At 42.6% G+C, this 60,948-nt stretch overlaps 1 protein-coding gene across 1 annotated transcript; it reads right to left on the bottom strand.

Moving 5' to 3' along the window:
- Nucleotides 1-5,444: 5,444 nt before the first annotated feature.
- On the bottom strand, nucleotides 5,445-32,412 carry igsf10 (immunoglobulin superfamily, member 10; the record flags this gene model as incomplete). The annotated part of the gene is made up of 6 exons (XM_079823239.1): nucleotides 5,445-7,359; nucleotides 8,395-9,295; nucleotides 9,446-13,129; nucleotides 13,229-13,619; nucleotides 31,975-32,104; nucleotides 32,213-32,412. 6 exons carry the CDS (start codon nucleotides 32,410-32,412, stop codon nucleotides 5,445-5,447), a joined length of 7,221 nt encoding a protein of 2,406 aa, XP_079679365.1.
- Nucleotides 32,413-60,948: the final 28,536 nt, after the last annotated feature.

Genomic DNA, 60,948 nt, shown 5'->3' with positions numbered 1-60,948 from the left:
CACTTCTTGGCAGAACAAAATAATCTACAGGAATGAAGAAATAAATATATAGTCATAAGGAAAGCAGTTCAAGCTAACCCAAGAGGACCATCAAACACATTTTTCTGCGACAAGCTTGGCTGTTTGACCCCAGGACTCTTCTCAAAAGGGTAATTGGATCGTTGCATGTTGAGGTCCAATTTTAAATAAACCTCAAAGCGGTGAACAGAAGCTTGCAATGGTCCACAACAGTAAGGCATGCTCAATAATCTTGTCAACAATAACACTAAAACTACATTAAAAACACAACAACTAGTAACTAAAGTGTTCATTAAAGGATTAGTTAACTTCAAAATGAAGATTTCCTTATATTTTACTCACCCTCATCTCATCCAAGATGTTCATGTCTTTCTTTCTTCAGTCGAATAGAAACTACGTTTTTTTTTGTTGATGAAAACATTCCAGGATTTTTCTTCACAGAATGGTTTTCAATTGCAACCAAAATGTTCAAGGTCCAAATCAATGCAGTTTCAAATGGCTTCAGATGCTCTGCGCGATCCCAGACGAGGAATAGGGTCTTATCTAGCCAAACAATCGGTCATTTAAAAAATAATAATTAATATACTTTGTAACCTATATTGCTCATCTTGCGCTGCTCTGCGACGTGCTAGTGATTGCGCAATTACGGTATCACACTAGACGTAGGCAGAAGTACTGCCCCGGTGTTTACAAAGCGCTCGTGTGAAGACTAATACAAACGTCCTTCAGCAAAAAAAAAAGGTAAAACAACGATACTGGGCGATTTCGAAGTTGAAGAGTTTTTTGGTAAAGGGAGTTTGTATTAGTCCTCGCATGGCCACTTGGGCGGTACTTCTGTCTACGTCTAGTGTGATCCTGTCCTGCATCCTATTCTTCCATTATCCAGAATGGCAGCACAGCACGGCAGTATGGTTCATGCGTAAATTAGCATTTTTATCTCAGCCTGAGGCTTATTATTTCAATTTTGGTATGAAGAGGTCTTTACATTTGCACAAAAAAGGATTTTTTTTGCTATTAAAAAACTAAACAAAAAAGCAAGCCCAGCCCAGGTGAGAAAAAGTAACGCAAAAGTAACGCAGAAGTAACGTAACGCATTACTTTTCTTAAAAAGTAACTAAGTAACTCAATTAGTTACTTTTTAAGGGAGTAACGCAATATTGTAATGCATTACTTTTCAAAGTAACTTTCCCCAACACTGGTTATTTTAAAATGTATTTGCCGAAATTAGTAATGATATTTATATACAGGTTTATTTAAAATAAATTTCACATGAAATATCTAAATTTCTCAGTTGAATTCATGGTGAAAACATGAATGTGCATAGTTTAGTGGAAGATTGCTGCCCTCTACTGGAAAACAAACACTTTTGCTAGTTCTCAATGAATAGTTTGTGCATGAATGTTAGATGCGCTCTTGCTATTTGTGTTTAGGCTGCAATGTGGCGAAGGTGCTATTTTTGTAATAAAAATAAAATAATAATAATATCATGAACATAATATTCAGGCTCCTCCATGGACTGCCACCTTAACGTGGTGGAGGGGTTTGAGTACCCGAATGACCCTAGGAGCTATGTTGTCCGGGGCTATATGCCCCTGGTAGGGTCTCCCAAGGCAAACAGGTCCTAGGTGACGGGTCAGACTAAGAGCAGTTCACAAACCCCTTATGATGACAAAAAGAAGGAGGACCGTGACGTCGCCCGGTATGGCGCAGCCGGGGCCCCACCCTGGAGCCAGGCCTGGGGTTGGGGCTCGTATGCGAGCGCCTGGTGGCCGGGCCTTCCCCCACGGGGTCCGGCCGGGCTCAGCCCGAAGGAGCGACGTGGGGACACCTTCCCGTGGGCCCACCACTCACGGGAGGGACCGTAAGGGGCCGGTGCAAAGCGAATCGGGCAGCAGTCGAGGGCGGGGGCCAAGACGACCCGATCCCTGGACACGGAAACTGGCTCTTGGGACATGGAATGTCACCTCGCTGGCGGGGAAAGAGCCTGAGCTTGTGCGTGAGATTGAGAGTTTCCGACTAGAGATAGTCGGAATCACCTCCACGCATGGCTTGGGCTCTGGAACCACACTCCTCGAGAGGGGATGGACTCTTTACCACTCTGGAGTTGCCCATGGTGAGAGGCGGCGGGCTGGTGTGGGTTTGCTTATAGCCCCCCAGCTCTGCCGCCATGTGTTGGAGTTTACCCCGGTGAACGAGAGGGTCGTTTCCCTGCGGCTTCGGCTTGGGGATAGGTCTCTCACTGTCGTTTGTGCCTATGGGCCGAACGGCAGTGCGGAGTACCCGGCCTTCTTGGTGTCCCTGGGAGGGGTGCTGGAAAGTGCTCCGACTGGGGACTCCGTCGTTCTACTGGGGGACTTCAACGCCCACGTGGGCAATGACAGTGAAACCTGGAGGGGCGTGATTGGGAGGAACGGCCCCCCTGATCTGAACCCGAGTGGTGTTCAGTTATTGGACTTCTGTGCTAGTTACAGTTTGTCCATAACGAACACCATGTTCAAGCATAAGGGTGTCCATCAGTGCACATGGCACCAGGACACCCTAGGTCGTAGGTCAATGATCGACTTTGTGGTCGTTTCATCTGATCTGCGGCCGTATGTCTTGGACACTCGGGTGAAGAGAGGGGCGGAGCTGTCAACTGATCACCACCTGGTGGTGAGTTGGATCCGATGGCGGGGGAGGAAGCTGGATAGACTCGGTAGACCCAAACGTACTGTGAGGGTCTGCTGGGAACGTTTGGCCGAGTCTCCTGTCAGAGAGATCTTCAACTCCTGCCTCCGGCAGAGCTTCGACCGGATCCCGAGGGAGGCTGGAGATATTGAGTCCGAGTGGACCATGTTCTCCACCTCCATTGTCAAAGCGGCTGCTCGGAGCTGTGGACGCAAGGTCTCCGGTGCCTGTCGAGGCGGCAATCCCCGAACCCGGTGGTGGACACCGGAAGTAAGGGATGCCGTCAAGCTGAAGAAGGAGTCCTATCGGGCCTGGCTGGCTTGTGGGACTCCTGAGGCAGCTGACAGGTACCGACAGGCTAAACGGACTGCAGCCCGGGTGGTCGTGGAGGCAAAAACTCGGGCCTGGGAGGAGTTCGGTGAGGCCATGGAAAAAGACTATCGGCTGGCCTCGAAGAGATTCTGGCAAACCGTCCGGCGCCTCAGGAGGGGGAAGCAGTGCCCTACCAACGCTGTTTACAGTGGCGATGGGCGGCTGTTGACCTCGACTGGGGATGTTGTCGGACGGTGGAAGGAATACTTCGAGGATCTCCTCAATCCCGCCGTCACGTCTTCCATTGAGGAAGCAGAGGCTGGGGGCTCAGAGGAGGACTCGTCCATCACCCGGGCTGAAGTCACCGAGGTGGTCAAGAAACTCCTCGGTGGCAAGGCACCGGGGGTGGATGAGATCCGCCCTGAGTACCTCAAGTCTCTGGATGTTGTGGGGCTGTCTTGGCTGACACGCCTTTGCAGCATCGCGTGGCGGTCGGGGACAGTGCCTCTGGGATGGCAGACCGGGGTGGTGGTCCCTCTTTTTAAGAAGGGGGACCGGAGGGTGTGTTCCAACTATAGGGGGATCACACTTCTCAGCCTCCCCGGGAAAGTCTATGCCAGGGTACTGGAGAGGAGAATCCGGCCGATAGTGGAACCTCGGATTCAGGAGGAACAGTGTGGTTTTCGTCCTGGTCGCGGAACACTGGACCAGCTCTATACCCTCTACAGGGTGCTGGAGGGTTCATGGGAGTTTGCCCAACCAGTCCACATTTGTTTTGGGATGGGGATCAGCACCTCCAAATCCGAGGCCATGGTCCTCAGTCGGAAAAGGGTGGCTTGCCCACTCCAGGTTGGTGGAGAGTTCCTGCCCCAAGTGGAGGAGTTTAAGTATCTAGGGGTCTTGTTCACGAGTGAGGGGAGGATGGAACGGGAGATTGACAGACGGATCGGTGCAGCTTCTGCAGTAATGCGGTCGATGTACCGGTCTGTCGTGGTGAAGAAAGAGCTAAGCCGTAAGGCGAAGCTCTCGATTTACCGGTCAATCTACGTTCCTACTCTCACCTATGGTCATGAGCTTTGGGTCATGACCAAAAGGACAAGATCCCGAATACAGGCGGCCGAAATGAGCTTTCTCCGCAGGGTGGCTGGGCGCTCCCTTAGAGATAGGGTGAGGAGCTCAGTCACTCGGGAGGAACTCGGAGTAGAGCCGCTGCTCCTCCACATCGAGAGGGGACAGCTGAGGTGGCTCGGGCATCTGTTCCGGATGCCTCCTGAACGCCTTCCCGGGAAGGTGTTTCGGGCATGTCCAACCGGGAGGAGGCCCCGGGGAAGACCGAGGACACGCTGGAGGGACTATGTCTCCCGGCTGGCCTTGGAACGCCTCGGTGTCCCCCCGGAAGAGCTAGAGGAAGTGTCTAGGGAGAGGGAAGTCTGGGCATCTCGGCTTAGACTGCTGCCCCCGCGACCCGGCCCCGGATAAGCGGAAGAAGATGGATGGATGGATGAACATAATGACGGGGTAGAATGGATTAGACATCATATAAAACAACAACACTAAAAATAAAAACATCAATGCATTACAAAAATAAAACAGTAGTAATTCCACAACTTAGACTGATAACATGTAGTGTTAAACCTTGATACACGGGGCACCAAGTAAAATATTGCCTAGGGCAGCAAATTGGTCAGGGCCGGCCCTGTCCTCGTCAGAGATCGTGCAGAGCATCTGAAGCCCTTTGAAACTGCATTGATTTGGACCTTGAACATTTTGGTTGCAATTGAAAACCATTGTGCGAAGAAAAATCCTGGAACGTTATTTCTTTTCGACTGAAGAAAGAAAGAAGTGAACTTCTTGGATGAGATGAGGGTGTGTAGAATATCAGGAAATGTTAATTTTGAAATGAACTAATCCTTTAACACACATCATATTGAGTGATAAGGAGTAATAGCCTGTCCCTGTAACTTTTATTGGATAATAAATTGGATCATAATCATTTATGAATAAACATACCCCAAAAAAATCCTAAATAATACAGCAATCTTGCTATAAATACATATTATTCTAATTTGAACCATTTCAAATAATTTAGAAATAAACATGTTAATTAGGCAAATCATAATAATTTGATAACATTCACTCTGATTCACACTTCTAACCACATCTAAAACTCTTTTTGACTGAAAACTGATTTTGTGCATTATTTGTACATTTTGGCAATAACATAACATATAAAATATATATATTTCTTTATAATTTATAATTCATAATATATATATATATATATATATATATATATATATATATATATATATATATATATATATATATATATATATTGGGAGAATGGAATCCACACAGTTCTTTGTTTTCCTCCGATACAGCATAACTATTACCCATGTTTTATCTATTAAGGTCTTTGGTAGATCTTCATACTTCCTCTTGAATACTTATATTATTGTTATGTATGTTGTTCTAGTATGTCTGCCTAGGTAATTAAAGGCTATGCACTTGTAATTACCAGAATGCGCTCTAGTGGGATTTCGAATTATAAGTGTCCCTTGTGCATGGAGAAGCTCACTGCCTACCGGTCGTTCCTTTCCAGTCGTAGAAAGAACAGACCGATCTGGCAGCTCCCAGGTTATCTCTGGTATAGGTATTCCATTAGCAATGCATTTAAGATGAACGGGAACGCCAGCCACTCCTTTCATAGTTGGCGGTGGCCCATTAGTGATCCGAGGTGGGTATGCAATAATTACGACAGGCACAGCAAGAAGTGCCTCACCAGCATCATTCTTTGCTCGGCACACGTAGTTTCCGCGATCATTTGTGGTCGTCTCGTGTACAACAAGTGTCCCATTGTCCATTAGATGGTAGCGTCCACTCACTTGTGGACGTGCAAGAACAAAACCTCCTGGTGTGGTCCAAGAAACACTGGGCTGGATTTCATCTGTCAGGCAATGTAGGAAGAGGGTCTCTCCAGAAATTCCTTGAATAACCCCCTTTGGCCGTGTTAGAATATAAGGCTGTTGAATCACCTCAAAAACAACCAGCTTCTCAATATAGCCCATGTTGTTTTTTGCAGCACAACGGTATTTACCAGTGTCCTCTATGCTGGAGTTATAAATAACAAATGTGCCCTCCTTGCCCAGATGATATCTTGAGCCCTCAAACCCAGGTCCTCCACTGAGCCGAGTTCTATTGGGTAGTGTCCATATGATCTCGGGTGTGGGTTGCCCATCAGCAGAACAGTTCAGCACTGCAGTTCTCCCAACCCGAGTCACCACTCTCTCATTAAAAGGGTTCTTAAAAATGGGCCTCCTGAGCTTGTCTGTCACTTCCAGTTGAACCAACATGACTGCTTCACCTCCATTATTCTGAGCCATACAAATAAATTCTGCTGTGTCCGACGGCCGAACATTACGGATCTCTAGCGTACCATTGTTATGGACATTAATCCTGCTCCCATAATATGGAGCAGTGAGAAATATATTGTCAGGCATGATCCATGTGATCCTTGGGGCTGGATGCCCTTCAGCCTTGCAGTCTATTAGCTTTCTAGTATATTTGATTGCTGTCTCTTTCATCACAGTTCTATTTTGGTTGAAGCCATTGATGATGGGTGGGGTACCATCAATGTCCAGCTTATATACTTTATTCTCCTCGCCTGCAGAATTCCGAGCCATGCAGACATACTCGCCAGAATCAGCTAATTTAACATTTCGTATATCAAGGGAGCCATTCGCATGCACTAAGTAACGCTCATTAGATGCAGCAATCATGTCTTTGGAAGGCAGCATCCAAAGGACCTTTGGCTTGGGCTCCCCTATAGCCTTACAGTCAAATAGAACATTTCCACCTGGCTTCACTTTGGCATGGGACAGCTTAGGGTGTTGAATGTGAGGCACTGCAGTCACCACACTTATGTGAACATGCATCTCGTCCTTACCCAGTTTGTTTTCAGCATAACAGGTATAGTCACCTTCCTCATCAGTACCCACTTGATTCAGGTACAGTGTTCCATTATTAAACATGATGTAACGTTTGAACTGATCCCCTTCAGTTCCATCTGCTTGCAGGGCACTATTCACCAAGGTACCATCAGGAAGTCCCCAAGATATCTCTGGCATGGGGACACCAGCAGCCATACAATCCACTTTTAAGTCATTGCCATAAGGCACTTGCTTTCTACTAAAGACTTTTGGTTCAATCCGAGCTGGCTTCATAGAAACTGACACCCTCATTAGCTGTACATCTTCCCCAACGTTGTTGCGCGCAACACAAAGGAAGTCCCCAGCATCTTTCTCATTGACTGATTCAATGACGAGGGTACCATTTTCCAGGACTTTGATACGGCTGCCCATTCTGAAATGAAAATGTGATATTTTTAAATACATGTTTACATAGTGAATTATAACTGTTCACTGTTGGTTTGAGAACATTTGTAGAACAGATTTTGATATAGAATATGCATTCACATGCTCATGTTTCATTCATTTACCCTAATTCACCCTTTGCTGCAAGTTTGATTGACAGGCGATCTGACCAATCACATCGCCGAATCTGCCGCTTTGTCCGACAAAGCAGTCAGGAGTTAGTAGATTAACGTCGGTGGACTTGAACTTGGAAAAACGGTGTGTAGGCCCACTGACGTCTTTCCGCGGTTGAAACGACATTTCTTTTAGTGTTCATTCATGTTTATTTCATGCTTATCAATGAACTAGAAGGAAGAGATGATCAGTTCACGAGCAGCTTTAACTGAGGCGCTACAGCGATCACGACACATTAAAGAGACACAAAACGCTATTTATTGTTTAACTTTCTTAAAAAAAATTACAATTTCAAAGTTGAGACTTTGTTTAATATCAAAAGTAACTTGCTCTGTCCTGTCTGTCGGCATGTTGTCAGTGTCCTCTTTGCTCTGCGATGTATTTTCTCTACGTGAAAATGTGTGTGGTGTGAGAGCGCCATGGCTTGTCGGACATAGCAACAGTAACTAAAGGGGGCAGGTCTTTGCGAACGGTCATTTGAGATTTACTCTAGTTCATTCAAGGGATACATTAGCTAAATAAAAAAATAAATGTATTTTTCAAAACTTTAATTCTTTAAAGTTCTATAGGTTATTTTTTTACACACTATGCTCAGTTCTAAAACATTTAATCAACATTTTTGTATTTATTTTGACTGCAGTCTCTATAAAATATTTTAAAAAGAAAAAAATTATAATTGTTCAGTACTCGCAAATAACAAGACAACTCAAAAGTTGTGGGAAATCTCTTCTCATTCAGAGATAGGGAAGAGTACTTCGCAATTAAAACATTACAAACTTCAGCTTTATGTTTTTGCAATTAAACAACAATAACAACAAAAACTATTTAAATGATAATTGTTATAGTCTACCTGTGCGACTGATCCACCAGAGCCTTGGAGGGAAGCCTCCAAATAATTTGAGGTTTTGGGTTCCCAACTGCAGAGCAGTGCAGATGAAGAAGATCACCATATATCACATCATTTCTTCTTTGTGATGTCTCAGTGATCTGAGGGGCAGTTTCTGTCCTCTTCACAGAAAGTGTGACAACACGACGTTCTGACCCTGTAGAGCTTGTTGCAATACACTCATATTTTCCACTTTCAGTTATTTCTACGTTCCTCAGGTAAAGTGTACCATTAACAAAAACGGAAACTTTGCCGTGTGAGGAAGTTAGAGGCTGTATTATCCGGCCATCATATAAGACCCAGTGCGTTGTGGGTTGCGGGTCACCATAAGTGGTACATGGAAAAAAGAGATTCTGCCCAGTATCAGCTTTCACCAGCTGTCGCTTTTCTTCCAGTATTACAGGCGGTGCTGCTACCACCTGTAGATGGACAGTGGCGGTGTCAGTACCAGCTGGATTACTTGCAATACACTTATAATGTCCACGATCTAAAACGGACACCTCTTGAATGGTTAGAGTCCCCATTGTGGTTACTGTTATTCTGTCATGCTCAGGGTTCAGACCCTTGACTTCAGTATGGTTAGGTAGAATCCATGACACAGTGGGCACTGGTCTGCCCTCTGTCCTGCATTCCATGTGTACAGTTTTCCGAGCAAGAATCTTGATTTCTCTCATCTTTTTCTCCAATATCCGGGTGGGATAGGCCACAACTGACAATGTAACCACAAGCTTGTCAGAACCATACTCGTTCTGGGCAAAACATATGTACTGTCCATGGTCTTTAATGTTTGTTTTTTGGATGAGCAATGTTCCATTCTTCAAAACTTCAAATTTACCCATTTTCCCTTTGATGGTTAACATATTACCTGATGATATAAAGGAGACAAAAATGATCAGCAGACATAAAAAGTTTAAGTTGTGACTTCAGACATACCAAAATGTAAAATAAAATAAAAAAAGAGCATGATATAGCAATAGAAAAATCCAGGTTAGGCTTTGTGGTTTCAGTTTTGTACCTGTGGTAGACAAGAATCGGTTCCAGCTGATAGTAGGCTCAGGGTTGCCAGTGGCCATGCAGGGGAGGAAAGCATCAGAGTTTGACAGAACAGTAAAACTGGCAGCTTTTCCACCATTAATCCTTGGCTTGGAGGTAATATCCCTATTAGATGAGGCGTCATACCTTGTTTTATCATGTGCATCGTCAGTACTACTGCTGTATGGAAATGGAGTGAACATGTTGGCTGTTGAATCAGTCATTGTGCCTGAAGTAACGGTTCTGCTCTGAGGAATACCAGAGGCATTTGGCTGAGGACATTCTAAACAATCCTTGTATTTCTGTTCATGTATGGTTGGCTGTACTCTGATCATGGGGCTCTGCGTTGTATGTCTCCAACCTCGTTCTGGGGAATTCCTCATATTTGTGTTCACTCTGGTTGTGGCCAATTTGTCAGCGTTATTAGTCACTGTGATAATTGGGGGTTTTGTGGTTGCTTTTTTTATGGGCTTTCTCCCTCTGGAGCCTCGTCTGTGATAACCAGGCTTTTGGTTTCCCCACGATACAGTTTGAGAATCTGAGAAGTTATTCTGACCAGTGTCTTGCTTTACTGCAGTCCTCATTGTTGGTGGGGCTGCTAGAGTGTGAGAAACCCGTATTGACTCTGTGGTTGTGAACAGCTCATGGAAGGCTGGAAAACTGAAAAACCTGGGTGTTGTAGATGGGGTTATGATATTGTCAGAGAAATGTGTTTCTATAAAAGCGGAAGAACCTGACGAGTCATCGAATGATGTCTCTGGAGTATTGATATTGTGTCTTGTTGCTGGAGGAGAGGCTATAATATGTGTAGGCTGCAGATCTGTAGTAGGTACTTCCGTTCTTGCCTTGTAAGATTCTGCTGTGGATGCGGAGGTCATCTGCTCCTCATTAGTGGACAACGTAAATGGGTTTTGATGCTTGCTGAGGGTTTCTGTCGGTTCCCCCTTGTGTCCAAATGGTCCATGCCATGGAATCTTCCCATGTGCATTTTTAGAAGACATCGTGGGTGTGGTTGTAGTTGTGAAAGTTAATTCTTTCGACTCTTCAGACATGGAGTGCATTTGTGAATCAGTGACAGTGTAAGTCTTTCCAGAGACTGACAAATCCGTTGCAATGGCAGGTTTTTCTGTCCCTCTCAAAGAGGAAGTTGGCATGTAATACCTAGCTGTAGGGTTGACCAGGCTTTGATCCACTGATGTTTTGCATTTATCTGTAGACACTCCAGATGTAACTCTTTTCCCATTGCCACAATCAGTGATTTTGTCCATATTGTGTGAAAATGTGAGATTGTATTCCTTGTTTATAGAAAGATGTTTAAATTTATCAAGTAAAGATTGTATGTCTGTAATTTTGCTGGGCCGAATGATCCTACGCCTGCCCTGAATTTTACGCCTCTTTCCAGATTGCATCTTTTTGGATGGAACAATTTGGATCTGGTGTTTGGAAATGATGGTGGACCCAGGAAGGAGCTCTGACTTGATTCTTTGAGTGGTCTGAAATGTAATCTTTTCTCTGTCTTCCTCGGTTGTGGTGACCGCTGTTATAATGGTCTGACTCTTAGGATCCAAATAGGTGACATTTGGGCCCTGGAAATTGTAAAGTGGTGTAGCTCCAGTGGTAATGTCTTCTGAGTCCCCAGAGAACAGAAGCTCTGCAACTTCTGCCAGAGAAGGTTTGAGAGTAATGAGTTTCCCTAAGGGTCTATTTGTTGCTCTCTCATATATGAAGGTTTTACTATCGCCATGACTTAACATATAATCTGACTTGGTTGTAGTAAGGGTTGTCTCATCTTTTTGAGTCCCATAATTACTCGATGTGTAACTGGCCATAATAGGGGTGGCAAGTGTTTGAATATGAGAGTGTGATGTTGCTGCAACCAAATTTGTTTTCTCTTTTGCTCTTAAGATGTTACTAGTGTTATCAGATATCACTTCAATGAAAGTCTCTGGGATTTTGATACCTGTGGTTTTAATGGTGCTAACTGGTTTATGCTCAAGTGTTTGAGTAGTTGTCATTACAATAAATTCATCTTCAGATATACCATCCCCTGAGATTGCGTCTTTGTCGTCAAAAGATTCTTTAAGTGTTTTAGACACCTCTAAACTGACTGTCTTTTGAGACTTATCAATGAAAGTGGTACCTTCTTTCTTGTACTTTTTATTAAAGACTCTTCTAGAGTTCCCTCTATTCCCTATTCTACGAATGGGAACCTTATTAAATTTGGACTGTAGCCAAGTGTATGGTCTCCCTGAGGTAATGCTCCTTGACTCCTCACTAACCCTTTGTGAGAGATACCTACTTCCAAGTGTCTGTCTATCATCAATAATTTGTACAACATGATCACCAGGTTCCTTTACATAAGTTGGCCTTGTGCTATTTGACAAATCACCATGAATAGTTACTTGATAAACTATCATATCTGCTCCTAGAAAGTTTCCAGCTAAACATCTGTAAAATCCTGTGTCTCTGGATGTCAGTCCATGTATTGCCAAAGTGCCATTTTTGTGGAGCTCTCTGTGTCCATAGGATTTGTCTAAAACTGTGTGGTCAGGAAGTATCCACTGAATGGAAGCCTGTGGACTACTGGCTGATGTGCAATCAAGAAGTAGGTTCTGACCAAGGGTATGTGAGACTCTGATCCCATTCATCTTTTCTTCTTCAGTATCCAGGGGCAGCACAGTTACCCTGAAGGCAAGAACATCTGCGTCTAGGTAGTTAGTTGTAACACAATGATAGACCCCTGTATCTGAGATTTCAACCGATTTTAAAGTAAGCTTTCCTTCAGAAGTTACTACGATCCTTTGATCCTCACTGTTGTATGGTGCATGCAATTTACTTCCATCTGGTAGAATCCATTCTACAATGGGTTTAGGATCCCCAACGGTCTGGCAATTCAATTCAGTAACTCCACCAGCAAGGACTGAGAGTTCAGTCCTGGTCTGGTTGTCCCTTCTTATCATTGCCCAGCTATACTGGTCTCTACTATCCTTGCTGCTATCAACATCTATTTGAACATTGGATAAATACTTGATAGTAAGGGTCGGGAATGTTGTTGTAACACGGTCCAGCTGTAGCAGGACTATACCTTGCATTAACCATTCAGGATTTGCTTTGATTTTTGCTTCAATTTCTGTAAAAATATAATCTGCAGTGTCATCTACTTGTTTGTATGTGTAAACTGTATCTGGTGTAAGAGAAAGTAATAATCCTCGCTCAAGTCTCATCGGGGAATCGCTATAGGTAGCCAAAATGTTCCAAATCTGGCGTATATCGTCATAATCAATGTTGCAGGTCAGCAATGTAGAAACAATTGCACTCAGGGCAGTTAAATCTTTGCCATTCTGTTGAAAGGTTGCAGTTAAGTTTTCCATTCCTGTAGGCCTCTGCACAATACATGCTATCTTAGCATCATTGTGGAATTGATCTGTGATGTTCATTTCCAACATGCCAATGGGTGCAAAAAAATCTTTAGGAGAGACTGAGGTATAGTCACCATCACCCAAGGTAAAATTCCTCTGTTTTAAGTGAGGATGAATCCGTGGTCTGGTGCATGTGTAGCTGTCACTTTGCAAATGCACAATGCTGCTGCCTCTGGAGGAAATTGGGAATTTACAGACGGGACACTGTTCTTTCAGAAACTTCCTGTCTCTTTTGCATTTTAGAACACCTGCAAAAGCAGAATTAGTTCTCATTAAATGTATATGTATATATATATATATAGTCCATTATTATTTACACTCTTGTGTTCAATATAGACCAATCTCACCAGGGTGTTTCTCTATCCACTGGACAAGCCAACCCATCCGACAATCACATGACCAGGGGTTTCCACTAAGGAAGAGACTCTCAATCTTGTAGCATCCAGCGAATATAGTAGCAGGCAATGTGGTTAAAGCATTGTCTGACAAGTAAATGGTCTTGAGAGATGACCATTTCAAAATCTGGCTGAACCGCAGTGATATAAATGTATCTGGATGAAGCTGTTGGAGTAGGTTTCCCTCGAGGTTGATCAACTGCAGCATTTTTAATCCATAAAAACTTTCTGGGTGGATGAAGGTTATGTGATTATGGTCCATATGAAGACGTACAAGATTGTCCAGGCCTCTAAATGTGTTCTTGTCAAGCTTCTCAACTCTGTTATAACTCATTTTCAGAACCTAGACATGCAACAACAACAAAAAAAGAATCATTAAGACGTGACACTAAAATGACTATATTATACTCCATTTCAGAAAAGCTTCAGACCTTTTCAATGGCCACAGTTAAGAGCACAAATTATAGAAACAAAAGGACTTCAGTTATGTCACAATTCCTATAAAATGCATGTTTTCTAATTAGTATCCAGGGCCATATTTACTAAACAGGGCAAATTAGAGTGAGAGCGCAATTCCACAAAAGCGCAGATGGGAGTGGAAAGTTCTGCGCGTGATCTACTGACGACACGCACATTAATGAACACAGACGCAGCTGGATCATTTCCATAATGACCAACGCAATCTACCAGTTAGCATCTGGTTTAAGACATGCTTTTTTGGGGGCGGCTGGAGCATAAGGATTTGATTGAGTTTGACAAGGGCCAAATTGTGATGGCTAGACGACTGGGTCAGAGCATCTCCAAAACTGCAGCTCTTGTGAGGTGGAACAGTGGTGAACCGGCAACAGGGTCATAGTATGACAGTATGACAGGCTAGCCTTGTTTATACTCCACACATCCGCGCGAGCGCAAGGGTGCGTGCGGCAAAAATGAAAACATAAACGTGGAGTGGGCGGTCGTGCACGTTGAGCGCATTCATCGGAGACACGTGCAGTCAGCGCCAGCAGAGGCTCGCGGAAAGTATAAACAAGGCTGAAGCACCCTCAGTTGATACTGTAATAATATACTGGCGAAACAGATTGGGACTGATTTGCACATTTGTGTTCGCACTCTGGAGAGCGCCATCTATTTACAATGTGTTTTTGCAGCGGTGAGTAATGTAGCCAGATCTCTTGAATGTGATCCGAGTTTTTATTCAGTGCTGAGTTAATGCAGGCTCACGAAACTCGAGGCTATACAGTCTATAATATCTAATGAATAAAACTATTGATTTTCATGCTGCTAAGAGGACTGATGGCCAATTGCATGCTGCAAAGTTTGGGAAGTGACATCTAAATATAAATGCTGGATTCACTCTGCATGAGACAGAAATATCCTCCTGAGACCCAGAATACAGGTTTTGCCTCTTTAGAGGAGTAAGAGGACATTATATTTTAGTGAATTTCTCTGACAACATACACAGTTTTGTCTGGATATTTATATGAAACATTATATTCTTATGAAAATATTCCTTTTTATTACTCCCATTATTACACGTCTTTTTACGTTACATATTGTCCTAAAAACACATTACTATGCAAATTAGATATAGTGTATAGATGCATTGCATAGAATGGGAATGGCATGTATGGCCTTGTTTATCATTAGGGGTGTAACGGATCGCAGTTGATCCGTGACCCGCGGATTTATTGAGCATTTTTTTTAAACTTGTGGATCCGATATTGCTTTTTAAGTGATCTCGTTCCTTTAAACTCAATGCAGAGTTTCAGAGAAACACATGTGTTCACGTGAACAGGGCGTGTGTTAATCAGTCAGCAGTGGCTAGCGGAGGAGCAGAAGAACTTGAAAAGCCTCCCGCATCATTCAAATCGCATATATGGGAGCATTTTGGCTTCCCCGTAAAATATAATGATGACGGAAGAAGGGTGGTGGAAAAAACTCGAACAGTATGTAGGCACTGTGGCACGAGAAAGCCGTATAAGTGGCGCATACATAGAGCATGGCACCTGCTGACGCCCGTTTCACACATACTCCGTTTGCAGTGCGTATGCGGTGCGTATTTTTTCCGTACCCTTGTTAACGGATACAGTTTTCACTGCACGCGGCGGCTTCGGTCCGTCAGTGCATTCCAGGAGCGCGTAGCCATACAGCTGTGCTGCGATCGTTTCCGCACAGAGTCTATTTTTTGATGTGCTGGCGCTGAATCAAAGTAACAGCGCATCCGCAGTAAACATATCGATGCGAAATAATTCCACCACAGATGCATATAATGTAAAGTCTACTCTGTTTCAAACTCAACACATGGCTTTTTGCCTCGAGTAAAGCAAGGAAAACGGCCTTTAAGTAAACAAGGAGAAATAATGGAGAGCACCTGTCCTTTCTTGGAGGTGGAAAAACAAATTTCTTTATGACCTGCAGGATTTCTTGTAAAAAGATTTAAAAAGAAAAGAAAAGACGACAGTCGGTTTTTGTCTATCGTAAGTTTTAATTTAAAATGTTTGTTATTTTAACATAGTCTATTGTCTGTTTTGCAACTTACATGAGCAACGTAATATATACATCTAAAGTAGGTACTGGGCCATATAAATAAAAAGTAATGCATTCAATAAAACGTTGTTTAAGTGTAGTGCGTTTAAACATGATATCTATAAAATAGTGTATAGGCCTACAAAGAGAATTGCAATGTTGACATCCTAATCTTAAAAAAAAAAAAAAAAAAAAGCTCAGGCCCATTTTCACGTCTCAGGTTGTTTTTAGTCAAATTTGATTTATTCAGATGGTTATTTATTTATTTTATTTTTGTTAACACCAAAAGTTCCTTGTTAACCTATAAACCATATAGGTTATGTTAACACCAAAAGTTTTCATGTAATAAATGGAAAGCAAATAAAAATAGTCTCCTCCCCCTTTTATTCTGATCCGATCCGTGACTCATGATCCGTAGTCGATCCGAACCGTGAGTTTTGTGATCCGTTGCACCCCTATTTATCATTAATACTTGGTCAGTTTATTGTTTGGTTAACTTTGGATAAATATTTTAAGACCGTGCAGTGCACAAAATTAAGATTCGAGAGATGGTTCAAGTCAGTGTTCAATAAATAAAGTTAAGTTTAGAAATGTTGTGCATCCACTTATTATTAGTGTGACATTTTAGCATGCAAATGAAGGTGAAAACTTCAAGATCTCAGCCCTAAAAATCGGCATCGGCTATAGAAAAACCCATATCGGTCGATCTCTACTTGGTGCCAGACACCACAGCACACCTTCAGGGGTCTAGTGGAGTCCATGTCTCGACAGGGTCAGATGAGCTCAAGAACAGTGTGTAGAGCTTCATGGAATGGGTTTCCATGGCCGAGCAGCTCATCCAAGCCTTACATCACCAAGTGCAGTGCAAAGCGTGGGATGCAGTGGGATAAAGCGCGCCGCCACTGGAATCTAGAGCAGTGGAGACGTGTTCTCTGGAGTGACCAATCATGCTTCTCTGTCTGGCAATCTGATGTACGAGTCTGGGTTAGAGTTTAGATTCTCTGCCCAAGCGGACCGGGTCAGGCCGATATTTCCCGCCACTATCCTCGGGCCAGACTCTTGATCAAGCATTTGTGTTTTTTTTCAGCATTACTTTATTAGCCTAATTGGGTGGGCCGAAAGCTATGCCATGATCAGAAATAATATATATTTTTAGCAAAGTAAGAACTAATACTACAACTAAGAAACAAATGTGTACAAAGTTGCACAAGTCAGGATTAGTCTAAAGATCTGTGTTAAACTCACAGCAAATGCAGTGATGAAGGAGAACCACTCTGAGACACCGGTCATGAGCTACTCACCGGTCATGAGCTACTCGCGTTAACACTGCGCATTGCTTAACTAGCCTATTTCTTTTAGTTTCGAATTGTTTAGATTAAAAGTGGACATTTCAAGCTTTCTATACACATATCTCTCATGTCTCGCAAGTAGCTGCTGAGTTTCGGTTTATTTATGAGACGCTCTCCAGTTCATGTGCAATGCATGTGATCGCTCCCGCGCCTCCATGTCACGATTATAGTCTGCTATAGTCTATTTGCTTCTTATTTATTAAATCCAGGCAATTGGCTGACAAAACCTTGATTCAAATAAAATATATACAAAAACGAAACGAAAGGCACTTTTTATAAAACAAAACTTAATATTAAACAAAATATAATAGCCACCAAAATAATTTCTGACCCACTCGCATCTTTGCACTTTTCATAATCAGATGAAATTGAAAAATAACATAATATTTAAACATAAATATGACACAAAATACATTGTTTAATGGCAACAACAAGTATAGTAGGCTACAGTACAGATAAATGTTATGTCTGAGCGGATTTTAGCACTTTACCGGTGAGCCGTTCATGAGTGAAGCGCTGGCATAGAGCGTATTATTGAGCGTCACACCGCTCTGCTTCGCTCATTAGAGGCTTGTTCTCATCAGAATGCCCACGTATTCAAAAATGGTCGGGTTTAAATCAGGCTCGAGCTCATAATTACAGTTAATGTGTTGGGCCAGACCACACACATTTTTTGAGCCCGATCTAAGCTCTAGTCTGGGTTTGGTTGCCAGGAAAATGGTACATGCCTGACTGCATTGTGCCAAGTATAAAGCTTTCACCAAGACACTTTGGACAATTTCATGCTCCCAACTTTATGGGAACAGTTTTGGGATGGCCTCTTCCTGTACCAGCATGACTGCGTTCCAGTGCACAAAGCGTCCCTCCATAAAGACATGGATGAGCAAGTTTGGTGTGGAGGAACTTGACTGGCCTGCACAGAGTCCTGTCATCAACCAGATAGAACACCTTTGGGATGAATTAGAGCGGAGTCTGGACACAGTCATGGACACACTCCTAAACCTTGTGGAAAGCCTTCCCAGAAGAGTTGAAGCTGTTACAGCTGCAAAGGGTGGGCCAACTCCATATTAAACCCTACGGATTAAGAATGGGATGTGCATGTAAAGGCAGACGTCCCAATACTTTTGGCAATATAGTGTATATGTATATTACTGTTTGTGCACACAGCTTCCCTGTCAAACAATTATATTTATTGAATAAAAAAATCTAAATATCAGGTTGGGACATTGTCGAGTTCTGATGCCCTCAGTACCGCTGCTTCCAAAATGCAGAGTTCGCAGTTTGTGTAGGGTACCATTTCCGTTGCTCAAAAAATACCCTTTCATTCTATATTATTTATAAACATAAATATAAAGAAATAATTGCATTTTACAGTGAACGCAGTAAGCACACGTGAAACCGCCATTAATTCCCTAATGCGCCCCGTCCCCACCGTATGTTCACGGCTGGCTGACAATTTGTGAGAACTACGCTGAGAAAAAAAAACCCAAGATGAATCCCGTGCATCAGTTGCCTATGCATGTTCACAAACATGTGAAAGTTTTGGCTATTAAAGTTAATGGGTGAGATTAATTATGTGTTAATCTAGTGCTGGGCGGTATACCGGTTCATACCGAATACCGGTATTTATTTTTGTTATGATATGAATTTTGATGATACCGCAATACCGGTATGTCGCTTAAACAACGTTCGAAACGCAGCGCAGCACGTCATTGTTTGAGAGGGGACGCATTTCACTGTTGCACTGTACTAGTGAGAGCAGTCAGAGCACAGCTGAGATCGCCTCCTATACCCCCATTCACTATTCCCTACGTTATCACTTTATTTGAAGGAGTGAATGAAAACGAGTGCGTGAAGTCGGACAACCATTGTGTGTACAGCGGCTGTACACTCGTTATTGCGGTGCGATGTGGGATAGAATGAGTGCACTCAATAACGTCCACTATAGAGCACTGTCCCCTCCAAATAATGCCCTATTTGAGGTTATAAGGGGCGATTTCGGATTCAGCGCTTGATTACAGTGGAGAATTCGAACTACACGCGGCGCGCGCGAGAGAGCCGCGATGAGTTTAACAACGCTCACCACATGGGTCATATATCAGATATAGACCGGAGCGAGCGCGTCTTAAGTTTTTTTGGACATTTTTCATATACTATAGTGCTCTAAACGTGAACCCGAAGCGTGTATGCGCACATATTTCATCACGTCTTTTTCAAATGAAATGGGCACTGATTAGGCTACACTAAACCATAAGTCTGATCACGACCGCGATGACACGATGGATTATTCTGCTATACAAAAGACAATGAATGATGTAAGTTAATAAATAAACTGACAAATCAAAGAAGAATGGGCAAAAAAGTAACTGCTAATTCTTTCTGTGTTAAACTGATGTGTGTCATTTGTTTAGAGAGTGCTCTTAAATGTATTGCAAAAATCCGCGTTTCTCCCTCGTTTTGGCAGTTGTTATATAGGATTTTTATAACAACAAGACAAGATTTTTTAAATGCTTACGATGCCCTCAACTCAGTTTTTTTCTCTCTCTCTCTGTGGTCATATTTTAATATCCATGTGTAATGAGTGTGTTACAGGTCTGTGTTTTATTGGTGGTCTCTCCATAGCATCATTTTGAGGGGCTTTGCAAACCTGTATTAACTCTAGTGTGGAATTTTTCTACAATATTCACTCATCATGACAGTAAAATATGGCATTCTAGTCAATCTACTGCAGTATTTCCTCTCTCAATCAGTAGAAAATGTGGTTAACACCCGGTCATGCATAGGGGGAAAAAATACCGTCATATACCGTGAAACCGATATAATTTAGAAAAATACCGTGATATATATTTTTGGTCATACCGCCCAGCACTATGTTAATCTCATACCACGTTAATAATTTAACCACATGCAATGCATCTGCATTTGATACTAATGCAATTTATACATATAATTTCAATTATTTAAATTTTTGCTATACATGGCGTTTTGAACCATGGTAAAGATATCTGTAGGGCTGTCAGAAGGGGCAAATTCCACAGACGAATATCCATAAACCACATTATTAGACGTTCTCTAAGGCTGCACAATTTATTAAAACTATTTAAAAATCATAATACATCATTTCATAATTGTATCATTAATAAACCTAAATCAGTATGCTTTTAAATATGCATATGCATTTAGTCAACCGATTCATACAGACGCTGAATCATTCAGTAACACTGAGTGTTGCTGTGAGACGCGTTATGGTTCTGCTGTGATCTTTGTCTGGAACTATTTTTGCTGCTGAAATAGAATAAAAACAGTCAATATTGCATGTAAAATGTAAGTGACAATGTTAATTAATTGTTTATGGAACTGTCATATGAAATCAGTGTCATTTTCAGTCGTGATGGTATTCAGGAAAACAACACTCTTGGTTCTGTGATGGTGCTTAACTGTAGGCTATCATATGTTATAAATATTAAAAACTCCACAATTTTTCATTTTAAACCATGTACGTTAACTGAGTTTATTTGTGTGAGAGGCGCTCATTTGTTGTGATTTCTCCTCGAGAGTGTCAACAGCACAACCCTGTTACTGTCAGTTCATTATACATTATATTATTATCAACTAACGATCGCTACTTACACTAAATTAATGCAGAATCATTCTTGCATTTTGGTGATTCCCTAGTTTTTTTTTGTTATTGACATTTTAATCAGGATACTTGTCCCGGACAAGTGTTAATGTTGAGCACTGATTTAAGTATTGTGTTATATTGTATGCTGTTTAATGGAAATAAAAAATATAAATTATAAAATTATAAAAGTATTCTTTCTATCACTGCCAGGTTAGTCTTGTGTTGTAATGATTTATGACTCTGCTGTATGCCTAATGATGAGGATATAATGCTTTTTAATGAATGAAGGTAAAATAATACATATAATTAATTAATTAAATTAGTATTAAATTATAATGAAGTTTCTAGTGACCTCTTAAATGTGTGGAGTGTGGAGCATCAATGGGAAATGAAAAAAAAAAACAATCAATCAATAAATAAATACATTATAATAATAATAAACAAATTTTAATAAAAAACTATTCTTTCCTGTATTTTGTATTCCTGTAATATTGCATACGAATTCTTCCACTTTTTATAGCCAGAAGATTTTCTAATGACAGTGTATTATGTTCCATTTCCTTCATCTTATCCTTTAAATCATGTTTTTTATTTTTATATTCTTTGCAGTTTATGAGAACATGTTCAACTGATTCTGGTTTATTGCACTTATTGCACTTCCCTGTAGGATGTTTATCTGTGATTCCCTTGTGAATGTCATGTCATCATTATTTTATTTAGTCATGTGGTTTCTCCGTTCTGTTTGTGATTGGGTCATTGTCTTGATTGTTCACAGGTGTTCCTTGTTTGTCATTAGTCTCTCTGTATAAATAGCCCTCATGTTTCATTGTTCTCTTGTCTTGCTTTGTCTGTGTAACCCCTGCTTTTCATGCCATGTTTACCACACCAAGCCAAGTCAAGTCTCTGTTTTGGATGAATAAAGCTGCTCTTGAGTTCTTCAAACTTGCCATCAGTGGACTTCATTACAACTAGGGATGGGCAAATGAAGCCTCATGAAGCACAGAGGTTTTCCCCTGATTGTTCTGGGAAAAAATTAAAAGCTTTCGAGAGTGTCGAAAACAGCGCTATCTAGTGTTTAGTAAAAAATAAAGCCACCAAAACCATGTGAAAGAAGCTTCGTCTGACGAAGCAGCAACCACACATTCCATAGATAGTTTCATGTTATGTGCAAAAATAAAAGCCTAACAGTGTCCTTGTGTGTGTATGTTGAATTTCTCATCTTTTAGTTTGAATATCAATATGATAATGTGAATAATGTAAACATATATGAATTGCATATGGCAAATATAAAATTTTCCTGAAATAATTTGGATTCTTTATATTCATTGACTGACTGGGTATTTAAAAATGTAATTGAATAAGTCTGAATGAAACATACTCGTAATGTAAGATCTGGGGGTTCGAACATTCCAACATGCAAAATGAATCGCGCACGTGATTGGACAGAAAGTGAGGCTTTGTTTGCCATTGGTCACGTGATTTCTACGTTAACAACACAAGCCTCGAATCAAGGCTTCATTTGGCACGGCCATTTATGCTTTGTACAAGCCCCGACGCCTCGGTTCAAATGTCACATCACTAAGTACAACTTTAGATATAATCGATTGTGTTTATGTATTGTGTGTATTTGACAGTATTAGCACAATAAGACTTGAAAGATAACTTAGTCCAGTGATCCGGCGCTGTTTGACAGGCTTTAGTGTGAGTGCGCTTCGGGTGTGAGTGCTTAAGCATTTCAGAACAGAATGCGAATGAATAATAGTTTTACCTGGAAGGTAAAATATAACTTTTGTGAATGCGAATAATTGCAGAGTGAATGTATGTCAAGTTGTACAGTATTGGGACAAAGGCGCCAGAACTGCAACTGATAGAATGTGCACTTAAGCACAATACTATGATAATTCTTCAAAAGCAGATCGTGGAGACATTTTAATCGTCCATGAGCAAAAATCGTGATATAACACACATTCCTACATGAACTTTCCTTAAAGGTCCCATGGCATGGCATTTTTCTATTATTTTATAATGTTTCCTGAGGTGTACTTATATTGTTAGTATGATTTTTACATCATAAAATGTCAATTTATAAATAAAAGGCATTTTTTTCAATACTGCTGTTTGCCTTGTGGCTGAATGCCCTGTTTCAAGAGGCGTGTCTGCTGTGAGACTTCAGTAAAAACGCCCACTGTTGTGATTGGCTGACATCTTTGCATTTGAAATGAGCAGAGGGGGCGTGGTTTAACGAGGTCAACGATGCACGAGCTGCTGCCAGAGAGACGGATGGACCGGAGTTCACTTCACATCAGTTCTCAGCATGTCTCAGTTCAGTGAGCTGTTGTAGTTACAGCATATACTTCAGGTTATTAGTCTATTTCTAGTCGGAGGGACTTTCACTCATGTCAGAAAGTTAGTAACTTTAGTAAATGATGGATCAGCGCTGACTGGAGACGCGAACCGTTTAGAATGATTCAATCCGATTTGGTGAACTGATTCGGTTCACTAAAAAGAACCGGTTCAAAAGAATGATTCGTTCGCGAACCGGACATCACGGAGACGGAGCGATTGCTAACAAAGTTATTTATAGTAACTACTGAGTTGTGAGAGCGCTGTCTGTCAGCGCGAGTTTATTGTGTTTGTATCTGAGAGTTCTGAATAAACACGAGTCCCAGTCATGCAGAGTCCGTCTTCATCATTATTACCAACTTTGTAACACATGCAAAGTACCATTACAGCTGTCCAGATGAACAAGTTACAAGTAAGTGTTGATAATAGCATTATTTTTTAGATATGTTCCTATCATATGAAACGCGTCAGTGGCGTCACTGACGCTTTTCATATGATAGGAACATATCTAAAAAATAATGAATAAACACGAATAAACACGCATTGAGTACACAGCGCAAACAAAGACACAACAGCAGTAATCGAATGTAATCCAGTTTATTGTGGGGATAGCTGGCTAGCCTAGCCTGATACGCTCACGCTTACCCCCCGTCTGCTTAATCTCGCGCCGCGTTTGGTGCCTCCGCTGTGGGCCAGATGCATTACTGGGGGTCGGGGATGTTGAAGGCCGACCGGCCAGTGCAGCCCGAGCCTCGGCGTGTGTGAGGTTTATCTCTTAAGATGTGGCTCTGCTGATGTTGAGCAGAAACGACTGTATGCACATTTTAGAACAGATAGACGCGACGAGGACGTACAAAAACACTGACTCACAAGATAGAAAACACGAAAACACCGTTCTGTCGGGAGAGAGAGAAGCCGCTGCGTGTGCACGAATAATAAATAATTAGCTACACATCAGAAATCACTGATCAGTGATCACAGATCAGAAGGAACTGAAAAAAGACTTCTGTTTTCATTTGTTCATCCAAACACTGAGAAACTGCAGCGTTCACTCGTTCACAAGCAATGATCTCTCAAGCGTTTGCATGGGCGTGCCAGATTCTCTGGGTGGAGGAAAGGGAGGTAACCGTTCCTGCTTGGACGTCAAACCAGGAGACTTCAGGATTGGCTCGTCTGGGCTGTCATTTTCTCAAAGGCAGAGAAAGACAGCCAGAACTCGGTTTCACACCGATCAACATTTCTATCCACTTGGGAACAATATTCAGGCTAGGGGAACTCATATTAATGTTGAAAAACCTTATAAGATGAAAATTTCATGCCATGGGACCTTTAAACAAGAAGATATGCTACCTAGGCTATGTTAATTAACTAGCCAGCTAATGTTAGCTCGCAACATAGCCTATTTTAGTTTATATGCATTTTCTTAACATACCTTTATCCTGATGTTTTTTATTCTCTTCCTGTTTTTTTTCCTTTCTTTTCTCTGCACCAGAGGGAAATGTCCTTTTTTGTGACATACAGTGTAGTGATGCACCGATCATGATTTTACATGGCCGATTCCGATATCGATTTCCGTTTTTTTTTTTTTTTTACACAATAAAAGAATGAAAGTATACATGAACAAGATGTTTATTTGGTATTTAACAGGCTAAATTGGCTTTTGGCTAATGAAAACAAGTCCGCAATCTGAAATTAACAGGAAATTAAATTGGAAATGAAAAGGCTGAAAGGTGAAATTAAAGGAAAGAACTGCATATTCTGCAATCCAAACAAAGATGTTACTTAAATCAGCATTTGTTTTTAAATTCAGTGTAAAGAAAAAAAGTCTTTACCAGTGAAATTAAATAAAACCAAAGTATATAATTGTTCCAAAATGTTAAATCAAATAATGTTTAGTGCAACGAAAAAAACTAAGATGCTACAGCAGGTCAAATTAAGTCAATGTAAAACTAAGATGCTACAGCAGATCAAATTAAGTCAATGTAATTTTAAGGTAAAATGATCATCCTATAGGCTACAGAACTGATAGTATTTCATTTCAAAATTGCATGCATGGTCTTCTTTAGGGTACAAAAAGAAGTATTTCGGCTTTGTCACAAGTTAGTCTGTTTCGTTCTCATCCGATCCAACACGTGAGAAGCTGAGCTGAACAAACGCTCACTATCTACACTTGTGCAGGGCGCGGAGAGGTAAGCTTGCGCAACTTCAGCTCGCGCAGGAAAGCGGCTCTTCATTCCCTTCAGCGTATCTCCTTCCCTCAGTTCTCCAGTTTCTGTTTGTAACACACAAGTGACATGTTCGCGAATGATTGCAAATGATAGGCGTATGTGCACGCGGCCACACTTCCGGAAAAATCGGCAGAAAAATACAAAGAAAACGGTTCCGGTTTTTGGCCGGTCAACCGGTGCATCCCTAATACAGTGCATCCGGAAAATACTCACAGCGCTTCACTTTTTCTAAATGTTATGTGACAGCCTTATTCCAAAATGGATTCAATTCATTATTTTCCTCAAAATTCTACAAACAATATCACATAATGACAACATGAAAGAAGTTTGTTTGAAATCTTTTCACATTTATTACAAATAAAAAAAAAAACGAGAAAAAAAAAACACATGACCATAAGTATTCACAGCCTTTGCCATGACACTCCAAATTGAGCTCAGGTGCTCCTGTTTCCACTGGTCATCCTTGAGATGTTTCTACAACTTGATTGTACTTGGTAAATTCAGTTGATTGGACATGATTTGAAAAGGCACACACTTGTCTAAATAAGGTCCCACAGTTAATAGTGCATGTCAGAGCACAAACCAAGCACTGAAGTCCAAAGCTGCGTCCCAATTCGCATACTATCCGTACTAAATAGTATTTGAAAAAATATTTAGTATGTCCCAAATCTTAATATGTTGAAAAGAGTATTCCAAAGATTCCCGGATGGTCTACTATTTCCGGTCAGAATTCGAAGTGCAGATCGATGTGCACTCTAACGACTGATATTGCCCACAACCCATTGCGAGATGGACAAGGATTCGATTAGAACTACAAATGCGGATAAAAAGTGTTAAAAAACTACAAACATGACGGTTATGCGAGTCCGACATTTAACCTGACGGAAAGATATTTATTCAATATTATCCTCATTATATTTCACCTGCAGCAGCATTGAAAACTTTTGTAATGATACATTTGGCCATTAACTTTGCAAACACACGTGAGGAGTCTCTGCATTAAGGACCCACAAATGGCAGATCAACTTGTGACTACATTTCTCTCCGATACGGTAGGAAATTAAATTGAATGTGGAGGATTTGAACTGTGACGATTGACAGGGCAGATTAAACGGTGACGGGATGTACGTAACTAAGAAACAGAGTCCGTTATAGATTACAAAGTAGTATGTCCCAAAGCTTGCATACTCTTCTGCTACACACTCAAAAGTAAGTACTTTTTCTTCACAAAAAGAGTACATACTTTTAGGTCGTAGTATAAGTAGGCGAATTGGGACGCAGCACAAGGAATTGTCTGTAGACCTCCGAGACAGGATTGTGTCGAGGCACAGATCTGGGGAAGGGTACAGAAACATTTCTGCAGCATTGAAGGTCCCAATGAGCACAGTGGCCTCCATCAGCCGTAAATTTGGAAGTTTGGAACCACCAGGACTCTTACTAGAGCTGGCTGCTCGGCCAAACTGAGCGATCGGGGGAGAAGGGCCTTAGTCAGGCGACCAATAATCCGATGGTCACTCTGACAGAGGTCCAGCGTTTCTCTGTGGAGAGAGGAGAACCTTCAAGAAGAATAACCATTTCTGCAGCTCTCCACCAATCAGGCCTGTGTGAGGGAGTGGCCAGACAGAAGCCACCCCTCAGTAAAAGGCTGCCTGGAGTTTGTCAAAAGGCACCTGAAGGACTCTCAGACTATGAGAAACAAAATTCTCTGGTCTGATGAAACAAAGATTGAACTCTTTGGCCTGAATGGCAAACGTCATGTCTGGAGGAAACCAGGCCCCGCTTATCACCTGGCCAATCCCATCACTACAGTGAAGCGCAGGTGGCAGCATCATGATGTGGGGTTGTTTTTCAGCGGCAGGAACTGCGAGACTAGTCAGGATCGAGGGAAAGATGAATGCAGCAATGTACAGAGACATTCTTAATGAAAACCTGCTCCAGAGCGCTCTGGACCTCAGACTGGGGCGAAGGTTCATCTTCCAACAGGACAACGACCCTAAGCACACAGCCAAAATAACAAAGGAGTGGCCAGGGACAACTCTCCAAAGTCCTTGAGTGGCCCAGCCAGAGCCCAGACTTGAACCCAATTGAACATCTCTGGAGATCTGAAAGTGGTGGTGAACCGACACTCCCCATCCAACCTGATAGAGCTTGAGAGGTCCTGCAAAGAAGAATGGGAAAAACTGCCCAAAAATAGGTGGGCCAAGCTTGTAGCATCAACTCAAAAAGACTTGAGGCTGCTATTTGTGCCAAAGTGCTTCAACAAAGTATTGAGTAAAGGCTGTGAATACTTGCTTTTTTTATACATTTGCAAAGATTTCAAACAAACTTCTCCCACGTTATCATTATGGGGTGTTGTTTAGAATTTGAGGAAAATAGTGAATTTAATCTATCCAAGGCTGTAACATAAAATGTGAAAAAAGTGAAGCGCTGTGAATACTTTCCAGATACACTGTATATGACAGTTTGGCTGCAATGGCCCTGTCTCTTCAATCACCTTCAATAATCAATCACAGTCTGAATCTGCTTGCATTCTGTTAAAGGATTAGTTCACCTCAAAATGAACATTTCCATTTCCATTAAGTTTTTTAAGGAAAACGTTTCAAAGGATTTTTCTCCACACAATGGACTTCAATGGCAACCAAAACGTCCACATCAATGCAGTCTCAAAGGGCTTTGAAGTGCTTCAAATGGTGCTGCACGATCCCAGCTGAGGAATAGGGTCTTATCTAGCGAAACCATCGGCCATTTTCTTAAACAAATTTAAATGTATATACTTTTTAACCACAATTGATCGTCTTGAGCTGGTCTGCAACGAGCCAGACATTACGTAACGTACGTTGAAAAGGTCACGCCGAACGTGGGCTGAAGTATCGCCCCATTGTTTACAAAGCGAACGTTTGAAGACTAATACAAACACTTTTTTAACAAAACAGGTAAAACAATGATAAAGATGGCTTTGGGGTGAGTAAATTATCAGGACATTTTCATTTTGAGGTGAACTAATCCTTTAACATAATATTACAGTTTTGTTGTTGTTATTTTAAATTTAATATTGCGTTTTTGTATAATTACCATTGTCCATTGACACATAGCTGTCAACCCTCCCGTTTTTTCCGGGTTTCTCACGTATTTTAGCTCTTTTCCCGCTCTCTTCCCGTTTTAGTATTTTCCCGTAAAATATCCCGTATTTTTACGTTCTGATTGTGTTAACTCAGAACACGCAACTATCTGGTTTAGTGCCAGAAGACGCGAATGAGAAGTCGCGCGCACTGTGAGAAAATTTGTCTGTGCACTCATTCGAGAGCGCGCACACGTCTCTCAGCGCGCAAATATTGAGTTCTCTTTCAAGTCTTGCTCTTGAACGGACAAACTCACGCAAAAAGTATGTCAACATGTCGATATTGATGAGTATTCTAGCAGACATAGTCTGTATATGGCTTAAGTAAGCTTTATACAGTCCAGAAAAGACGACGCATATCCGAGGTCTTAAAGGGGCAGTAGCCTTTACAGCTGTCTGTTTAATGTCAAACAAAAGACAAGGGCATCACTCACTGCTCTTAATTGAATAGCTTTTGTAAGTTTAATAGGATTAATCTTTAATTTATACAGTCAAATATGCAGTGTTATTTTACATTTGATCAATTTCTGTACCTGAAAACTGATGTTAGACGTACCTGAAAAACCTGAAAAGCATAGTTTATTTTATTAGTATCTTTGCTCGATAGTATTTATTTGTGCTGCTGCTTGTATTTAAATGATTTGTTCTTATTATTTTCTTTTTTTTTATTTGACAGTAGTCATTTTTCCCTGAACATAGCAAATACTGAACCGTACCGAAACGGTGAACCTAAAACCGTGATACAAACCGAACCGTGAGCAATCTGTACTGTTATACCCCAAGCGTAACGTATGATAAAATGACTGAAAAAAGGTTGGGAAACACTGGCTTAGGCTACTATCGAAGAAGAAGAAGACAGTTGCAGCCGCGGGCGGGAGGAAGAGGGAAAAAGTAGCGGGAAGTAAACTTCAAGGAGAGTATAGTAGATGAGTGTGATGTGCAATGATGGATCAGGACGCTGACGGCCAAAATCAAAATATTTTGTGTAGTTATAAACTCTTTAGACTTTTTTTTAAGTTTGTGGGTAAGAATCGTGAAAAAAAAATCCCTTATATTGTGGATGGATTCCGGGAAATCTCCCTTATTTTCAATGTTCAATGTTGACAGCTATGCATTGACATAATATATCACAAAAAATAAAAATCAAGCTGTCATTTCATGTGCTCTTGGGCGCCACCTGGTGGCCACGGGGGCCCTAAGCAGCCGCTTAGTTCGCTTTAAAACCATTACATACTCCGCAAGAACAGAGAATCAAATGTAATTTTGTTCTCTCAGCCCTGGTTTGGGAGTTCCTGCAGCTCGTTCTCGACACATCATCTGAGCAGAACTTTTTTCTTGTGGGTGTCCAAGAACTATTGTGCGATTGGTCAGAAATGTAACTGTTCGGCACCTGCTTTTCTCATGAAGTATGGAATGTCCTGGCCAGAACAAACTTTATTCTTGTATAGCATAAAGGTCCTCATTCGAACTTATTATGGCCAAGAACGGCCAATTTAGACAGTAACAGACCATCTAAGTAACATGTAAATGTCCGTAGTTTGTTCACAGTATTTGTGCTAATTTATTCCAAAATGGAGATTTGGGGTGTTACAGAGATGAAGTGATTAGAATTTGGCTGGTCATGTGATCTCAACATGACATGCATAATATGGATGAATAGCCCTTGTGTTAAATAAAACTAGTGTTTTTTAAGACCAGTGATATGACTGAAGTCACCATCTCATATTCATTGTTTTAATTTGAAAACATTGATGGCATATTTAAAGGCGTAGTTTACCCAAAAATGAAAATGTGATGTTTATCTGCTTACCCCCAGGGCATCCAAGATATAGGTGACTTTGTTTCTTCAGTAGAACACAAATGAAGATTTTTTTAACTCCAACCGTTGCAGTCAGTCAATCTTATAATGCAGGGGTGTCCAAACTTTTTAAAAAGGGGGCCAGATTGTTGTGGACATACCCCGGGGCTGGTCCCTTTTCTATTACATATATATATATATATATATATATATATATATATATATATATATATATATATATATATATATATATATATATATATATATATATATATATATATATATATATATATATAATGTATGACATGTTTTGTTTCTTGGAAACATGACAGATTTGGCTTGAGCTGACAGTAGAGTAGCTTGAGATAGGACATTTAACAATATCTGTAAAACTTTCATCAACCAAAAAGTTTTAATGGGTGAAATTTAAATATTATTACTGAGTTAGAACTCTATTCTTATTTATATTTAATAAGTGCTCTATTTAGATCACCACAGGTAAAACCACACTGCAAAAAATACTTTTCTTACTTGGTATTTCTGTCTTTTTTCCAGTCCAAATATCTAAAAATTCTTAAATCAAGATGCTTTTACTAAGGAAAATGACGTATTTTTTCTTGATTCCTGAGGGGAAAGATCTAATTGAATTGAGTTTTTGCTTGAAACAAACTAAATTATTTGCCAATGGATTCGAAAAATAATCTTGTTTCTGTTTGGGACAGAAACAAGATTCCAAACAGAAGTAGTAAAAAAAAATATTTTCAATCTCTAGAATGGCTTTATGGTATTTAGTCTATAAATTTATAAATACAAATGCACAAAACTGCAAGTTTATGACAAAAATAGTCTGCAATTTGGCCTTTATTACTAATTTAATACATGTCACCATTACAAATGAAATAAAATTAGATATTAACCTACATTTCTAACAAATTACAACGGTTATAGGTAGTGTTACCACTGTAAAGCCATGATAAATGTTGGTGAATAGTTGTTTGTGAAGTATTTTAACTGAATCGGCTCAGCTGATTTGCACGTTAGTGTTGTTGATTAGGTCAGCGCTGTTTAACTTAATTTAAATTAAATCAAATCACAGAGATTCGATGCTCGTACCGGAGACCTCTGTGCTGAACTCAAACTCTTCTCAAGGGCTGTTTAGTGGTCATGTGATTGAGACACTCAGCAGGTAATCACATTTGTTTAGAGTCAGAGCTTGCGAGTTGCGCAAGCACAAGTAGCGCTGTTTCGTTCCGCTTTTGGCACTGTTTCCCTGGCCTAAAATCTAGTACTCCCACCTTGCGTTGACATAGTGAAACTGCATGGTTTGTAAATTATCCGTGGCGGGCCACAAATAATATATTTTAATAGACAAGCTGCAGGCCGTTTGAAATTCATCCCGGGCCACATTTGGCCCACGGGCTGGACTTTGGACACCCCTGGTATAATGCATGTTAATAGTAACACATGAGAGTATGAGAACTATGAGTAAAAAAACATGCACATACAAATCCATATTAAACCCTGCGGCTCGTGATGAAGACATGAAATGATCGGATGGTGCAAGAAACCGAACAGTATTTATATAATTCTCTCCTCAAATACAACACTGTCCATCAGCCTTCACTGCATGATCACATTTTTGGGTGAACTATCCCTTTAAACAGAAAGTTTAGATTTTTATGTTGCTCTCCAAGTAGTGAAATCAGTATTTTACCTGCAGAGATGTGAGGTCATGGAACGAGCTGTCTTCAACCGTCTTGATAATGTTACTGTGCAGCATTAATAGTTCCAGATTTTTCAGTCCAGAGAGGTCGTTCGCTTTAAGAGTTGATAAACTGTTGTACCTGAAACACAAAATTACAAAATGTAGGAATCAGCCATAAATAAGCTGCTTTCAATGGCATGCTTGGAGAAAGTTTCATGCTAGTTAAATTGTCTGCGGTATGTTTTACCCCAGGTTAATTCTTTCAACAGCTGGCTGAATGTCCCTGGGTATTTCACTCAGGTATCTGAATGTGCAGTGCACTTCTGATGGAGCATAACAGGCGCATGATTTGGGGCAGCCGCTGCTTCTGTGTGTTATATTGGCCAAAACACACAGCAGCACCATGAATCTCCACAGCAAACACGGCTCTGCTGTTGGGCCACACATTCTGGAGGAGGAGGACCTCTGTTTCTTCCCTATTTTTGACCAGCTCAAGCTTTCTGTAAGAAGAAAATAATAAATCATTTCTACATTACTATTCATCAGCGTCAATAAAGTTTAATACAAAAAGTATGTTCATTAAACAATAGGGTCATTGTAATATATCAAACTATAATGTCATGATTATTATTTCAATTCACATATTTATTTACAATAGTGTATATTTCAAAGTTACAATTAGGAGGAATAAATGTACAGTTCTAAGACAATACAGTTAGAGTTAAGCAGAAACAAGGAGCATGTTAAAGCAATATTTACATGTTGTGACCATACAGTATAGCCTATGGAAAAGTTGGCACTTTTGCATGTTGACATTATATCTAAATATTATGATTATGGAATACGTGCTTACGGATATAATTAGTTTAATTGGGATTTCTGTCATGACCACATCCCAGACTTATAGTATTGCACATTTGGCACGTCGTGATACTGAAAACTGATTAGCAATAACTTAATCAATATGAAAGATATAAAGCACACTTACCGAATACACAGTTGGACTATTTAGATGCAGATTCGCATGAAACGGTCCACATGCTGGAATTGATAATCCACAGTATCCCTGGCTTTACCGTTCAGAGCCTCGAGTGCGAACGCGTCGACTTTGGAGCAGAAACGCGCGTCGGCTGATGGTGTAAACTGAGAGACTGAAGCCTCCTCCTCGCGCTCTTCTTCAGGCTGTAGCGCGAGAGGTTCACACGGAGTCAAAGGAAAACATCATCATCATAAGGACAGATATATCACAGCAATGATTTGTGAACAGACGCATCACTTTCATGTCTTCACTCAAGAAAAGTCCGTAAAATGCATCCCAATGTGCGGCGTTAATATGACTTAAATTCATGTTGTACATGTTTAATTTTGAATTACGCAAAGATGTGTTAGGATTGAATGAAACATAACGGAAAACGAACTAGTAATTAATATCTCATAGTAAAATCACTCTAGTAAATACTAGTGTTTTTGAACCATACAGGTTTTGAACCATTTTTGAACCGTAAATATAGGCTACAGTAAATTAAGTACTATATACTGCAATACACTACTTTACTGTAGTAGTATGGTTCAAAAAACTATAGTATTTACTAGAGTACTATAGTAAATTATAATATACCATAGTATTTTTTTCATGTGGTGGGCCGTTACATGAGGGTAGAGTGGGGGAACACGACCCCCTTAAGGAAAATGTGACATTACAGTGAAACAAAACATAATTGTGACTAGAATTGCCATCCCGGTTTTGAGGGACTATGGCAGGAGTTATTCACCAAATATAAAAATTGCTCAGCCTTCATAATTAATTAGTATTTTGACTGAAAATATTTTTGTACAAAGGGGGGCGTTTTGCCCCAGCGTTGGGGTAAAACGCCCCTCAAGGTGGGGTAAATGCCCCCTTTCTTACCAACCAGTTTGCTTCATAGATCAACAGCAAAATGAACAGACTAATTTTTAATCTCTAAAAGTAAAAGGCAAGTAATGTATCAACATGTATAGGCCTATATTTATTGGAGGAATGTCCAACATATCAACATTTTTTACATTTAAATTTATACATATAACTAAGTCATGCAAACAAATATGTTGTAATAAATAAATACATAAATAAATATTAAACTTATAAATGTGTGTATTTATGTAGTGAAATATATTCAATAAATGCATTAAAAGCCACTAAGTTTTATCATTGGGTCACCTAGCCACCTTCCATCAGTGAGCTAACTGTGCTATCAAGCTAGCCTAATGCTCACTTGAGGTAATTTTTTGTGTATTTTGTTCAATTATTTTGATTTTACCACCTAGTTATACTGCATTAAGTGAAAAACAAAGGATTTGATAGACAGAAATATGTTATCATAGTTATTATTATTATATTCCTTATAAATAACATATCCTCTCAAACTACAGACTTCACTATTCATCTATCATACATCACTGTGATATTCTCTTAAACACTTGTTTACTAATATCAGAAAATTATAGCGCTTACCATGTAATCCTCTTCTCTTCAAATACGTAGCAGGGGCCCGTTCTTCGTACGTCGCTAACTCAGTTAGCTGGATTTGATTGTTGATGATTTGGCATGATCTCGGATTGTTTGGTTCTTCGAAGCTCATCCTGGACTTGCTGTCATAGTAACAGGTCCATAAGCTTAAACCTGCTCATGAGCGGCTTATTTCATGTAAACAGGATTAGATTGCATCTTGAGGTGATACTTAAAATCTGTCCCAGCCACTGCTACTTTATTACAAGAGTTCATTACTGAACCAGGGGCAATAATAATAATTTTAAATAATAATATAAAAATGTTATATTGTATATGTATATGAGAATGTATATAATATTATAATGTTGTATATAATAATATAGACACAGCCACTTGATTGAGCGATTTATTTGTGATGGAATAATTACTTTATAATTTTATTGGAGGTTTACACACATGTTGTACAGTTACTCTGAGCCGTGCATTAATTTAAGTGATCACAGATATTATGGGAGTGGCTTGATGCAGCGCAAGAGATGCAGATAATTTGATCTTGACCCTTAAGAAACTTTAATACTGTCACGTTACAAATCTGCTCCAAATTGAATTAAAAATTAAGTTACAACATTGAAATACAAATGAAAGGGTGTACAAATACTGTATAAAATCGTGAATATAAATAATTGGTAATCATGTTAAAAAAAACTAAAAACATTTATCATTTATCTATAATAACTTTTCTGTTGGTTTGGTGGTTTGGCTGAAGAAATTCGTGGGGTTTTTATTGTATAATTTGTCAAGTTTTTTGCCAGGTGGCTTTTTTAATTATATGATGTCATTACGTTGCTGTCTTGACGCCAGCCAATCGCTGCATTGCTGATCGTGGTTTCGAGTATCGATGCATCTGCCCTCTTCAGAGAACACAAGAACGCGCAGTGATCTTAGATAATTTAATCCAGATATTTTAATCCAATCCGCAAATTCGTTTGAAGAACCAAATTAGCCAGAGATCAGTTATCACGATTAAAAGATCTGGGATCTGTGAAATCATCTCAGATGAAATAAGCAACGTACGAAGAACGGGCCCCAGGTGTCAGCTTCTCCAAGGAGATTTGTTTATCCTGTTGTCAAACGTAGTGCATAGCAACAGTGAAAATGTATCTTGACTCCCTCTAGTGGTTATTTTGGGAAAAACAGGTGGGGGGCGTTTTCCCCCAGAGGGGCGTTTTCCCCCAGAGGGGCGTTTTCCCCCACTCTACCCTATCAGTTTTTCTACCCCTTTTTTTACTACAGTGCATGTTGGTAAGTGCAAAAACCAGACTCTAAATAGGCTATTACATTTATTTTGTTTGTTTTTTTGCATGTAGCCAAAAAATGTCCAATTTTTTAAATGAACCAGATAAGCAATTGTATTTCTGTTTATTTTCATAACTTGAGTAGCCTACTGACAAAAGTTTTAAGACAAATGTTGTAGTCCGTACATCCATCCATCCACTTAAATACTCAGAGTAAAAGGCAAGGAAACACCCTACATAGATGCATGCCAAGATGTAAAGTGAGAAAACAAATGCTGTGAAGAGTGTTTATTAAAAAGGTTTTACACTTTTGCATAGCTTTAGCTGCAGGTCTCTGATTCTGTCTCTACATGTACACCCAGATGCAACTGATGATGTTCAGACACAGTGTTAACTTAAGTTACGTATTTTTATGAGTAACTGTATTTCATTACAGTTACATTTTAAATGTGTGGTAATCAAATTAGTAATTTACCAAAGTGATTATTTAGAATTTTAATGTCATTTATTTAATTCAAACATTAATGTAAATTGTAACAGGCAATTCAATTGGTGATTCTCAGACTCTGACAGTCTGCAAAAGCAATTATATTCATATATTTTAACAAAATAAGAGGGATCATAAAAATTGCCTGTTATTTTAATTTAGTACTGTCCTGAGTAAGTTACTTCACGTAACAGATCTTTACATACAGTACACAAAATAACTGAATTTATAAATATTGCCCCTTCAAAAATGTACATACCCTTTGTTTTCATGTTGTGTGATGGTTGTTCTTGAGTCTCTTGTTTGTCCTGATCAGTTAAACTGCCCAATGTTCTTCAGGGAAATCCTCCAGCTCCAGCAAATTCTTCAGTTTTCCAGCATATTTTGCACATTTGAACCCTTTCCAGCAGTGATTGTATGATTTTGAGATCTAAGGACAATTGAGGGACTCAAACACAACTAAAAAAGGTTCACAGATTCACTGATGCTCCAGAAGGAAACACGACGCATTCAGAGCCGGGGGTGAACACTTTGAACAGGATAATGATTATATGTAATTTTAGTGTATATTTTGTTTAAAGATCATATTTTTTCATTTAGTACTGCCCTTCAGAAGCTACAACTTCCATGTTTCCCAGAAGACAAAATAATTACAATTTACCCTGTTCATTCGCATTTTTTCCTACAAGAAATACTGTGGGAAAACAGGATTAATATGCAGAGGAAATCCAAGTCCCATGTTTGATGGACCCTTTGTGTTACATACCTTATTAGTATTCTAAAGTATTTAGATTAAAGCCGGGTGCACACTGCGATTTTGGCCACGATTTGGCCTTCTGACACAAATTTTGCAAATCCTAAAAAAATTCCTCTGATCCTAGGCTAAAATCTGAAGTATTTGATCGTTAGTTTGACATGTTCACAGACAGCCGATTAATGACCGCTGCGATCAAATTTGACCTCAGACGAAATTCTGGCAGTGTCAGAAGATTTGGTGCCCAGTCCTGCAGTGTGACTTCTCCTACGACCACCGTCAAATTATCTTCGTTTTTCAAGACAAACTATTACCAAAATGAGCGCTTGAGATTTCTTTGTAGCCACCATTTCAGTCCCGTGTGTAATGCAGCTTTACTTTTCTGAACAAGAGTGCCCCACTGTCACCAAACGCATCATTTATTGATGATATAAAACTCCGGACGAGTTTTCTTGCGTGCGTCCATTTTAGCGAGCCTTGACTACCGTACAGTCTGACATTAATGACAACTGAGATCTTATAGTGTGACATGGCTTACAGCGGGGACCATGTTCGTACAGTCTGACAAGGAACAATCGTGAAGGACTATTATAAATCTCACAGTGTGAACACGGCTTTAGTTACAAAACTTGTGTAATCAAACAAAAAACGTTACAGCTTAATTTTTAAAGCATGTATTTTGTAATCTGTAGGGAAATACATTATAAAAGTATCCCTCCTAACTCCGTGTTCAGATATTGGTGTGGGTCATGACATATGTTGTTGGCTGACAATAATCTCACTGCATTATTACAATATTCGCAAAAGGAATGCTTGGACATCTAAAACAGGTATTTCCTACTGGCAAACTAAAGCAAAATATACAAATAACCATCTAAAGTTCAGCCCCAGTGACAACACCTTTGGGCCCTATTTTACCGATTTGAGTGCATGGTCTAAAGCGAATGGCGCAAGTGCACTTAGCGCATGTCCGAATCCACTTTTGCTAGTTCAACAATGGGAAAAATGGTCGGCACGCCAGGCGCATGGTCCAAGAGGGTTGTCCCTCGTCTCTTAATGAGTCATGGGTGTGTTTTGTAGTGATGTTACGTTTGTGAACGAATCGTTCTTTTTGAACGAATCTTTTAGGTGAACGAATCGTTCTCGTTCAAGTAGTCCACTGACTCATATTTCTCGTTCACTGAAATTCCTCCCTCCACAGCAGTGTGGCACTATTAGCAGCGAGGAGCGAGTGCATGCGCAGCTCTGTGGACTGTTTCATCCTGTCAATGACAAAACTTTGAGCCAATAGCGTTCGAGTATAAGATGTGACGGAACATGTGATTTGTTGAATCCAGTGAACGAATACGCCTTTTACTGACCGAGATGCTTTTGAGTCCGACTCTGACTCTGAACCAAAGACTGATCTCCTTCTCGACTTGTTCGTGAACGAACTGTATTTCGTTCATGAACGAAATGAACCAGCTATTGAACGATACTGATAGCGAACATGTAGAGCTCGGCTTGTGTAGTTAGGCATATATATATGCAGCAAAGAAAGACATTTACACTTAACCATTTTAATGAAAACAGTGTAATAATGCAGGCTGATGGTTAAATGATTACTTAAGGACTGATGTATTGTGTTTGTATTATTTATTTTCATTGTTGTTGTTTTATAAAATTAATACAAATTACTTCATTACGTTTGAGTCCTGTCGTGCAATTCTCCAAAAACTGTAAAACAAATAAAAAATGCGATATTATTGGAGGTAACGAACACGTCCATCACTGACCGAGTTGCTTTTTTGAGTCTGAACAAGAGATCTCATTCGTGAACCAACTGGTACATCTGGTTCATGAACGAATTGAACCACCAACGATACTGAACGAACACGCCCATCACTGAACGAGAGAGAGAGAGATCTCGTTCGTGAACGAATTGAACGAACTGCTGCTACATCTCGTTCGTGAACGAACTGGTGGTACATCTCGTTCGTGGAATTGGATGTCGGTCATTTAGCATGTGAATCAGTCTCGTTCAGCAATAAGCAGAAAGCGGATGGCTGCAAAGCGCAGTTTTAGGCTACGATTGTTTATAACTCCACGTTCGTTTACCATAATCCCAGATATATGAATGTGTCTGACCAAACAATTAAATGTTAATCATGCAAGAAAACCTTTGTGCTTTGGTCTTCTGAACCACTTATTTAGACTTATTTTATTTAATGATAGATTATGCACACATTTTAATAAAGCCAAATAATTTTTTTTGTAAGTAAATACGTTCGTTGACTTAAGAAATAACGCATAAGACACTCTTTTTGCCACCTGCTGGGATATTTATGGAATATAAAAAAAATGGTCATTGAACGAATCAGTGAACGAATCTGAACGAATCATTTTGATGAACGAACTGAAAATGAACGAATCTCTTGAAAGAATCTAAATTTCCATTACTAGTGTTTTGGGCGTAACGTGATCGAATAATATTTTACATTTTAATCCTTTAATTTTTCATGTTTAAAAATGTGTATGTGCTGCTGCGCGTCCCTGTGTTTAGATTAGATTAGATTAGATTCAACTTTATTGTCATTACACAAGTACAAGTACAAGGCAACGAAATGCAGTTTAGGTCTAACCAGAAGTGCAATAGCAGCAAGTGCAGGATATACAATGGATGCGTAAGTGCAGGACATGGATATGTACTGAATATGTATAAATATGTATAAATAGAGAGACGTTATTACTATAAACAGAACTGAATTTACAGGTGAATATGTACAGTGAATAAATATACAGATGGCTATTACTATAAACAGAATTTACAGGTGAATATGTACTATGAATACAATATACAGATGGCTATTACTATAAACAGAATTTTACAGATAGAGGTATACAATAATATGCTAGGCTAATATGAGGAATAGCAGTGGATTAGGGTAGTGCAATAAATTATGGACAGAGCTATCCGGAAAAAAAAGTGTAAAGTGCAGTGGAAAGTGGTTGCATATTACAGTTAGAAGTACAGTGCAAAATGCAAATGTAAACATTGGTACTATAAATACAGTCGGCAGTGCAAATGAGCATAATCCAGTTAAGATATGGCAGTGCAAGATGCATATGTAAACAGTTGTTACTGTGATAAACAGTCGGTAGTGCAAATAACAAAGTGAAGGAAGATGTGAGGTAGGAGAGTTATCAGTTTATGAGGGAAGTGGATCAACGGGGGTTTGAGTTCAATAAAGAGACAGCTCTGGGGAAAAAACTGTTCTTTAGTCTGCTGGTCCTGGTCCGGTGGATCCTGAAACGCCTGCCGGAGGGCAGGAGAGAAAACAGTCTGTGGGCTGGGTGAGAGGAGTCCTTGAGGATGCTGCGAGCTCGATGCAGACAGCGTTTCCTCTGGATGTGCTCGATGGCAGGCAGTGGAGTCCCTGTGATGCGCTGGGCAGTTTTCACCACCCGCTACAGTGCCTTGCGCTCCGCAACAGAGCAGCTCCCATACCACACTGCCACACAGTTGGTCAGGATGCTTTCTATTGTGCAGCGATAGAAGTTCACCAGGATAGCCGAGGAGAGCTGATTCTTCCTCAGTGTCCTCAGGAAGAAGAGGCGCTGATGAGCCTTCTTGACCAGGCTGGAGGTGTTGGTCGTCCACGACATGTCCGCCGAGATGTGGATCCCCAGGAACTTGAAACTGGAGACACGTTCAACAGCCATTCCATTGATGTGGATGGTGTCGTGTGTGCCTCTTGACTCCTTCCTGAAGTCCACGATGAGCTCCTTCGTTTTGGTGGTGTTGAGGAGCAGGTTATTATCAGCGCACCATGTGGCCAGGTGCTGGATCTCCTCCCTATAGGCAGTCTCATCGTTGTTGCTGATGAGCCCAATCACCGTAGTGTCGTCCGCAAACTTGACGATGGAATTAGATCCATACACAGGCTTGCAGTCGGCGGTGAAGAGGGAGTAGAGAAACGGACTTAGCACACAGCCCTGTGGTACACCAGTGTTGAGTGTGATGGATGTGGAGCAGGTGAATCCTGAACGAACATTCTGGGGTCTGTCAGTTAGGAAGTCCAAAATCCAGTTACACATTGAAGTGTTGATGCCCAGGTCTCCAAGTTTGGCTATTAACTTGGATGGGATGACAGTGTTGAATGCTGAGCTGAAGTCAACAAACAGCATGCGTGCATACGTGTTCTTATGGTCCAGATGGGTGAGCACAGAGTGCAGTGCCATGGAAACGGCATCCTCTGTGCTCCTATTGCTGCGGTAGGCAAACTGGTGTGAGTCCAATGTGGATGGTATAGAGTCTTTTAGGTGTTCCAGGTGTGTGTAATAATCAGAGTGTACGTGTGTTGTGCACCGCCTATAGGCTCATATTACTAACGCTCTCTTTAAATAACACACACATACTGCACTATTGACTTTTAGAGCAGGTTAGTGTTGTGTGTGTGTTTGAGAGGTATAATGTCATTAAGAAAATGGTTAGGAATATGTTCATTAAAATATATCCCTGTCTTTCAAAGACTGTTTTAGTATACCACAGAAATAAGGAAAGAAAAATATGACAATGGTCTACATTAAAAAAACAACTAAAACAATAAAACATGGGTTTAACTTGTCTTGCGTGTGGACATAATTATTATATTTCCATTGTCACATAGGCATACATAAAAATGTTACAAGTTCAGCATCATTTACAACTAAATAATTGTCAACAGTTCCTGATTATCTCTCATTTCTGTAACGTTTAATTCAATGAAGACAAAGATGATGAGAATATACTAATAAGTTTAATAGATAACCCCAAAAATAACAGCCAACATACGGCACAGGTAAATACATGGTAAGATGAGGGAGATCATGATGAACACCTGTGATGATCAAATTAATTACCATGAATTTCCATGAAAACTAAAACAAACTGAACACAACTGTGAGAATTTCAGTGGCGGCTGATGCTAAAAAATAATAAAATGGGAGGCAAAAACAAACTGTAACTACGGAGCCCCTAAAGGGACGTGGTGGTGAAAAAAAAATTAGGATGGGAGGATATTTTTTTTCCAAATCGTTTGCGTTCCCTCACAAAACTTTTGCGTTGCCCCGAGAAACTTTGCGTTCCCTCGCAAAGATATTTGCGTTCCCCCGAGAAACTTTGCGTTCCCTCGCAAAAGTTTTGCGTTCCCTCGCAAAGATATTTGCGTTCCCTCGCAAAAGTTTTGCGTTCCCTCGCAAAGATATTTGCGTTCCCCCGAGAAACTTTGCGTTCCCTCGCAAAAGTTTTGCGTTCCCTCGCAAAGATATTTGCGTTCCCTCGCAAAAGTTTTGCGTTCCCTCGCAAAGATATTTGCGTTCCCTCGCAAAACTTTGCGTTCCCTCGCAAAGATATTTGCGTTCCCTCGCAAAGATAGATGTCCCACGGGCCCTTTCAAACAGCTCAGTAGGCTACGTTAACAATATTGTATCCATTAATGGAGCGGTTAGAGTTATTTTGAACTTGGACTTGGGCTATAGCCTAGGCTAGTGCTCAATGAGTTCGGTGAGCTAAACGTTGTTAAAACACAATGTCTCTTTAACGTAGACAACAAGCTGCAACCTATTTTTCCTCAAAACGAGCCTTATAATATAAATTAATTTGGTCTATATGAGCAGGCGGCTGAGAGACAAGTCCGAAGGGACTGTCTGCAAAGTGCAAAACCCGAAAAGCGTATAGCCTACTACAAGTCATTAACTTCAATGTTACACACTGTGTATCCAAATTCAGTTTACACATCAATGGTCACTTAGTTTGATAAAAACACTTAGTTTGATAAAATTTGCTTTTGCATAATTGTTAGGATTATTTTATTATGAAAAATATTCAGCAAACTTCACTGAAATGCACTGTAGCCTACTGTCACCAAATTCAGTTCACACATCACGCTCTCCTGCTGGTTATACTACAACGCTTAGTTTGGCAAGTAATAGCACATACAAATAATAAAAGTACATAGCCATAGGCCTATTCTTTACAATGATGTTGGCACCCAGCTAAAATACAGTAGTTGCAAGTTCCATAGCTTTTGTATGATAATTGCTTACTGATTTTGATGGCATTACACTGTATACTGTATTAGTATATTGTAGTAGGAGAGCATTGATTGTTATTGCCTATTTTTTAGTAACGCCTTTCAGGTTTTGCACTTTGCAGACGGTCCTTTATATGTCTCTCATATATTAAGGCTCGTTTTGAGGAAAATTATGTTGCAGCTCGTTGTCTACGTTAAAGAGGTGTCATTTGTGTTTTAACAACGTTTTTAGCTCACGAGTTATTGATCCGGGAAGTTAAAATCTGTGAATACATTGCCAACTACTGAACTCCGAAGCACTGACTGTATTTATTTATACTTAAGCCCAAGTTCAAAATAACTCTAACCGCTCCATTAATGGATACAATATTGTTAACGTAGCCTACTGAGCTGTTTGAAACGGCCCGTGGGACATCTATCTTTGCGAGGGAACGCAAAAATCTTTGCGAGGGAACGCAAAACTTTTGCATGGGAATGCAAAGTTTCTCGGGGGAACGCAAATATCTTTGCGAGGGAACGCAAAGTTTCTCGGGGGAACGCAAAAGTTTTGCGAGGGAACGCAAACGATTTGGAAAAAAAATATCCTCCCATCCTAATTTTTTTCCACCACCACGTCCCTTCAGGGGCTCCGTACAGAAACACACTGTTAATGCAGGACTGAATGTAATTGTTAAATAACCATTTAACAAGTGATATAATCTATCATTACTGCTTAGCTAAAAAAAAAAGGAAGTTCAAAACTGTTTAAGGGATCCCATGGTGTTAAGACTTGTATGGCTTGATATAACATAAATGATGTCTCTTACTGAAATATGTAGTAGAAATCCCATGAAAGATCCACGTTATTTAAAAAATCCATATTTGGACAATGGGCGGCGCCATTTTGTTTGCGTTCTAGGTCGATGACGTAGAGTGGTTGCACTCGGCAATCCACTGGTGCTACCTGTAGCTATTTTTACCACAACAGACCTCGAAAATGTTTCAGAGTTAAAAACCAATCAATTGCTTTGTAGTTGCATTTAAAAAACACTCAAACTAACATGTGCACACTGGACTGGCTGTCCCCTCAAACAACGCCCTATTTGAGGGTATATTTCGGATTCAGCCAGGGAGAGTGCTGGCCTGCCGAATCGGAACCAGGTGACAAACTAGGCAAGTCAACCTCATGTATAACATTACAGCTGATTAAGCTTGTGTGCGCGGATGTGTGTGTGTGAGTGTGTGCGCGCGCAGATATATTGGTGTGTCTGTGTGTGTGTGTGTGAGAGGGTTTGTGTGCACGTGTTTTAAATGCAATTACAAAGCAATTGATTGGTTTTGTTTAACTCTGAAACATTTTTCGAGGTGTGTTGTGGTAAAAATAGCTACGGGTAGAGCCAGTTGATTGCCGAGTGCAACCATTCTACGTCATCAACCTAGAATGCAACTAAAATGGCGGCGCCCATTGTCCAAATTTATAATGGATTTTTTAAATAACGTAGATCTTTAATGGGTTTTCTACTACATATTTCAGTAAGAGACATAATTTATGTTATATTAAGCCATACAAGTCTTAACACCATGGGATCCCTTTAAAGCATGAAATAAGGTACCACAAATCAGTGAATTTGAGTTTGATGTGGGTATATTGTCAGTAATAAAGTAATCATAAAAAAATGGTAATCATTCTGGAAAAAAATATCAGCCATTTATATCAATGTGATTTATGCTGCGTTCACACCAAATGCGAATAGAGCGTCAATATCGCGTCTACCGCGTCTAGTTGGACGCTTGAACATTTTGAATCCATTCGTGCGTCCACAGCGGATTGGACACGCGTAGAAATCGTGCGCTGGAAGCGAAATTTACGCGCGTTCAAAGCGGAATTCGCTTCTTGTGGGAGGGGCAAGTGCTAGGTGCTTGTCTATTTGCAAGATGGCTGATGTCGATCGAGCATTCATCGAGAGAGTGACCGCTCTGTATTTGCTCTGGAGAGCAGAACAGCGGCGTAGGGGTCAACGTACTTGGGTCCACCAGACCCTCCGGAGGCGTTCCCGCTGCGGAGGAACCTCATGTGGCCCTTCCCTGGACGCACCCTTCCTCCAGAGAGGCGTGTGTTCAATTACCGGCTGTCCAGAGCCCGGCTAGTGGTGGAGAACGCCTTTGGCATCCTCTCCTCACAATGGAGGATGTACCGCTGCCTCATCGAGGTCCACCCGGAAGTTGCGGAGAAATGTGTGAAGGCCACGTGTGTTCTTCACAATTTTATGAGGTCTTCGGAGGGGAGAGAGGCACCTGCTGTGAGGGGCGCAGGACATGCTGGCGAGGAGCCACTGCCAGGTCTGGGTCGGCTTGCAGCAAACAACTCCTCCAGAGAGGCACTCCGGGTGAGGGATGTGTTCATGGCACACTTCTCGGCGGAGGGAGCAGTTCCATGGCAGCCAGCATAGTAATATTTGAAGTCCTCCTCATGACTTCCCCACAACGGCTCTTTTAATAGCCACCCACAAACCTATAAAGAGCATGACTACCAAAAAATAGTTCTCCATTATTATTATTATGATTATCATGAATACTATAATTTTTTTTACATTACATGCTATATGTTCTATTTATGTACAATTATTGGTTTGTATGTTGTTTGGTTCTGCCTCTGTTTGCAGGTCATGGCTGGTCTATCTGCACCTGCACTGCTGGTGCCTTGATGCTGCCTGCTGCTGTACTCCTATTATTAATATAACATGCTAAATAATCCCATAGGTAGACTTTCTTCATCTCATTCAGAAATCTATGACTGCAAGTGTTCAGCGTCACATTCATAGTTCACATAGCTGAACAATGTCATTCCTCTTTTGATGTCCTGATTAATTGTATAGGTTTGTGCCATGTCTTGGGTCAGGTTATTACTAGGGGTGGCACGGTATATGAAAAAAAAAAAGAATCGTTCGGTTCGCTTGTCTCGGTTCGGAGCGTGTGTGCAGCACAGTTCGACGCATGCGCAATGTAGCCTCGTGCCCGTATGTTACCTCAGACAGCGTGTGTCCTTTTCGCGCAAAATAAGAATGTGTGGACATACAGTAAAAGTGGAGTGCTGCAGCTCATGTCAAGTGTAGAAATGGGAGAGATAAGGAAGGCTGCCCGAAGTTGAAGGATGCGCCAGCGTCGTATAAACGCCAGCTTCACACCGCTTGCGCAAGCAGTGTGTTGGCAGGGCAGAAGCAGTGCGTATGGAGAGTGAGCGGGCGCGCGCGTGCATTCACACACTGGCAGCGTTTGTCTCGTGCAGCTGAACCGCGGCTCGTGCCGCTCATATATTGCAAATACAGATTAATTTTGTCCATTCTGTCACATTTTCCGGTGTTCTCCTCTGACTCCTGTCTGTGTTGTGCTTTGATTTATGATGGGCAGCATATCTGCTGCAAATGTGACCGTGTTACCCTCTGTCTGTCCCAAACACACATGCATATAACATAGTTCACATATAAGTAGTTCACATGATAAATGTAACATTAAAGTTAAGATATGCTTCTAGTTTTAATAATTTAAACAGGCCTTTGAAGTTTGGGCAAAAACTTCTGGCAGTGTTGTGTTTTCATGTATTTTATAATTTTTTTCACAGCGCTGGATGTCATATGTGATTGTGAAACACACGGAACACTTCACTACAAGATTTCATGTTGAAATTTATTATTTTTCATATTAATCAGGTCAGCTGCTCACGCTGAATTAAAGCCACAGTGCATTGTTCTGATCTAAATTAACATGATTAACAAAAAATGTTACACCAATGTGTCCGACTCGGTAGACAGCGTAAGCAGGAGACAGCCAGTTAGGAAACAACTTCTATACATGATATAAAATACTGTATCCTTAATTGTGGATAATTAAGCTTTATATCATATGCTGAAGTAAATTTCTGGAGTGTCAACGATTAATAGAAAAAACAACTTCAAGAACCGTACAGAACCGAAAACCGTGACCCTAAAACCGTGATACGAACCGAACCGTGGGTTTTGTGAACCGTGCCACCCCTAGTTATTACTGTAAAACATTCTGTAATTTATTTTGGTTTTGATGATAAATGGAGGCAGCCTCAAAACGTTATTAACTGGTACTGTTTGCCTCTTCGTTTCTTTTCACACAACACTGTCCAGACACAAACTATGTTCTTCTACACTAAAGTATGTTGGTTGTTTTTACATTTTAATAATGTGTCATATAATCTATAATCTATCTGTAGATATGGAATAAATAGCATTCAATACAAAAATCATCTGTCATATATTCAAAGAAAGTTATGTGATAAAAATTAGCTTTGTTGTGCATTAAAACCACACCAGCCGTTTTTACTGATTAACACAATAATTTATTGAGGCCAAACACAAAATACAATACAAAATGTACAATATGTACAAAGTATTTACATATAAAATAAATGTGTAGTGAAATAAATGTGCACAAAGTATATTTAAATAAAAAAATAATATGAAGTGAAAAATGTGTACAAACTATTTACATACAGACACAGGAATAAAGAGGACCTCGCTTGGAAGGTGGAAGAGCCGCAGGGAACAACATGTAGGAGAAGAGGAAGGATGGCATTCTGAGTTTCCTGCAGAGCCTAATTTTTTTAAAGGTTACTGTTGGGGGGATCCAATTGATCCAAATTTAGCATAATGGTGCTGTTTTCCATAGCCAATTTATACATTTGAAATTGTATTATTTCCTTTCTCTGAGGCGGCATGCTCTGCAGAAAAGGCAGAAGGCTGAGGAGGAAGTGCTCATCAGCGGACGGGGGTGGGGGTGGTGCTGGAGGTCGCCTCAGGAGCTCCATCAGGGTCTGCTCCATCTCCGATTTGGGCGTCAGCCGCGAATTCGCTTCAAGCGAATTTCCATTGACTTAACATTGAAATCACTCGCGCCAGACGCTCTATTCGCGTTTGGTGTGAACGCAGCGTTATGTAGCGTTCACACTAGACGCGAATGACACAAATAATTATCGCTATTCGCGCGAAGTTGGCTATTGCGCGTGACATTCCCTTCACAACAGACGCGAATTCGCGTCATGGGAGGGGCTTCTGCCAGCCGGCTCGTCTCGTTGAGAAATGGCTGACATGGGTCTTTTTTGTTAAAATCTACTGTTAATGTGTGACAAAACTTAGTTTTAAGACTTTTTCAGGCGATAATGTAGTTGTTTAAAGCTCAAATCTGTGGTTTATTTATAAAAAGAGTGCCTATTTTAACATTTTATCTGGCGCTTTCGGAGTTGTGAGCTCCAGTGGATCAGCGGCGCTCAGCGCTCATTAACCCCGGCGAGAGCAGCCTTTCCTCGGCCAGTCCTTCTGCCGTCTGCCGCTGGCTCTGATGTCTCTGTGGCATCTCCAGCTATAATTCGTCTTGTGTAGATGTAACGGCCGATCTTTGGTCTCATGGATCTGTAATTTGTTCCCTGGCAAATCGTTTAGGCTGAGGGCAAAGTTAAGTTTCATTACTTTCTTATTTTTAGGCTATAACTTTACGTTACAGTTGTAACCGACTCTTTGAATGTTTGACTGAATTGTTTGCTTTATTTCATGTATAGCTTATTATACCTTTTACTTATACTTTTGTATTATTGATCAAACATAAACTTGCATTTAACAAAAAGAGACTGGGTTGTGTTTCATGTCATTAAATGTCATCACAGTGATAATCATATTGTCTGAACCAGATATTAATATACAGATTTTCTCCTCATTGTTGTCACTACTAGAGAAAGCTCCTGATTAGTTAATGCGGCGCGAATATCCGCCAAAGTTCAGATTTTTCAACTCAGGCGTTTTGCGTCATTCGCGCGAATCACGCGTTCAAAGCGCTCAATTCGCGTCATTCGCACCGTGTCATTTGTGCGAATCGCGTCATTCGCGCCACCTCATTCACGTGAATCGCACCGCAGAATGTCTATTCGCGTCTTTGCATTGACTTAACATGTAAATCACTCGCGCAAATCGCGTCAGATGTGAACGCACCATTAGAGATGAAGGCAATAATACTAATGTTGTCCACCAGAGGGAGCCACAGGATAGCTAATCATTTAAGATCTTGATAAACTGAGCTCAGTTTAAAGACTGTGAAAACTGTTCAATAAATTTACTTGTAGTAAAAAAAAAAAAAAATTATCATGAAGTCGAGATAACGTCTCGGTTACGGATGTAACCCTCGTTCCCTGAGGAGGGAACGGAGACGTAACGTTAGTGACTAACGAATGGGGGTTTCGCTTAGAAGCCTATCAACTTCGAGTTTTGAGAAAACGCCCAATGGCGTGCCAATGCCATGGGGCATGCGGAATTTGCATACGTAGCTCCGCCTCACTGCGTGAGTATATAAGGAAGTACGAGGCAATATCGCATTATGTTACCTGCTTGAGGAGCCAAGACTGAACTCCTGCGTTCCAGGCAACACAGCTGATGTGGCAAGGGGACGTTACGTCTCCGTTCCCTCCTCAGGGAACGAGGGTTACATCCGTAACCGAGACGTTCCCTTTCGTTCAGTCACTACGACGTAACGTTAGTGACTAACGAATGGGGGTCCCAATATAATCCCGCCACTCAGCCGTCTTCCAGCGCCCTGCGTAAGTGTGAGTTCCCTGTCGTAAGACTAGTACGGACGAAGGACTCCCACTTAACACAGGATTACCAAGGTACACTGGGAAGCATATCCCAGTGAGGGAATGCCAAGATGCCTACCCGTGGGGAGGACTTAAGAGACACATATGACCCGGAGAGGGTTGCATATGGAAGATCTCTAGGGTACCAGCCGAAGGTGGATTTTTAACCCTAGGGGTGGCGGGGACACGCCAAGGGAAGAAACCCGCTCACTGCGGAGACTTACGGTGAAATACACATGTGGGGGTCGCCAGAGGGAACCATGCACATGGGGCACCTGGCCGGACATGAGGGTCTGGGCTCGAGAGGGCAGACTGAACTGATGTCGGCGTCGACAGTGCTGGAGGAGCTCAGGGCTCTCGGGGAGCTCACCTGAGGAAAATATCGCACGTATCCAGTCCGTGGAGTGGAGTGGCGAGCAAGCGAAGACACCTGAACCTGGTCCATCACCGGCCCCTCGGGGGGGCGAGTACATAGTCGGACACTGGCTCCACTCGGAGATTGTAGAATCTGGCGAATGTGTTGGGTGTCGCCCAGCCTGCAGCTCTGCAGATGTCTGCTAGCGAGGCGCCATGCGCTAGAGCCCAAGAGGAAGCCACACTCCGGGTGGAGTGTGCCCTCACACCAAGGGGACATGGTCGGCCTTGCTGCTGGTAAGCCAAAGCAATGGTGTCCACTATCCAGTGAGACAGCCTTTGCTTTGAGAGAGCACTTCCCTTCCGCTCTCCACCATAACAGACAAAGAGCTGGTCTGAGGTCCTGAAACACTGCGTCATGTCTACGTAGGCGCGGAGAGCGCGTACTGGACAGAGCAATGCCAAGGCTGGGTCTGCCTCCTCCAAAGGCAGCGCTTGCAGGTTCACCACCTGGTCCTTGAACGGAGTGGTGGGAACCTTGGGCACATATCCAGGCCGGGGTCTCAGGATCACGTGAGAGTTAGCCGGCCCGAACTCCAGGCACGCTTCGTCAACCGAAAATGCCTGCAGGTCCCCGACCCTCTTGACTGAGGCCAATGCGGTCAGCAGAGCCGTCTTCATAGACAGAAACTTAATATCGACCGACCGCAAAGGCTCAAAGGGAGGTCTCTGCAGAGCAGTTAGAACTACTGCGAGGCCCCAAGAGGGTACGAGAGGAGAGCGAGGAGGATTCAGTCTCCTAGCTCCCCTCAGGAACCTGATGACCAGGTCGTGCTGACTTACCTTTTTGTTCTCCAAGAGATCGTGGTGGGCAGATATTGCGGCCACATATACCTTGAGGGTGGAGGGAGACAGCCTTCGCTCCAGCCCCTCTTGGAGAAACTCAAGCACGGACCCGATCGGACATTTCCAGGGGTCTTCTTGGCGGGAAGAGCACCAGGTGACGAAGAGGTTCCACTTCAACGCATAGGCATGCCGAGTGGACTCTGCCCTAGCGGAAGTGATGGTGGCGACCACCGTAGGTGGTAGGCCACTCAAACCTGCCGGGTCCCGTCTAGGAGCCACACGTGGAGGTTCCAAAGGTCGGGACGCGGGTGCCAATGGGTGCCCCGTCTCTGAGTGAGGAGGTCCGGTCTCAGAGGAATAGGCCAGGGAGGGGCTGTCGCAAGGAGAATGAGTTCGGGGAACCAGGTCCGGCCGTGCCAGTACGGGGCGACCAAAAGGACCTGCTCCTTGTCCTCCCTGATCTTGCACAGAAGCTGTGCGAGTAGGCTCACTGGGGGAAACGCATATTTGCGTAGGCCCCGCGGCCAGCTGTGCGCCAGTGCATCCGTGCCGAGCGTGCCCTCGGTCAGGGAATAATACAGGCTGCAGTGGGAAGAGTCGTGGGAGGCAAACAGGTCTACCTGTGCGTCGCCGAACTGTTCCCAAATCAGCTGAACCGTCCGGGGATGGAGTCTCCATTCTCCCGGGAGAGGCTGAAACCGCGAGAGCTCGTCGGCTGCGTGGTTCAGGACTCCCGGAATATGGACAGCACGAAGGGACCTCAGGCGCTTCTGACTCCATAAGACGAGATGGCGGGCGAGTTGAGACATGCGGCGGGAGCGTAGACCGCCCTGGTGGTTGATGTACGCTACTACGGCCGTGTTGTCTGTCCGGACAAGCACATGTTGACCCTTCAGCAACGCTCGAAAGCGGTGCAGGGCGAACCGTACTGCCAGCAACTCGAGGCAATTGACATGCAGGAGGCGCTGGGGTCCTGTCCAGGAGCCCGCGGCTGCTTGTCCATTGCACATGGCACCCCAGCCCGTGGCAGAGGCATCCGTCGATACGACAACATGCCTGGAAACTCGTTCTAAGGGCACACCGGCCCGTAGAAAGCTGAGGTTCGACCACGGGGTGAGTGTCTGTAAGCAGGCCCGAGTCACTTGGATCCGGAGCGTGCCAGACTGCCATGCCCATCTCGGGACTCGATCGCGAAGCCAGTGCTGAAGCGGTCTCATATGAAGCAATCCGAGCGGCGTTACCGCGGCTGCAGATGCCATATGCCCCAGGAGCCTCTGAAAAAGTTTCAGTGGAACCGCATTCTTGCTCTCGATTTGTCGGAGGCAAGTCAGCAGAGACTGCGCGCGCTCGCTCGAAAGCTGCGCGTACATGGCGACCGAGTCGATCTCCATACCGAGAAAAGAGATCCTCTGCACTGGGCAGAGTTTGCTCTTCTCCCAGTTGACCCGAAGGCCCAGACGGGTTAAGTGGTGGAGAACCAGATCTCTGTGTCCGCAAACCTGCTCTCGAGAGTGGCCTAGTATGAGCCAGTCGTCGAGGTAGTTCAGGATGCGGACCCCGTGCTGCCAAAGGGGCGCAAGGGCTGCCTCGGCAATCTTCGTGAAGACGCGAGGGGACAGAGATAACCCGAATGGGAGAACTGCGTACTGGTATGCCCGCCCCTCGAAAGCAAACCGTAGGAACGGTCTGTGTCGAGGAAGGATGGAGACATGGAAGTAGGCGTCCTTCAGGTCGATCGCTGCAAACCAATCGTCCGGACGAACGCATTCGAAAAGGCGTTTCGCAGTCAACATCTTGAACGGAAGCCGGTGAAGGGATCGGTTCAAGATGCGAAGGTCCAGGATTGGCCGTAACCCACCGGTTTTCTTGGGTACAATGAAGTAGGGGCTGTAGAACCCCGACCTCATTTCGGCTGGAGGGACAGGCTCGATCGCACCCTTCGCCAGTAGAGTGGCAATCTCCGCACGCATGACGGGGGCATGGGCCCCGGTCACGGTATAGCGGACTCCCCTGTAACGGGGAGGAGCCTGCGCGAACTGAATCGCGTAGCCGAGCCTGACGGTCCGGGCAACCCAGCGGGACAGCCCCGGAAGCTGAAGCCAGGCTTCCAGAGACTGCACCAACGGGGTCATACGGACAGTAGGCGTACCCCGGGTGGGGCAGCGAGGCAGCGTTACCGGCGCGGACAGGGGAGGCTGTTGGGCGTCCCCGGGTCGGAGCACGGTTAACGGCTGCGCCCTGACAGAGGAGACCAGGGAAGGACTCGCGTTCCACGGGGGTCTGCTCTGCCAGGGGGCTGGCGACAGAGAGGGACGAGAGTGGCGTGACCCGAGGGTGGCGCGCACTGCCGTCACCGATCTCTGGGGGCTCAGGGATGGGTTTGTCAGTTCTTTCTTTAACCACATTAGGGTGCTGCTGACCCGGGGGCCAGCAGCTGAACAAAAGATTCTCCCCCGGCCCTCCACCGGGGGAAGGAGCGGCCCTGCCGCCGTCTCCTGGAAAGAACTGCCCATCCCTGAGCCGTCCGCATCAGGAGCGCCGCTTAGCCTGGCGTTTCTTCGCGGGCTGCGGGGCTGGAGCGGACTGGGACGCCTTCCTGCGGCTGCCTCTGCGCGGCCCGGGTGGAGGCTGCTGCTTGGGTGGCGCAGAGGCGGAGGAAGCCGCGGGAGGACGTCCTCGGCGGCGAGCAGGCTGAGGCACCTGCGCGGGCGGTGGGGTGGAGGCAGCAGCTGACCGCCGGGGCAGGATGTATTTTATTGCCTCAGTCTGCTTCTGAGCGGCCGAGAACTGTTGGGCGAAGCTCTCGACCGCTCCGCCGAATAGCCCATCCTGTGATATGGGGGCGTCGAGGAAACGTGTTCGCTCGGCGTCGCGCATATCAGACAGGGTGAGCCATAAGTGTCTCTCCTGGACCACATTTGTGGACATCACCTGACCCAGGGAGCGCGCGGTCACCTTCGTTGCCCGGAGAGCGAGGTCGGTGGCGGCACGCAACTCATTGCTGAGCCCTGGATCAGCCCCTCTCTCGTGCATATCGCACAGCAACTTGGCTTGGTAAGCCTGAAGAGTTGCCATGGTATGCAAAGAAGCGGCGGCCTGCCCCGCAGCTCTATAGGACTTCGCCACCAGAGATGACGAAAACCTACAGGCCTTGGAGGGGTGCTTTGGGTCACCACGCCAGGACGAAGCGCTCTGTGGACACAGTTGCATCGCAACAGAACGTTCGACTGGGGGGACCCCAGTGTACCCATGAGCCGCGGCTCCATCGAGAGAGGTGAAGGCGGAAGAGGCCGCCAAACGTTCACGGGAAGACAACGGGGCCTTCCAGGAACGCGCGACCTCTTCATGCACCTCGGGGAAGAAAGGTATTGGAGGAGCGGCCGGACGGGTGTCCGAACGCGCCGCCCCCAAAAACCAATCATCCAACCGCGAACGCTCGGGCTGAGGCGGAGGGTTCCACTCCAGTCCAAGCGCTGCGGCGGCCCGAGAGAGCATGGCTGTCAATTCTGGGTCCGACTCGGGCAATGCTGGGACACCCGAAGGTGGCAGCACAGCCGAATCCTCATCCTCAGATGACTCCAGCCCACCTTGTGATGCGGCGATAGACATCACTTCCTCCTCCGCCGCGCCAAACGCCACAGTCGGGACAGCAGGAGCCGGCCCCTATGTAGACGCTTGAGCGCGGGCCGGGTCAAGTGCCTGAGAGGGGGGTGTGGGCCGAGGAACTAGCGTCGGAGCTTTATTCCACACCGTCACCCTCAGATCACCCTGGTCACCAGCCAAAGTGCCGCCTCCAGAGGAGACCGCAGATTGGGGGGGGACGGAGGGGACTCTCGTTCCGGCATCAGCACGGAATTCACGGAGTCTCGATCGTAACACTGAGATGGCCAGGTTCCCGCAGAGAGAACATGAGTCATCCACGAGCGCTGCCTGAGCGTGCTGAAAGCCCAAACACGTCACACAGCGCTCGTGCCCGTCGAAAGAAAAAAGTGATCTACCGCACCCAGAAGTGCACGGACGGAACATCCTGAAAAGGACGCGTCACGTGCAAGCTCTTTTATGAGAGGAAACTTCACAGTCGATGCCGAAGCGCCCAGGGAAACACACACCAGCTGGATGCAGACCACTGCACAGATCAGCAGGCAGGAAGTATGCGATCACTGGAACGCGCCGTCACACCAACACCGACTGGAAAGCTGCTCGTCTCGAAGAAGCTGACAGAGTCTCAGAAGGCTGTAGGAGTGAAGAGGTAGGTACTCTTGGCTCCGAAAGCAGAAACATAATGCGATATTGCCTCGTACTTCCTAATATACTCACGCAGTGAGGCGGAGCTACGTATGCAAATTCCGCATGCCCCATGGCATTGGCACGCCATTGGGCGTTTTCTCAAAACTCGAAGTTGATAGGCTTCTAAGCGAAACCCCCATTCGTTAGTCACTAACGTTACGTCGTAGTGACTGAACGAAAGGGAACGTAATTATAAAGTTTAATAAAGTCTAATATAATAAGCTTGCAAAAACTGTGAACGCCAAAATACTTCAGTATGGAGACCAATTCTCAATTTTAACTAGTTGCTTATTAGCTTGCATATTGGCTGTTTATTAGAACACCTTTGTTTGATATTTAAAAAAATATAAAATAATGGGAGCGATGATATTATGTGTAATAATCATAAAGGTGCAAGTACGCACATATTAATGCTTTATTCCATTAGTACCTAAACTTAAACAATACAAATAACTTACTAACTATTAATAAGCAGTACATTAGGAGCTTATTAAGGCAAACGTCATAGTTAAATAGCGAACATGTGTTCCCCATACTAAAGTGTTACCATACTTATAAACCATTCATTTATTTTATCTTAATTTGAATCCTAATGATATTGACAACATATTTGTCAAGTTGCCAGACATGTTTGAATGTATGTCCAATTGAAGAAGAGACTATATTATTTGAATATAGTAACCCACATATAATAATACTTCCATAAAGAGACACTTAAAGATATATATATATACACCCACTACACAAGCCATTGTGCTTGTACCCCGATGATCTCAAGTTAAACTGCATACTTTCATTGACCTTCTGTGTCATTGCCCACAATGCTTTGCTGACTGACTTTGAAATAGCAAACAGGGAAAACAATAAAAGCCAATTATAGCTCAGCCTCAAGTCACAGCGTTTAAAAAAAAGTATGGACATACATAGGCTAAATCCGAAATCGCCCACCCTAGAGGTCATTAACCCCAACCCTACCCGGCTCGGGTTGGTTTTGTAACTAAGAAAAACTAAATAGGCTATTCATATAGTTTGCATGCCGTGTGCTTTGCCTGCTTGCTGTGTTGTGACCGGAGGAGCGCGAGAGAGAAAAAGCACATTCACAGATTAATACGTACACACACTATATATATAGATGTACCTGTCTTTTATGACAGTAAAAAGACAGGTACATCTTCTCTACAGTGACACACTGATCGTGGATGAACTTGTCCAAAGGCAGGCCTAGCAGCTAGTAACCAACAGTCATCCCTTTCGGACTATTTACCTCCAACAGCCAAGTCAGTACCAGCTTCTGTAAAATCTAATGTAACAGAAAAGTGTGTGGAGTTTTTCTGTCGGGATATTAGATCGCTTCATACGGTTGCTGAGCGAGGTTGTTAACCTAACACAAGACCTAATAAAGATGGGGGCTACATTTGGCCACGTCTCAGTGGACAGTGTGTTACCTGATCCCACAATCATCTCTTGGAGATGTAAGGAAACCGCAGCCTCCAAAAGACAGGTGCTGGTCAAAGAAATATCAGAGATCATGTCCTTACAACAGCGAAGTTCGCTCCTGAAGAAGCAAAAACCGGTGACACCATACGGAGAGAATTACAGAGACAGCTCGTATCTGTACTAGGATTTGATATTTGTGTTATGAACAAAGTCGTCTGGGTCACTGACCAGGGATCAAACATGATTGCTACACTCGCGCCGTATCATCGGCTGGATTGTCAGGACCATGTTTATAACACAGTTCTCAAACACGTGCTTGATTCTGCCGAACTATGAGACCGCACACCAGAGGTCACACAGACTTTGCTCGCAGCAAAGGCACTTGTGAGATATGTCAAGCAATAGGGTATAATAAGTCAGTTATCAACAACTGTCAGGCAAATGTCAGACACCAGTTTCAGCACTGTGTTCCTTACCTTGGATTCAATTAAGCAGGTTTATGCTGAGCTTCGAGAAAAACTTGAAAGCCGTGGGGAAAGCCAAAATATCTCCAGATGTCTTGGAGTTCCTGCTGGAATTTCTTCGCCCATTTTACCAGCTCAGAGGGAACTAGAGGGTGACCAGTACCCAACACTTAACCTGGTTGTTTTTTGGCACAAGAAGCTAAAGCGCCTCTGCAGATCTGTTGCGTCAGACAGTCCTCTTTAGGCCATCATTCGCGAGCGGCATCTTGAATGGCTGAACCGCAAAATCAAAATCCAGACACTACATAAGCTTGGCATATTCCTTTGGCCAAAGGTCTGTCAGCTCCGCATGCTGCCTCTCCCTGACAGAGAGGATATCCAGCAAGAAGCCAGGCGTAGGATAGCCAGCGTTACCACAGGCAACGAGCCAGCTAAATGGGTGGCTGAACCGGCCACAAAAAGATGCAAGATCGTGGCATAGTCACCACACCAGCTGTAACCACGACATGGAAGAAGAGCGGGATCTCTTGGGTTGGTGGAAAAACAACAGCGGTATTTTCCCGCTTCTGTCAAAACTGGCCCGTAGTATCCTCAGCATCCCTGCAAGTAGCAGCAGCAGCAGCGAGAGGAACTTCAGTGCAGTTGACCGTTCTCTTCCTTCATAACTCATACTGAGAAGGATATATTTGTGCAAATAGTTTTGCAACACTGCGCAAACTTTTTGAAGTTTAAAGTTTGAGTTCCAGAGAAATTTGTGACTTACACCTGTTCGACTTCAACCACAACAAAGTTACGTAATTGGTAAGTCCATGCCTTTTCTCTTACTGCTGTGCTGCTGTGCCTGCGCCTGTGTTTGTACATTTATTTGTTTACCGTTGCAAGCAATCATTAAATACAACATTGCAAAAATTTTATTTTCTCTGAGAAATGGAGTGGACCTCAGGTTCGGGCTTAACATGTAAATGTAATGGTCGGGTTAAATGATTGCGGGTACGGGCTTCAGTTTAAAGCCCGTGCAGACCTCTATCGCCCCCTAAACCCTCAATCACTATTGCCTACTTTAGTCCACTAATACAGAGGGAATGAAAACAAGTGAGTGAATTCGTACAGCCGCTGTGTGTACATCGGCTGTACACTCGTTATTGCAGTGAACTGTGGGATTGAATGAGTGCACTCAATAATGTCCACTATGGTTTCAGACACCACTACAAATGGCTATCCCTCAAATAGTGGCCTATTTAAGGGTTTAGGGGGAGATTTAGGATTCAGCCATAGACACCCATTGTCCGGTGCCCTGCACACACAAAACACTAATTAAATACAATTTAGATTATTTAAATTTTTAATAGGTGCTAACCTAGTCAAAGTCAAAGTTTATTTATATAGCACTTTTTAAAAACAACAGGTGTTTAACAAAGTGCTGTACATGTCACAGGTTGACTCTGTGTTTTGTTTGTTTTGGATCGGAGGCAATTGGGCCTTGCTGTGTGCGGTGTCATGTGTGGTGGTGTTTGCTGTGTGCGTTTGATGTGTTGGCACTCTGGATTGTAGTGGTTATTTGCTGTGCATGTGCAACAGATTTGTGGTGGGTTTTTGTTATTTCCTAATCTGCCCTGCTTGACTCTTTATAGACACCCATTCATGGACAAACCTGGCAACCCGCTTCCTGTTTTATTGCTATGCCCATATTTGGACTGTGCTTCCTCCCTGCTAATGTGACTTAATTAATTCATTAGAACTTGTCACCATGCTCCACCTTTCTGCCCATATTTGGACGACACTTCCTGTGATTTGAGTAACTTTATTATTGCCTCTGCATTGCCGCTGATAATGGCAATTAGTGACTAATTCTTTAACAGCTGGCCATGCCTAGTTTGAAGGAGATAAAAACTGGCTCTTTGGAACAGAGGGGTCTTGCTTGGTGGCTGCTGGCCTGCTGCCATTTTGTGTTCCATGCACTTCCCTGCCCTGCACATGAAGCCCAAGTTCCCAGGCATCTCTTTTTGACCACTGGTGTACCGCAGCTGGATTTTCTCAACGCTCTCTAATGTTGCCTAAAGGGCCGTAATTATATTTTATTACCACACATCGTGAATGTGTGTCCCTTTTCTGTGGTGTTGGTGTTCATTGTGGTCGTTTGCTTTTAGCCTCTGCAATACCTATCGTATGGTTCCAGTGGCTGGCATTGTCCTGAAGACTGGCTATCCTCGAACCTCCCTCAACGCTCTCTAATCCTCGAACCTCCCTCAACCCTCTCTAATGCTGCCTGAAGGGCCGTAATTATATTTTATCGTACTACAGTGTAAGTGTGACCTGCTATCTGTGATGTTGGTGGTCATTCTTGGTGCTCTCTTCTAGCCTCTGGATTATCCATCTTGGGCTCCTGGGCCCAGTGTTGCTGTGAGGACTGCATTGGTTACACCGGAATTCCCCTCACCGTTTGCTGTTTGCTGCCGAGAGTACAGTAACTTTCTCGTGTGTCGGACGATTGATGTGACCTTCTGGACATGTCCGCTTGACTTTTTGGAGGGAGGACAGCTGGAGCGAACTGACGTGAAGCCACCGAACCTTAACTTTTTTTCCAAACGGCTTCAGAGACATCATTTTAGTGAACTCTTTTCCCCTACGTAACACTATCTCTTAGTGCTTGCTGTCCCAATAAATACTAATTGTTGTATCCACACATTGACTGTCTGTTTTGTTTCTGTGGCTGGGACCTGATTTATTTTATGTAACGCTGGTCACTAGGTGACATACACACATGTCCGTTATCAATAATGCAATCAACCAACATGACTTAAAATAAAAGGAATAAAAAACAACCATAAAACAATACTCTCACATAGTATCAAATGCCAAACTGTAGTAGTGAGTTTTGAGATTCGATTTAAACAATAGCAAGGGTTTGAGTCTGTCTGATATGCAGGGGCAAACTATTCCAGAGCTTCGGTCCAGCTACTGCGAATGCTCTTTCACCTCTGCTTTTTAGTTTCACATGAGGGACAACCAACAGCAAATGGTCAGCAGACCTAAGCGTATTGCCTAATCAGTTCTGACATATACTTAGGAGCAAGGCCATGAAGCGATTTAAAAACAAAGATCAAAATTTTGAAGTTAATTCTAAAATAGATTGGCAGCCAGTGAAGAGAGGAAAGAACGGGTGTAATATGTTCGTGCTTTCGTGTCCCTGTCAACAAACGAGCTGCAGCATTCTGAACCCTCTGCAGTCTAGAGAGAGAGGCCTCACTAATGCCTATATAGAGGCCATTACAGTAATCTAGACACGATGAAATAAAAATGTGGAGTCTTTCAAAGTCTCTAGAAGACAAAATTTATTTTACCTTGGTGAGTTGTCTCAATTGGAAAAAGCTCGATTTAACTACCAAGTTAATCTGTTTATCCAATTTAAAATCACAATCCATAGTGAAACCTAGATTTTTAACATAAGGTTTCACTAGTGGATTCAACTCACCTAGATCAAGATTTAGTGAGGCATAAGTGCCACCGGGAGTAAAAAGCATAACCTCTGTTTTGTTTTCATTAAAACATAAGTTCTGTGCCATCCAAGCCTTTATTTCCTCGAGACACTGGAGTAAAGGCGCTAAGGTGCAAGTGTCTTTTCCTTTCAAAGGCAGATAAATGTGGGTATCATCTGCATAGACATGAAACGAAACTCCAAATTTCCTAAAGATATGACCCAGGGGCAGTAAATACAAGGCGAACAACATAGGCCCCAGAATGGAGCCCTGGGGGACCCCAGACGTGAGAGAAGCCGTAGAAGAGACAAATTCTCCAAGGCGAACTGCAAAAGTTATTTCAGACAAATACGACTTAAACCATGCCAACGCAATACCCTCAACTCCAACACATTCTTCTAAACGAGAAATTAAAAT

This window comes from Gobio gobio (assembly GCF_949357685.1).
Source record: "Gobio gobio genome assembly, chromosome: 8".
In the NCBI taxonomy this organism is placed as follows: domain Eukaryota; kingdom Metazoa; phylum Chordata; class Actinopteri; order Cypriniformes; family Gobionidae; genus Gobio; species Gobio gobio.
This window is presented reverse-complemented; position numbering and strand designations above follow the sequence as displayed.